Consider the following 60,948-nt stretch of genomic DNA (forward strand, 5'->3'; position numbering starts at 1 on the left):
ACAGAAGCACCCTATGGAAGCTCATGAAACATTATGGAATACAACAGAAATTTATCTATATCATCAGGAACTCCAACAACAAAATGTCATGCAAAGTCAAACCTGCATGAAAACTGTCAGAAAACTTCAATGTCAACACTGGGGTGAAGCATGGTGGGGGGGGGGGTGCTTGATGGCTTCTTTCCTGTTCCTGTTGGCAATAGACTGGATTATGAAACAGATATCAAGTGAACAATGAAATGGAATCCAGTAAACTATCTGGCAACAACCTGATGACCTAGTGTTTGCAGATGACATCACCCCACTGTCTAGCTCTAACCAACAGATGCAAGAGAAATCAACACCCTTGACCGCTAACCCCACCATGCTGGGCCTAAGACCAAATGACCTGTTAGCTTGACATCGGTGGTTGGGAAGTTGTTGGAATCGATTGTCAAGGATAAGGTTACAGAGTACCTGGAGGCATATGACAATATAGGCAGAACTTAGCATGGATTCCTTAAAGGAAAATCCTGCCTGCCAAACCTACTACAATTTTTTGAGGAAATTACCAGTAGGCTAGACAAGGGAGATGCAGTGGATGTTGTATATTTGGATTTTCAGAAGGCCTTTGACAAGGTGCCACACATGAGGCTACTTAACAAGATAAGAGCCCGTGGAATTATGGGAAAGTTACATATGTGGATAGAGCGTTGGCTGATTGGCAGGAAACAGTGGGAATATACTCTGCTTGGCTGCCGGTTACCAGTGGTGTTCCACAGGGGTCCGTGTTGGGGCTGCTTCTTTTTACATTGTACATCAATGATTTGGATTATGGAATAGATGACTTTGTGGCTAAGTTTGCTGACGATATGAAAATAGGTGGAGGGGCTGGTAGTGCTGAGGAAACAGAGAGTCTGCAGCGAAACTTGGATAGATTGGAAGAATGGGCAAAGAAGTGGCAAATGAAATACAATGTTGGAAAGTGTATGGTTATGCACTTTGGCAGAAGAAATAAATCGGCAGACTATTATTTAAATAGGGAAAGAATTCAAAGTTCTGAGATGCAACGGGACCTGGGAGTCCTTGTACAGGATATTCTTAAGGTTAACCTTCAGGTTGAGTCGGTAGTGAAGAAGGCGAATGCAATGTTGGCATTCATTTCTAGAGGAATAGAGTATAGGAGCAGGGATGTGATGTTGGGGCTCTATAAGGCACGGGTGAGACCTCACTTGGAGTACTGCGGGCAGTTATGGTCTCCTTATTTAAGAAAGGATGTGCTGAATTTGGAGAGGGTACAGAGAAGATTCACTAGAATGATTCTGGGAATGAGAGGGTTAACATATGAGGAATGTTTGTCTGCTCTTGGACTGTATTCCTTGGCGTTTAGAAGAATGAGGGGAGACCTCATAGAAACATTTCGAATGTTGAAAGGCATGGACAGAATGGATGTGGCAAAGTTGTTTCCCATGATGGGGGAGTCTGGTACGAGAGGGCATGACTTAAGGATTGAAGGGCGCCTATTCAGAACAGAAATGCGAAGAAATTTTTTTAGTCAGAGGTTGGTGAATCTATGGAATTTGTTGCCACGGGCAGCAGTGGAGGCCAAGTCATTGGGTGTATTTAAGGCAGAGATTGATAGGTATCTGAGTAGCCAGGGCATCAAAGGTTATGCTGAAAAAGTGGGGGATTGGGACTAAATGGGAGAATGGATCAGCTCATGATAAAATGGCGGAGCAGACTCGATGGGCTGAAAGGCCGACTTCTGCTCCTTTGTCTTATGGTCTTATGGTCTTATGATTGTATGTGGATGGGATGTTGTTCTGGAGCCCTGTTTCTGCAAGAAACGTGTCTAGAGGTTGCTAAACTTTGATCCACTAATTCACTTGTTAATCGTTCCCACACAACATGGATGTCTTCAACATTAGAATGTTGACAAGTACAACACAAATGCTTCCAGTATAATTAGATGAAAATGCAAGAGATAAGCACGTGCTGGTGTCTATATCCTTCAGAAGTCAGCCATGTTGATCAGTGGTGAAAACCAGCCTTTCTTGGTGAAAGTCCTTATAGAGCCTCACCAAGTTTACATCTGTGCATTTTCTGCCTTCACTATTTCTTCTGGGTTATGTTTAGCTTAGAGGAGTACTGTTGCTTCAGCTGAGTAGTTATTAATCAGTAGGAGGTTTTCTAGTCTCTGTTTTGCTATGCCATAACCGCTGGGTATAAAATCAATGTTGTGGTCTCCCACAAACACATCTTCACTGCTCTATTTCATTATGTGGCCACTCTAATTGGTCTATCCATCTGGTGAGACAGGATGGTAAAAGAGGAGGCCGGGCATTGGCTGATCAGTAAAATTGATAATGCCAGACTGTTGCATGAATAGTCCATGCAAAAAAAAACAAACATGTTAGATGCTACGTCAATCAATACAGCTGGATTACATTCAACCTCAATGCCAGCATTTCTCTGAAACTACCAAAAAGCCATACGTCCAACCCTGGTGTAAGGAGGAGTGTAGAAGTGCTGTTTAGTATATCTAAAAGTTATAATGAATTTTCTCAATTTTACAAGATTCCTGCTCTTCCACTGAGTTCCCTCAAGGGGGGATCTTCAATAGTGTAAATCACTACTAACAACTTCAACAGCCTATGTTGATGAAGGAACACTGGATGTTGGAAAAAAAAATCAAAAATTGTCTGAGATACAGGACAAAGTCCTTATTTGTAAAGAGAAAGAGTATGTTGTGGTGTTCCCATTTTCTATAATAATTTCTTACTTGAGAAATGACAGACAATGTTTCATATACCCTAACAAAGATTCAGGAAAGACAGATGTGTGCATGATTTCACTCAAAGATGGAACCATATGTCTTTTCCACCCTTTATTAAATGTATTGTGATATTTTTTTCATTTAAAAAACATTCACATACAGCATGACAATAGTAATATTTCTTCAATTTAGGTATTTTGCATGGATATTGATTTTATAAATAATGATCCTCAAATGAAATATGTTTTACATTTCAAAATCATTAAGGATTTTAAAAATGTAACAAAATTCTATGAAACAATATTATCATTATTACTGTTTTCTAATCCATCATTTAATTGAATATTATATCAGGAACGTGACAACTGCTTTGGATAAGCCAGTTGTTTTACGGGTGCTTCTGGGAAACTATTGAACAGAAAAAAATATGGCAAAAGCTCAAGAGGAGGAGTGACTGCAGATAACCAATTACCAGCTCACCTCTAAATATGATAAGGACCTACGGTTGTTGACCAGATTGTGGTTATTTGTGAACATCATGAGACCTTTTGAAGAGCAGTTTCTGTCCTTGATATCTGTAAGCAATTTAACCAGCTGCCACTTCTATTTGAATTCCTTATGCTCAGGATGTCTGAAACCATTCATTCCTTAAATAAAATGATTAAGGAGAGGAAAAAAGAAACAGAATGATAATCCAAGAAGATGCAATGTTTAGATTTTAATTTGTGTTGAATTACTAGTAGACTATAGAAGTTTTTAGCTACGGTATGCCAAGGTCTGTTGTTTTGGGTGCTTAGGAAACGTCGTGTGGTATAACTCGATAAGGCTAGTACGTTGTATGCCAGTGAAGGTAAGAGTAGAAATACTTGGCAGTTGAATGTGTGGCTGAAGAATTGGTGTAAGGGGCAGGGTTTCAAATTTGGGGATCATTGGGATCTCTTATAGGAAAGTTAAGACCTGTACAAAGGGGACAAGTTACACCTGAACTTGTGAGGAAAAATATCTTTGCAGGCAAGTTTGCTAGAGGTGTTGGGGAGGGTTTAAGTCGAGTCAAGTCAAGTTTATTGTCATTTACCTACATATATGTATATAATGTATATAACCATTAATGTATATAGAAACAAGATAAAGTTTCTTTGAATCAGGGTGTAAAGCACATAATACACATAACACACAACAACTTATGAAGATAAGGATAAAATCTACAGATGAATCACATATAAATAACAAATTAAAGTACACTAATATTAAATATTGGAAGGTACAGAACAGATTAACCAGTGACACCAAATACGACGCGGCCGGGAGCTTAGGAGTCTAATGGCCTGGGGGAAGAAACTGATTCTCATCCTGACCGGTCTTGTTTTTATGCATCACACACTCCTGCCTGAGTCAAAAAGGATGCTGGATGGATGGGTGGGATCCTTAATAATACTAAGGGCCCTGCCTATGTAGCGCTCCTGATAAATGTCCCAAATGGATGGTAGGGAGACGCCCATGATCCTCTCAGCTGTTCTCACTGTCCTTTGTTGGAACTTCTGGTCTGATGCTCGACTGCTCCCATACCAGCCGGAGATGCAACTTGTCAGGACACTCTCAATGGTGCCCCTGTAAAACGCAGTTAAGATTGGGGGAGAGGGGTGGTGGGAGCCTTGTTTGCATCAGCCTTCTTAGGAAGGAGAGGTGCTGCTGTGCCTTTTTCAGGGAGGTCTTATTAAGGGACCAGGTGATGTCATCCACTGGAACTTGGTGCACAACTCTTTCCATAGAGGATCCATGTATTCACAGAGGGTCTTAATCCCCATCAAGGTCTTTTTATTGTTGCAGGTTCTTAACTCTACACATAAGGATTCAACATTTTCTCATCGTATGTCACTTCTTTCTAAGGGTTTGACTTCATTTCTTACCAACAGAGCCACGGCTCCTGCTCTGCATACCTGTCTCTTTCAATATGATGTGCATCCTTGGATGTTAAACTCCCAACCATTTTCAGCTTTCAGCCACAAGTCAGTGATGTTCACAACATCAGTTTCTAACTGCACTACAAAACCATCTACCTTATTCCATAAACTAAGTATATTCAAATATATCAACTCCAGTCCTGTATTTATCACCCATTTTAATTTTACCTCCATATTACCGGAAGTTAAATTCTAATCCTTTTCTAAATTCTTTGTCCTTCTATTTATTCTGAAAACTTTCATAACCACTCCTGCACTCACCTTCCATCTTACTTTATCCTCACTTTTCCAAACTGTTGAACGCGCACTTCTATTATTAAGTTTAAAACCACATCCACAGCCTTAGTTAGGCAATTCGTCATGACCCGGGTCCCAACATGTTTCAGGTGGAGCCCGTCCCATTGGAACAGCTCGTTCCTGCTCTAATACTACTGCCAGTGTTCCACAAATGCAAAACCACTGCTCCCATGCCAATCTTTGAGCCGCACATTTTGTTCTCGATTTTATTAACCCTGTGATAATTTGCACGTTTTAGGTAACAATCCAGAGATTATTAGCTTTTTGTTCCTGTATTTTAATTTGTCCCGTAACTTCACAAGTTCCTTCAACAGACGTCTTTCCTTGTTCTTCCCATGTCATTGGTACCTACAAGGATTATTAACAATTGGGTCTCTCCCCTCTCAGTCCAAATTCCTCTGCAGGTCACATGAGATATTCAAAGTCTGGGCCACCAGGCAGACAACTCAACCTTCGGTACTCTTGATTCTTGTGACAGAGAATTGTCTCTTCCTCCCTCCCTGACTATATTATACCCACCTACAACTAAATTTCTCTTCTCTCCAGTCTCGTGAATGACCCCCTGAACTATGGTCTCACAATTATGTTGCTTATCCTTCCTAGAGCTCCCAATCTCATCATCACCAGGAGCAACAATCTCAGATCTGCTGGTCATGCTCGAGGCGAGGGAAGGGATTAGCGTACCTTTGAGAATGATCTTTGTGCCTTCAATGGCCAGAGGATTAATGTGAGAAGGTTGTAAGGTGGAAAATTCATTACCTCATGTGCAGCACCTTGTCAAAGACCTTCTGAAAACCCAAGTGAAAAAGATCCACTGACTCTCCTTTGTCTATCCTGCCTGTTATATCCTCAAGAATTCCAACAGGTCTGTCAGGCAATACCTCCCCTTAAGAAACCCATGCGGACTTTGTCCTATTTTATCATTTGCTTCCAAGTACCCCAAAACCTCGTCTTTAAAAAATGAACTCCAACATCTTCCCAATCACTGAAGTCAGGTTAACTGGCATCTAATTTCCTTTATTCTGCCTCCCTCCCTTTTTAAAGAGTGGAGTGACGTTTGCAATTTTCCAGTCCTCCTGAACCATTCCAGAATCTAGTGATCATTACTAATGCTTCCACAATCTCTTCTGCACCCTTTTCATATCCCTGTGGTGTATTCCATCCAACCCAGAGGACATATCTATCTTCAGACCTTTCAGCTGTCCAAGCACTTTCCTCTTAGTAATGGCAGCTATAATCTCTTCTGTCCCCGACACTCAATTTTCTGGCTTACTGCTAGTATCTCCCATAGTGAAGACTGACACAAAATTCTTATTAAATTCATCTGCCATTTCCTTGTTCCCTATTATTATTACATCTCTGGTGCCATTTTTCAGTGGTACAATTTCCATTCTCACCTTTCTTTTGCTCTTTATATATCTGGAGAAAAAATTTTGGTATCTTCTTTTATTTTATTGGCTGGCTTAACTTAATATTTCATCTTTTTTCTCCTTATAGTTTTCTTAGTTGTCTTCTGTTGGTTTTTAAATCTTCCTCATGCACCAACTTCCTACTAATTTTTGCTATATTTTCTACTTTTTCTTTTGCTTTTATTCCATCTTTGACTCTCTCATCAGCCATGGTTGCTTCATCTTCCCTTTAGAATACTTCTTCCTCTTTGGGATAAGCCTACCCTCTGCCTTTCGAATTACCCCTAGGAACTCCAGCCATTGCTATTCTGCTGTCATCCCTGATAGTGTCCCCTTCCCAACATCTTTGGCCTGCTCCTCTTTTATACCTCTGTAATTCCCTTTGCTCCATTCTAATACCGATACATCTGAATTTATTTTCTCCCCCTCAAACTGCAAGATGAATTCAATCATCTTGTGATCCCTGTTTCCTAAGGGTTCCTTTATCTTCAGCTCCTTAATCAAATTTGCCTTGTGGGCTGAACCACAAGCTGCTCTAAAAAGCCGTCTCATAGGCATTCTACTAATTCCCTTTCTTGGGATCCAGCACCAACATGATTTTCCAAATCTACCTGCATATTGAAATCACTGATGACCATCGTAACATTGCCCTTTAGACATGCATTTTCTATCTCTTGTTGCAATTTACATCCCACATTCTGGCTACTGTTTGGAGGCCTGTACATAACTCCCATCAAGTTCTTTTTATTGTTGCAGTTTCTTAACTCTACCCACAGGGATTCTACATTGTCTGATCCAATGTCACCTCTTTCTAAGGACTCGATTTCATATTTATCCAACAGAGCCACCCCACCCCCTCTACCTACATGCCTATCCTTTCGACACACTGTGTATCCTTGAATGTTAAGCTCCCAATATGATCTTCATTCAGCTATGCCCCCAGCATCAGATCCATCAATCCCTAACTGCGCTACAAGATCATCTACCTTATTCTGTACACTCTGTGCATTCAAATATAGCACCTTGAGTGCTGTATTTTACCTCCCATTACACTTCAACTCATCATACTGATTGTAATTTTTTCCTGTCACCTGCCTGTCCTTCCTCACAGTCTCACTGTACAATGTATACAAACTGCCCCATCCTCAGGCCTATCACTCTGGTTCTCATCCCCCCTGCCAAATTTGTTTAAACCCTCCCCAAAAGTTCTAACAAATTTGCCTACAAGAATATTGGTCCTCCTTGGGTTCAAGTTTAACCTGTTCTATTTGTACAGGTCATGCCTTCCCAGAGGAGATCTGAATTATCCATAATCTGAAACTTTGCTCCCTGAACCACTTCCTCAGCCACTCATTCATCTGTACTATCATCTTATTTCTACCCTGACTAGCACATGGTACTGGGAGTAATCCAGAGATTACTACCTCGGTGGTCCTGTTCTTTCACTGCTTCCCTAACTCCTATACTTACGAAGGGTGATTGATAAGTTCATGGCCTACGGTAGAAGGAATCAATTTTAGAAAACCCAGCACATTTACTTTTCAACATAGTCCCCTCCTACATGTACACACTTAGTCCAGTGGCCGTGGAGCATACGGATCCCTTCTTTGTAGAAGTGGTCCACAGCAGGGGTGATTGATAAGTTCGTGGCGTAAGCTAGAAGGAGATGTTATTAACTTCAAACTTTCTGCATTATCACTCAAAGAGTTGAACTGTACGTGCCTATAATGAGAGCATCTTGGACCTCCAGGTGGTCCACAGCAGGGATGATTGATAAGTTTGGGGCCTAAGGTAGAAGGGGATGAGTTCTACAGCTCTTGTTATATGCATCTGCAGTTCAGTTCTTTATGTGAAAGTGCAGAAAGTTTGAAGTTAATAACTCATCTCCTTCTACCTTAGGCCACAAAATTATCAATCACCCCTGCTGTGGACCACTTTCTGGAGATCCAAGACACCGACTTCTACAAAGAAGGGATCCGTATGCTCCACAACCACTGGACTAAGTGTGTAAATGTAGGAAAAATAAGTGTGCTAGATTTTCTAAAATTGACTCCTTCTACCTTAGGCCACGAACTTATCAATCACCCCTCGTACTTTCTCCTTTCTACCCACAGTATGTAAGTGGTGCAAATGTGCACCTTGACATCTGGTTGCTCGTCCTCCCTCTTGAGGATCTTCTGAAGCCCCTTTGAGACATCTGAAGCAACACCTGGAAGGCAACACATTACCCTGGCATTTTTTTTTGTGGCTACAGAATCTCTCGTCCATCTCCCTAATTATTGTGTCTATCACTATCACTGCCTGATTTATTCTTCCCTGCCGAACCTCAGAGCCAGCTACAGTGCCACTGGCTTATCTTCCGCTGCTGAGCCCTGATAGATCATGATAGGTCACCACCACCCCCCACCCCCCAGTAGTGTCCAAAGGGGTATACTTGTTATTGAGGGTAATGGCCACAAGGGATCCCTTCACTGACTGCTTACTCTCAGGTTATTCAGCCATCTACTAACTGAAGCCTGCACTCTTGGTGTGCCCACCTGAATAAAAGTCTCATCTATGAGGTTTTAAGCCTCCCAGATAGTTCTGAGTACATCTAACTCCAGTTCCTTGACTTTGGGTGCATTTCCTGCCGATGCAGTCAGGGAGATTGTCAGGTACCCTGAAATTCTGCATCTCATAGGAGGAGCATTTCACTGCCTGAACTCCCATCTTGTTTACCCTTGTCATACCTCCAACTTCTTAAGCCTAAATTCTAACCTGCACCTGTTCTCCTTCAGGCACGTTGAGCCAATGTCTGACCACTCCAACACTCGTCCACTTCAACACTGGCTGCTCCCACAATGGCCACTCTGCTTACACCTTGCTTCTTTTTATTGGCCCTTGCTAAATTACTAATAACCAAAGCAATCTCCAGCTCTGCAGACAATTCCCAACAAGCCCCGGTGACATTTTAAACCAGATGCCTAAAGTCCACAAATAACCTTCTCCAACTCACTCCATAACCTTCCACTCTGCAGACAGGCTCTGGTCACTTTATAAATCTGGTGAGTAAATTCCCCAAGGAACTGTCTCCAATTTGCTGCACAATCTTCTGCACCGTACACTCTAGTTCATCTTGGTAGGCTCATTCAGAAAGTCAGGAGGCTGGGATCCAGTGAAACTTGGCTGCATGGCTTGCCCATAGAGAGAAGGGTATTAGATGGACTCCATTCTGCCTGGAGTGGTGTTCCACAGGGAACTGCTCTGCTCTGGGATCCTTTTATTTTCATAGAAGATTAAGATGAGGCTTTGAATGGGTGGGTTAGTAAGCTTACAGATGACATGAAGGTTAGTGGTGTTGTGCATAGTGTAGAAGGATGTTATAGGTTACAGCTGGACTTTGATAGCATGCAGAGTTGGGCTGAGAATTGGCAGATGGAGCTCTGACTCAAAAAATGTGAAGTGATACATTTTGAAAGGCTGGACATGAAGGCAGAGTACAAGTTTAATGGTAGGATTCTTAGCAGTATGGAAGAACAGATGTATCTTGGGAACACATCCACATCCAACCTCAAAGCTGGCATGCAAGTGATAGGGCGGTTAAGAAGATGTTGTGTTGGCCTTCATTACTCAGAGGACTGAGTTCCAGAGACATGAAGTAACTTTGCAGCTCTATAAAATTCTGGTTAAGCCACATTTGGAATACTGTGTTCAGTTCTGATTGCCTCATTATAGGAAGGACATGGAAGCTTTAGAGAATGTACAGTGGAAAGCAGACGTACCAGGATTCTGCCTCTATTAGAGAGCATGTCTTATGAGGATAGTTTGAGCGATCTAGTGCTTTTCTCTTTGGAGCAAAGGACAATCAGAGGAGACTGGAAAGAGAAATATAAAATGATAAGAGGCATAGATAGAGAGTACGGCCAGAGACTTTTATTCCAGGGTGAGAATGGCTAATATGATTTTGCAGGAAAGATTAAGGGAGATATCAGAGGTGGAACTTACATTAAGTGTGTGAGTGTCAAGTGCATTGCCAGTTGTGCTGGTAGAAGCAGATAAAACAGGGACATTTAAGGGAGTCTCAGAAAGTCACATTGATGAAAGACAAATGAAGGGTTATACGGGAGATAAGGATTAGAGTAGGTTAAAACGTCAGCACAAGAAAGGTGCTTGACAAAGCGGTCCCCCAATTTGCAATGGGTCTCACCAATGTAGAGGAGCCTGCACTGGAAGCACCAGATACAACTGGCAGACTGAGTGATCATTCTATTGTGCAAACCCACAAGTGATCAGATTTATTCAGATTCACAATTTACCATAACAAGATGTGAATTTACAAAGCTTGAATCTTTAATCCAATGTCATTAGTGGTGTGCACTCCTGTTCCAATTGTTCTGAGAACTTTTTTTTATATTTAGCTAATCTTTCCACTAGGTTGTCATTTTAACATTTTCTCCAAAGTACATATCAACAATCCAGCACTTTCTAATATTACAGTGTAGTAGGAGCATAATTTCTATGTTTGGGTTTAGAAGTAGATCCTGGTTTATAAATCAGAAGCAACAACATAAACATAAAGATAAGCTAACAATGTAAAACTGTCCCATGATAATATCTTGTCACCACTTAGTCTGTCAGAATTTCCAACGATTTTAACGGGTTAAAAGTTTCATAAATTTTCTCTTTATTTATATGTTTGTTTGTTTGTTTATTTAATTATTTATAGATGGTTCGGGCCTATCAAGCATGCCCGCCAAGCAAACCCCGACTTAACCCATACAAGGGCATCCAAGTCCCTTTGCACCTCAGATTTCTGTATTTTCTCTCCATTTAGAAAATAGTCTACCCTTTTATTTCTTATACCAAAGTGACTGTACACTTCCCGGTACTTTATTCCAGCTGCCACTTCTTTGCCCATTTTCCTAATCTGTCTATGCCCTTCAGTACCTTCTCTACTTCCTCAAAACTACCTGCCTCTCTACATGTTTTTGTATCGTCTGCAAATTTTGCAACAAATTGAACTCCAAACTCCTGTGCCCCGAACTGTAATAGTGTTGCACTAACCACTACATTGTCACAATGCAATCTATCAAAATAATTTATGTTCCATATATAAGAACTGCTAATCGAATTTAATAAAGCCATGTTCCTATTTTTGAACTCGTAGCTGCAGCTAATTCTTCACTATCTGCTACCTAAGTTTAAAGTGTGCCAATGAAATAAATCACTGATAATTTGCAGGATAATTAAATCTATTTTATATTTTTATTTGCATGATATTTGTAACACAGAAATGATTAGCATGTCATGGAGTTTGTCATAGAGTTTGAGTTCCTGGAGAACTAAATCTCTTTCAAATTATTCTGTTTATTCTATTATTTTTTTTATAGTACAACAAGGACAAGGTCACTGGAGGAACTTAAATCCCATTGCTGTCTTATGTTATAACCATGGGAACATTGAACTTTTATCATTGTTTGAACCCCATGACATTTATTCGGGTTTCCCAACAACAAATTTGCAAAGATTGAAGTTCTACTGTATTAACATCTAGGAAAATATGTAAATGAAATCATACCAACATTAATTGTTTTTGTAAGTGTAGAAAATGTATTTTGACACTTCACTGAAGTATGATTTTCATTACTGCTTTGTTTTATTTCAATGCATATCATTTCTATATGACGAACATAAGGCTAAGAAGATTTTTGAATTTTCTTTAGAAAATCACTATTATGGTGAGCTCTATGTAATCTAAGTAGCCGCTTCTCAGGTAATTCTATTACTATAAAAAATTTCTGATTTGATTATGAAGATAGGAATAAGTCTTGCGTGCCTCAATATCATTTATCCAGAACAGCTTCATTGTGCTTTGACATATGCTCATACATATAACATGAGAGGGCAGATTATACTGATGGTGAACTGGCACTCCAGGGAGGGCTGTCAACTAGTGATAATAATGTTTTGAATTCATTCAGATTAGATATATAAAAGATTTTTAAAAAGCATATTGAATTATTTATTTATTTTTGGAAATAGTTTATTGTTTTTTACTGCAAATATATCAAGTCATTGGAAACATTTAGAAACAATGGAAAGGTAATTCTGATAATTGAAGGTTGGTCTGGCAGCAGAAAGTGGAGTGGAAAAGTTCTGGCTGAGATGAGCACAATTTATATCAGCTTTGAAAGCTCAGGTAATCATGTCTCTTCATTCATCTATAACATGGCTTCCTAACATTTTTTTATGCCATAAATCTCTACCATAGAGGTGATAAACAGGAGCTACAGGGAGGTAGTCATCCCTAGGCTACAGGGGTCAGAAAACTGGGTCACTGTCAAGAGAGGGAAGGGAAATGCCCGGATAGTGGAGAGCACACCTGTGGTTGTCCCCCTCAGCAACAGATATCTTGTCCTGGATGCTGTTGAGGGGGATGACCTGACAGGGGACGCCCACGGTGACCGGGTCTCTGGCACTGAGCCTGGTGCTGTTGTGCAGGAGAGAAGGAGGGAGAAGAGAAATGCGGTAGTCGTAGGGGATTCCATAGTCAGGGGAACGGACAGGAGATTCTGTGAGCCTGATAGAGATACCCGCATGTTGTGTTGCTTCCCAGGTGCCAGGGTACGGGATGTCTCGGATCGGGTCCTGAATATTCTGAAGGGGGAGGGTGAGCAGCCAGTTGTCTTGGTACATGTTGGTACCAATGACATATATAGGACAAAGGAGGAGGTCCTGAAGAGAGATTTCCAAGAGTAAAGAAGGAAGCTGAGAAGCAGGACCTCCAGGGTAGTTATCTCGGGATTGCTACCTGTGCCATGTGCTAGCGAGGGCAAGAATAGTAGGATCAGGCAGACAAATGCGTGGCTGAGAGACTGGTGTAGGGGGCAGGGCTTCAGATTCTTGGATAATTGGGATCTCTTCTGGGGGAAGTATGGCCTGTTCAAGAAGGACAGGTTACACCTGAACCCGAAGGGGACCAATATCCTGGCGGGAAAGTTTAATAGAGCTATTATGGAGGGTTTAACTAATTTGGCAGGGGGATGGGAACCAGAATGACAGAGTAGAGGAAGGGGAAAACAGAAATAAATCTAAGATAGTGAGCAGTACAGATGTCAGGAAATACAGGCAGGTGATGGGGCAAATTTGTAGCCATTGGGATGAGTTTTAGTGCAATAAAGTTGCAGTGAAATCAAAGTGAGAAGTATCAAATGCTAGTCTTAAGGTGTTATACTTAAATGCACGCAGCATAAGGAATAAGGTGGATGATCTTGTTGTACAGCTACAGATTGGCAGGTATGATATTGTGGCCATCACTGAGACCTGGCTAAAGGATGCATGTCTCTGGGAGCTGAACGACCAAGGATAAATGGTGTATCAGAAGGATAGGAAGGTAGGCAGAGGGGGAGGCATGGGTTTATTGGTAAGAAATGATATTAAATCATTAGAAAGAGGTGATATATGATCGGAAGGCGCAGAATCTTTATGGGTTGAGCTAAGAAATAGCAGGGGTAAAAGGACCTTGATGGCAGTTATTTATAGTCCTCCAAACAGCTGCAGGGATGTGGACTACAAATTACAACTGGAAATAGAAAAGGCTTGTCAGAAGGGCAGTGTTATGATAATTGTGGGGGATTTTAACATGCGAGTGGATTGGGAAAATTAGGTCAGCACTGGATCTCAAGAGAGAGAATTTGTAGAATTTCTGCGAGATGGCTTTTTAGAACAGTTTGTTGTTGAGCCCACTAGGGGATCGGCTGTACTGGATTGGGTATTATGTAATGAACCGGAGGTGATTGGAGAGATTGAGGTGAAGGAACCCTTAGGAGGCAGTGATCATAACATGATTGATTTCACTGTGAAATCTGAAAAAGAGAAGCCGAAATCTGATGTGTCGGTATTTCAGTGGAGTAAAGGAATTTAGAGTGGCATGAGAGAGGAACTGGCCAAAGTTGACTGGAAAGGGACACTGGTGGGAAAGACAGCAGAGCAGCAGTGGCTGGAGTTTATGCGAGAAGTGAGGAAGGTGCAAGACAGGTATATTCCAAAAAAGAAGAAATTTTCGAGTGGAAAAAGGATGCAACCGTGGTTGACAAGAGAAGTCAAAGCCAAAGTTAAAGCAAAGGAGAGGGCATACAAGGAAACAAAAATTAGTGGGAAGACAGAGTATTGGGAAGTTTTTAAAACCTTACAAAAGAAACCAAGGAGGTCATTAAGTGGGAAAAGATTAACTATGAAAGGAAGCTAGCAAATAATATCAAAGAGGATACTAAAAGCTTTTCAAGTATATAAAGAGTAAAAGACAGGTGAGAGTAGATATAGGACTGCTAGAAAATAATGCTGGAGAAATTGTAAAGGGAGATAAGGAGATGGCAGAGGAACTGAACGAGTATTTTGCATCAGTCTTCACTGAAGAAGACATCGGCAGTATATCGGCAGTATATCGGACACACAAGGGTGTGCAGTCACAATTATGACAGAGAAAGTACTCAGGAAGCTGAATAGTATAAAGGTAGATAAATCTCCCGGACCAGATGAAATGCATCCGCGTGTTCTGAAGGAAGTAGCTGTGGAGATTGCGGAGGCATTAGCGATGATCTTTCAAAAGTCGATAGATTCTGGCATGGTTCCGGAAGACTGGAAGATTGCAAATGTCCCTCTGCTATTTAAGAAGGGGGCAAGGAAGCAAAAAGGAAATTATAGACCTGTTACCTTGACATCGGTGGTTGGGAAGTTGTTGGAGTCAATTGTCAAGGATGAGGTTACAGAGTACCTGGAGGCATATGACAAGATAGGCAGAACACTGTATTGATTTCCTAAAGGAAAATTCTGCCTAACAAACCTATTACAATTTTTTGAGGAAATTACCAGTAGGCTAGACAAGGGAGATGCAGTGGAATTTGTATATTTGGATTTTCAGAAGGCCTTTGACAAGGTGCCACACATGAGGCTACTTAACAAGATAAGAGCCCATGGAATTACAGGAAAGTTACATACGTGGATAGAGCATTGGCTGATTGGCAGGAAACAGAGAGTGGGAATAAAGGGATCCTATTTTGGTTGGCTGCCGGCTACCAGTGGTGTTCCACAGGGGTCCCTGTTGGGGCCGCTTCTTTTTACATGGTATATCAACGATTTAGATTATGGAATAGATGGCTTTGTGGCTAAGTTTGCTGACGATACGAAGATAGGTGGAAGGGGTGGTAGTGCTGAGGAAACGGAGAGTCTGCAGAGAGACTTGGATAGATTGGAAGAATGGGCAAAGAAGTGGCAAATGAAGTACAATATTGGAAGGTGTATGGTTATGCACTTTGGCAGAAAAAATAAACGGGCAGACTATTATTTAAATAGGGAAAGAATTCAAAGTTTGGAGATGCAACGGGACTTGGGAGTCCTCGTACAGGATATCCTTAAAGTTAACCTCCAAGTTGAGTCAGTAGTGAAGAAGGCAAATGCAATGTTGGCATTCATTTCTAGAGGAATAGAGTATAGGAGCAGGGATGTGATGTTGAGGCTCTATAAGGCACTGGTGAGACCTCACTTGGAGTACTGTGGGCAGTTTTGGTCTCCTTATTTAAGAAAGGATGTGCTGACATTGGAGAGGATACAGAGAAGATTCACTAGAATGATTCCGAGAATGAGCGGGTTAACATATGAGGAACATTTGTTCGCTCTTGGACTGTATTTCTTGGAGTTTAGAAGAATGAGAGGAGACCTCATAGAAACATTTCGAATGTTGAAAGGCATGGACAGAGTGGATGTGGCAAAGTTGTTTCCCATGATGGGGGAGTCTAGTACGAGAGGGCATGACTTAAGGATTGAAGGGCGCCCATTCAGAACAGAAATGCGAAGAAATTTTTTTAGTCAGAGGTTGGTGAATCTATGGAATTTGTTGCCACGGGCAGGAGTGGAGGCCAAGTCATTGGGTGTATTTAAGGCAGAGATTGATAGGTATCTGAGTAGCCAGGGCATCAAAGGTTATGGTGAGAAGGCGGGGGAGTGGGACTAAATGGGAGAATGGATCAGCTCATGATAAAATGGCAGAGCAGACTCGATGGGCTGAATGGCCGACTTCTGCTCCTTTGTCCTATGTTCTTATGGTCTTATAAACCAAGAGGTCCATGGACCCCAAGTTAGGAACCCCTGATCTACAAGGCAGAATTCCAAATTATTTTTATTGTTTGAGTGGAAGAAGTTCGCCCTGATTTCCTTCTTAAATGGTAGTTCTTTAGCTCTGTAATGGAAGATACATTGTTGAAACAAGTAGCGCTGCTCTGTCAAGGTTCCAGCAACCCAGGAATAATCTTGATGTCAGGTGACTTTACACATTTTTTCTTGCAACTGCATAGGTTTCCCTGGGTGCTGCTCCCCATGTCTCAAAGTCATTTTACTAGGATAATCGACTACTGTAAATTGCCCCTAACGTAGATGAATCAGGCTGAAATGTAGGTATGTGAGAGAATGAGTTGTGTAAGAATGTGTGAGAATGGGACTGATTGATGGTTGTGCTCTGTCAATTGTCAGAGACTCAGTGGGCAGATTTTGTGAGAAAAGGAAATGTACACTATTTATTGAATATTTTTGACATCTTAAGATATTTAGTGGGACCAAATTTGTCTAAGTTTAAGGGACTATGAGCCATTTTTATTTAACCTGTTGTCATAATTTACCATCCAGAACTTGAGGTATGCAAATTATGCATTTGCTGTTGTACTAAACAAGAAGTATTTTGCCAATATGGTCACCCAATACACACCATCTTGCTACAGTTACATCTTCGTCACTAGGCAATGAACCACACAACTTCCAAACTCTTGACTTGAGATTGGCTGGCTGACACTACAACAAACTCTTATCACTTGCTCATCATCATTTGTGGGCAATGCCATTTGACTCTCCATCTCTTGTACTGATTGATATTAGTATTAGAATCACATCTAACACTTCTAAAAGCTTGTTTACCAGCTGTCAATAGGCTAGTAAAGTTACATCTGCCTCATTTTATAACCAGAATAACTTCATAATTTGAATCATGAATTCCTGAGGGCAATTTAAATCAACAAGACAATACACAGTGTGGTGTGCCAAAATGGAATTCTTAGACATGTTGTATAGAAAACGAATGAATTCCATAAATATGATCACATTCAACAATTACCATATTCACATTAATAGGATAGTTATAAAAGGACATGATGATGCCAAAGTAAGTTTGAGATATATGTTTATGATCTTAGAATCATTTTAACCTGCCTCAGGGTCACTTCTTGTCTGGCTCCATTTTAGCCTTGTGTCAATTTTGATGCAGTTGGCTTAAAATATCCAAATATTTAGCTAGGATTAAAATAAAATCTCAACACAATGAATGGCTCCCCGGAAAATAGAAATTGATCTGCACACAAAATTGGAGAGAAGAGAAATTTCTTAGCATAGTTAGCATGGCTTTGTGCAGGGGACATCATGTCTTATGTACCTGATTGAGCTGTTCAAGAATGTAATAAAGATGGCTGATAAAGGTAGGACTGTGAACGTTGTCTACCTGGACTTTAGTAAAGTGTTTGACAAGCTCCCTCATGGCTGACTAATCCAGAAGATAAAAACACATTGGATCTCAGAAGACTAGGTATATTGAATTCCATGGAAGACAGAGGATAATAATGCTGGAGTATTAGTCTGCCTGGAAGTCTGCGTCCAGTCAGACGTTGCAGGATAACCATGGATAATGAGGAAGGTTGTCAGTCGATAGATCAGGACATAGACCAATTAGAAACGTGAGTGGAGAAAAGGCAGATAGAGTTTAATCTGGACAAGTGTGAGGTGTTGCACTTTGGGAGGTCAAATATGTGAGGAAAATATACAATCCATGGCAGGATCCTTGGGAGCATTGATGTACAGAGGGATCTTGGGGTGCAAGACCATGGCTTCCTGAAAATGGCAACACAAGTAGATAGGGTGCTAAAGAAGCATATGACATCATAGCTTTTAATTGTTTGATTGGGGTATTGAGTATCAAAATAGGAAAGTCATGTTACAGCTTATAAAACTTTGGTTAAGCCACATTTCAATTATTTTGTGTTGTTCTGATTGTCATTACAGGAAAGATGTGGAGATCTTAAAGATGGTGCAGAAGCATTTCACCATGGTGGTGACTGGATTAGAGGGTATTACTTGAAGGAGAGGTTGGACTAACTTGGATTATTTTCTCTCAAGTGTCAGAGACTGAGAGGCAACATAATAAAAGTATATTAAACAAATAGAGAGGGTAGACAGCCTTTTATCCCAGCATCGAAATGTCAATTACTAGATGGCATAGGATTAAGCTGACAGGGGGAAAGTTTAAAGGAGATCTATGAAGTAATTTTTTTTTAAATATTGAGTGCTAGGTCCTTGGAATGTCCTTCCATGGAAGATGGTGGAACAAGATATAACAGCAATGCTTAGGAGGGAGTTAGACAAGCACATGAATCAGTGAGGAATGGAGGATATCAACCATGAGCTGGTAGATGAGATTAGTTTATGAAAAACACAGGTATGTTGGGTCAAAAAGGACCTGTGTCTTTGTTGAATCTTTCTATGTTCGATGTTATAAAGGCCTGTGGCTGTGTTGTATCTTTCTATGTTCGATATTATGAGATGCCTATAAATGCTGTGAAATTATATCTGCCAATTTCTGATATGACTTTTTTTCATCCTAATGTTTTATTTTGACAACTAATCCTGTGAATCTGTTGGGGTCATCTACTATATCCGGTACTCCCGTTATAGCTTCCTGTATAACAGTGAGACCTGACGTAGATTGGGAGATCACTTCACCAAGCATCTATGCTCCATCCGCCAGAAAAAGAAGAATCTCCCAGTGGCCATCCATTTCAATTGTACTTCCCATTCACGTTCCGACACATCAGTCCATGGCCATCTCTACTGCCACTATGAGTCCACATTCAGGTTGGAGGAGCAAAGCCTTATATTCCACCTGAGTAGCCTCCAACCTGATGGCATGAACACTGATTTCTTGAACTTTCGGTAATGCCTTCCAGTCCCCTGCCCCCTTCACCATTCCCATTCCCTTCTTCCTCTCTCACTTTATCTTCTTACCTGCCTATCACCTCCCTCTGGTGTTCCTCCCACTTCCCTTCTTCCGTGGGCTTCTACCCTCTCTATCAGATTTCCCCTTCTCCAGCCATTTCTCTCTTTCACCAATCAACTTACCAGCTCTTTACTTCACCCCTTTTCCACTCCCGGTTTCACCTATCACCTACCACCTTGTACTTCTTCCTCCCCTCTCCCCACCTTCTTACTCTGACTTCTCATTTTTTTCAAGTCCTGATGAAGGATCTCGGCCAGAAACGTCGACTGTTTACTCTTTTCCATAGATGCTGCCTGACATGCTAAGTTCCTCTGGCATTTTTTGTGTGTTGCTTGGATTTCCAGCATCTTCAGATTTTTTCATGTTTGGGAATTATCTGTTTATAAAATATTTGTTACTTGGACACCTTTATTTTTAAAACACAGCCATTGGATCATTTGCAAATTGAGTCTAAAAGATTTATTCTTAAAGAAAACCTTCCATTATAGATCATGTACGAGCTTGCATAGCTGTAGAACTGGAGTAATGTAATAAAGTTTCCTACAGTGCCATGTAAATGTATTCAACCTTGTGAAAGTATTCAGCCCCAACCCTTTACTCGCATAAATGAGTATTACAACCAGGGATTTTGATCAATTTAACTGAATCACATATTCCTTTTTTCACAATAGAGTCCAAAAAAACAGGGAAATTTGTAAAGCATGAAAACTAAAAATTTAAAAACTGAGATGCCAGCAACTCAAAATTATTCATCCCCCTTTGCTCGGTACTTTGTTGAACCACCTCTCGCAGCTATTACAGCCAGTAGTCTTTTTGAATAAGTCTCTATTAGCTCTGCACAATGTTTTGGTGCCAGATTTGCCCATTCCTCCTTGCAAAGTTGCTCAAGCTGTGCCAGGTTAGTTGGGAAGCTGTGGTGGACAGCAATCTCGAGGTCTTGCCAGAGGTATTCAATCAGCTTGGGCCACTCAAGGACTCGATTTTCTTCATTTGAAGCCACTCCATGATTGCTCTGGCAGTGTGCTTTGGATCATTGTTCTGCTGCAAAACGAACTTCTGGCAGAGGCTAGCAGGTTTTTATCCAGGATTTCTCAGCATTCATCTTCCCACCAGATGTCCAATCCCTCCTGTTGAAAAGTATCCCCATAGCATGATGCTACCTCCACCATACCTTACACTATGGATGATGTTATCTGGCTGATGTGCAGTATTAGATTTATGCCACAAATACTGCTTAGTGTTGCAGGCAAAAAGTTCCACTTTAGTCTCACCTAAACACAAGACCTTCTTCCACATCTGTATCTTCTAGGAGATGCTTTGCAACGTCTTTACAGGCAAGGATATGTTTATTTTTTAGCCATGTGACATAACAGCATGGTTTGGCCTAATGAGACACATGCAATTCACAGGCACACTTTGGAGATGCGCGTTCACTTGTGACCTGTAATACTAAATGCATCAGAGCCCAATTTCGTTCAATTTTCTTTTGGATGTGAATTGCTACAAAACTTTCAGTGCTCCGAGTTTGTATATTCTCCCTGTGACTGAGTTTATCTCAATCCCTGAATTTTCTTCCTGAGTTTCCTCCAGATCTCTTCCTCTTTGCAGATATGCAGGTTGGTGGACTAATTGGCCACAGTAAATTGATCCCAGCGTATAGATGTGTGGTGGATTCTTGAGGAGCTGATTGAACATGGGGAGAATAAAGTGTGATTGGTGTAAATGGGTGCTTAATGATCAGAATGGATGGTGAGCCGAAGGGATTAATGAATCTGTTTCAAACATCATGAATAAGTAACTAAAAGGAATTAAAAGAATTATTAAGTACTTAATAAATTGTTCTTATTATCTTTTATTAGCATATTGTTTTTTTCCCAAGTCAGGCAGTAAAATTTGTTTCAGTTCTATGATTGACTAATACATCAGAAAATGCCTTTAACTTTTAAATTGGATTTTAAATTGAGTGCAATTTTATATGTAACACAAACAGGCATAAATGTTAATTTATCAGCAGACTTCAGGATTTAAACAAGGACGTAAATATTGATTTGATGTATAAATTTGCAGTTTAATTAATATCTATGGTATTTACATAATTAAATATAACAAAGAAAGCGGAGGAGGGATTCGCCCTATATAACAATACAGAGTGGGAGGAATAACTTTGATCTCATATTGTACATCACGGTTGGATTTACATTTCATAGGCACAATTGAATATTGAATTCAATGTGATACATCCTGTTTATCACTACCTTTGAAGGTGAATTTCTACATCAGCTATACTTGCTGCAATTTTTCTAGTTAATCTAGAAAAAAACAGGTATTCTCTGTCTGAAATCCTTCCTTCATCTAGCAGATTTACAATGTGTAGATTCTCTAACACCTGCTGTTTATAGCAACAACACAAATCCACCTAAAAACAACCCGGTCTGTGTGGATAGTTTGTTTGCAGAGTACTGGCACAGACACAAGGTTTCATGGAGAGAGTTTCTTCTGGTTATTTGAAAGCCCTTACTTTATATGTTTTTACATACAGACGTGTATAATACATTATAACTTTACGGAATATTAAGCATCAAATATCACATTGTATTTCTTTACAATATGTACAGTATGTAAGGCTATTACTCAGTGAATGGGTCTGTCAAAATAAGGTTGCATTACTAAATTTCTTATCAGACCAATCGTCTGTGAGTCAGAAAAAGTGTTGTAATCCTTCCACTCCCACAACATTCTTTTGGCCTTGTGATGCCTTTTTGACTGATTATAAAATGTTGGGGTTAACAAGAGCGTAGGGTTGGCTGTGCTCTCGAACAATCAAGGTGCTCCTGAAAAGAAAAAAGTCTATGAGCTTATGTGATTATTATAGTTATAGCACAGAGATAATTGAACATAAATTATCCAATTACAAACTGAATTATTGAAAGCCTTCTAATTATGCTCATTTATGTCATGATGTGTTTAATGCTACTGACCAGGATGAATTTTTAGATAACTATTTCCTTTGCAGTGCATTATTTTAAACAGAGTAAGTTCTCTTGACCTTACCCTCGACATTCTTGTCACATCAAGCCACATACAAAATATCCATGAAAAAAATCCTTCAGTGCTGTTTAATTACAGCTGTTTCTAACTCTGTTTCCAACTCTGGATAAATAACAGTAACATTTTTCAGCTTTAAATGACAAGTGAAGGTGAGATGTGGGAAGAAATATAACTAATGTAGTTGTTCTTACTTTCTCCAAACCAAAGGAATAGCCACGGGCACTCATATGGGTTACAGCTATGCCTACGTTTTCATTGTCTATATGGTGCAATTCATGTTTCAAACCTAATCTGGGAATGCTCTACAACTCTTTCTCAGCTACATTAATGTCTGCTTCTGAACCCATGCAAAGTCATCAATTTCATCAACTTCTCTATTAACTTCTACCCCATCTTCAAATTCACTTGGTCCATCTCCAACACTTCTCTCCCCTTTCTTGATCTCTCTGTCTGCATCTCCAAAGACAGTTTGTCCACAAACATCTTCTATAAATCCAATCCCTCCTACATCTACCTTTATTTCAACTTTTCTCACCCTGTCACTTGCAAAGACACCATTCCCTTTTCTCAGTTCCCCTGTGTCTACATCTATTCTAAATGATCAGCCCTTCCAATCAAAGGCATCTAAGAAGGAGCATTCATCCACATCTCCTCCATTTCCCAGATTTTGCCGTTCACCTACCACCATGTTAACCTACGCATCTAACCTATCATTCTTTGTAGCTTCTGTCATGTCCAACAGGATCCCACCACTTGCACATATCACCTCTCCTCTCCTCTCCCCTCTTCACTTTTTACAGGGATTACTTTCTTTGTGACTCCCTTATCTGATCAGCCTCCCTCCTCAGAAATCTGTCCCTACAAATCTGCAAAGTGTTACAACTAGCCCTACACCTCGTCCTTCACAACCAATCAAGGCCATAAGCAGTCCTTCTGGGTGAAGCAGTCTTTCCCCTGATGTTATTTAATTAATCTAATGTTCAAGGTGCAGCCCCTCTACATCACTAAGAAAGGGCACAGGTTGGGGCCCACCGCGCTGAGAATTTTGGCTCCATCTGCTTTGCCAGTTATGATCTCTTCTTTCCAGCTATTTTATTTCCACTTCACATTCCCACATCAACACCACTTCCAGGTCAATGATAAACACCAGTTAGATAAATGACACCTCCATACTCTGCTTGGGCAGTCTCCAACCTCAAGGCATGGATGTTGAATTCTCAAACTTCCTATAACTGCTTCTCTCTTGCCCTTTTCCAGCTTTTTTGCTATCTCCTCCTGATCCAGCTGACTTATACAACCCTATCTCTTCTCCCTTTCCCAAATTCTCCAACTGCCCATCAACCACACACTCCTCCCACTGTTCCTCCTCCCTACCATCCCCCCCATATTCAGTGGTCTACAGTCCTCCCCTATCAGATTCCAACCTCTTTACTCCTTTGTCATCTGGCTGTCACCTCCCAGCCTCTGACCTCAGTCTCCTATCACCATCATCTCTCTATCAACCCACCTATCACTTGCCAGAACTTGCTCCATCTGCTCCCTCCACTTTTTATACCAGCCATCCCCCCCGCTTCCCATCCAGATGAAGGATCTCAACCTGAGGCATCAACTCTTAATTTTCCTCCGTAAATGCTTCTTGACCTGCTGAGTTCCTCCCGTGTTTTGTGTGTTGCTCCAGACTTCCAACATCTGTAGTCTCTTGTGTCTCCTACTTGAGTTATTGTATCAAAACACTGAAGTCTGATTAGAAGACTGAATTGAGGGTGTTACTTTTGATCTGTATTTCTCACACTAAACTGTAAGGAGATCATTTGTGCTTTGCAAACATGAAAACATGAGAAGGGGCACTTGAGACTATTCCACCATTTATTGAGATCCTAACTGTTGCCAGAATGTGTGCATAAAAATAAGTAACAGATGGGGTACGAGGGGGAGGTGGGGCCTTAGCGGAGACCGCTTTGCTGAACATCTATGCTCTGTCCGCCAGAGAAAGCAGGATCTCCCAGTGGCCACACATTTTAATTCCACATCCCATTCCCATTCTGACATGTCTATCCACAGCCTCCTCTACTGTAAAGATGAAGCCACACTCAGGTTGGAGGAACAACACCTTATATTCCGTCTGAGTAGCCTCCAACCTGATGGCATGAACATCGACTTCTCTAACTTCCGCTAAGGCCCCACCTCCCCCTCGTACCCCATCTGTTACACATTTTTATGCACACATTCTTTCTCTCACTCTCCTTTTTCTCCCTCTGTCCCTCTGAATATACCTCTTGCCCATCCTCTGGGTTCCCCCCCCCCATCTTTCTTCCCAGACCTCCTGTCCCATGATCCTCTCGTATCCCCTTTTGCCTATCACCTGTCCAGCTCTTGGCTCTATCCCTCCCCCTCCTGTCCTCTCCTATCATTTTGGATCTCCCCCTCCCCCTCCAACTTTCAAATCCCTTAACTCTTCCTTCAGTTAGTCCTGACGAAGGGTCTCGGCCTGAAATGTCGACTGTACCTCTTCCTAGAGATGCTGCCTGGCCTGCTGCGTTCACCAGCAACTTTGATGTGTGTTGCTATATAGATGGGTGTAAGAGCTTCAATCAGCATACACGGAGAGGTGTGTCAGAAACTGGTTTATTACATGGAGAAGAGTATACTGCCTTTTTTCACAATGCACAGAAGAGAGAGGAAGTGATTAGTTCACATTTCTCAGAAAGGGTTAGGTTCACAATACACAGATAGGTGTGTCAGGAATTGGTTCACTAAAAAGGGAGAACTATAAGTACTTAGTTTACAATGCACATATTGGTCTAGAAGAAAATGATTCACAATACATAGAAAAGAAAGGAGTGGATTAGTTCATAGTACATATATTTTTCAGAAAGGGGTTACTTCTCAATACAAAAGAAATGTGTTTGGGATTAGTACATAGAGCAATGAAAGGACTTGGTTCACAAAATACAGAATGGCTAAGAGATTGCTTCACAATGCACATGCAGGAGTGTCGGGGGGGGTTCACTTCTCTCAGATATTATTACAGTTTGTTCATATGACATAGTGAAGAGTGTATAGGATTGATTCACAAGGCACAGAGAGAAAAAGGGGGAAACCAAAAAGGAAGTTATTGAATAAAAAAATCAAAAACAATTGTGAATGTACCTTTTAACGGTTGTGGAACGCAACAGGGATCTCACGATTTGGCAACATTATCCCAGAATGCAGTACTTCCACATTATCTTCATCAGTTGCCACTATTCTGTACCTTTGTACCAGCTGCAGTGAAAAAATATTCCAATTTGAAAATGGCATTCCCATAGCTATTTGTTACATTTAAGCAAAAACTGGACCAATGTCAATAATCAGCACACACAACTTACCCAGCAGAGAGCCAACTGAAGCTGCAATTCCGCCAGCCGCCGGCCTATACACATCCTTTTTCCAATCCCAAATGGAACGTGAGCAAAAGGATTGATTTTATCCATATCCTGTAGCCAGCGCTCAGGTTTGAACTGCATTCCATCATCAAAATATTCTTCATTCAATCCTATCGCGTGATAGCTTATCATTAAATTAGTCTGTAAGATAAAGAATGGCCACATCACCCTTTATTTTTGATATAAAGTTGTTCTGAAAAGCAATAAATAGCCTTTTGGACTCTCAGTTCCATGATATATAGTAAATGTAAATGAGCCTGAAGGTTCACACATCATCCACACAACGCAGTACTAAACCGTTATATTAGGAGTAGTTGTTCTTTCGCTCTTTCTGAAGTGGGGGTTAAATGATTCAGAAAGGGTGCGTAAAATTCCTATATGTCTACCTGGGCATCTGCTGTGTTTTTTTTTCTGGGGAGGGAGCATCAGAACCATATTTGGGAGTAAACAAAACAGGGAAATATAGACACAAGATGCTGGAAATCTTGATCAACACACACACAATGCTGGAAGAGGTCAATCAGGCAGCATTTATGGAGAGGAATAAATATAATTTATTCCATAGTATATAGTATTTTGGAATATGATAACCAATGAATTCACTATTTCCATGACTTGGCCCTTTAATATCTGAGAATGCAAATATCAGGTTCTTGGGGGTTTCAGCTTTCAGAGCATTAAGTTCTTCAGTAATATTTTCTATAGTTCCTCCTCATCTGCACTTTCATTAGATTAATCATTCCCTAACATTTTTATAAGATTATTGGTGTCTTCTTCTGTGAAGACAAGACTTTTTAAAATTTAATTATAAATACAATAAATTCTGCTGAAGCTGGAAATCCAAGACAACTTCAGAAAATTCTGGAGGAATGCAGCAGGTCAGACAGCATCTATGGAAATGAATAAACAGTCAACGTTTTGGGTCGATTCTCTTCTTCTGGAATGGGAAGGAAGAGGGAAGATGCCGGAATAAAAAGGTGGGAAGGAGGGGAAGGAGGCTAGCTGGAAGTCGATAGGTGAAGCTAGGTGGGTGGGAAAGAAAGGTCAAGGCCTGGAAAAGAAGGAATCTGATAAGAGAGGAGAGTGGACCACAGAAGAAAGGAAAGGTGGGGGGGACCTGGGGGAAAGTAATAGGCAGGTGAGTGGAGATAAAAGTTAGAGTTGGGAATAGAGGAAGGGGGGGAATGTTTGTTTCCCTAAATTTGCTTAATTGCTCTGTTCTCTATTATGACTGGCCTGTATTTGACAGCAGGGTTCTACATTTGGTTTTACTAATATTCTTTTCAAACATTTGTAAAAGCAATCTACTTTAATGTTTCCTGGGTTTATTATCATTCTGTACTTATTGCTCTCTTAATCACTTTAATCACTTTCGTTGTCCTCTTTTGCTGAATTTTAGACTGCTTCCAGTCCCCAAGTCTGCCACTTTGTCAGGCTTTCCTATTTGAAACTCCTTTAGATCTAATGCAGTCCTTAACTTCTTTTGACAGCATAATTGCTTTATATTTTTACACCTGGTAGGGTTATAATATAATAGTTGTTATTCCTACATGCATTCCTTAACTTTTAGCCAATGCCAATCCTATACCCTGGGTTATTAATCAACCTTTCTGATTGCACAATAACTAATCTAGAATAAGTTATTTTCCGATTGTTTGATCAACATATTAATCCAAAAAGTCATATACACATACTGCAGGAATACCTGGAGTACCTGGTAAGGCTCTGAAAACCTGTGCCAACCAACTAGCGGGAATATTCAAGGACATTTTCAACCCCTCAATAGTACGGGCAGAAGTTCCCACTTGCTTCAAAAAGGCAACAATTATACCAGTGCCAAAGAAGAATAATGTGAGCTGCCTTAATGACTATCGCACAGTAGCACTCACATCGACAGTGATGAAATACTTTGAGATGTTGGTTATGACTAGACTGAACTCCTGCCTCAGCAAGGACCTGGACCCATTGCAATTTGCCTACTGCCACAAAAGGTCAACAGCAGATGCAATCTCAATGGCTCTCCACACGGCTTTAGACTATCTAGACAACACAAACACCTATGTCAGGATGCTGTTCATTGTCTATAGCTCAGCATTTAATACCATCATTCCCACAATCCTGATTTAGGAGTTGCAGAACTTGGGCCTCTGTACCTCCCTCTGCAATTGGATCCTTGACTTCCTAACTGGAAGACCACAGTCTGTGCAGATTAGTGATAACATATCCTCCTTGCTGATGATCAACACTGGCGCACCTCAGGGGTGTGTGCTTAGCCCACTGCTCTGCTCTCTGTATACACATGACTGTGTGGCTAGGCATAGCTCAAATACCATCTACAAATTTGTTGACGATACAACCATTGTTGGTAGAATCTCGGGTGGGTGATGAGAGGGCGTACAGGAGTGAGATATGCTAACTAGTGGAATGGTGCCACAGCAACAACCTGGCACTCAACGTCAATAAGATGAAGGAGCTGATTGTGGACTTCGGGAAGGGTAAGATGAAGGAACACATACCAATCCTCATAGAGGGATCAGAAGTGGAGAGAGTGAGCAGTTTCAGGTTCCTGGGAGTCAAGATCTCTGAGGATCTAACCTGGTCCCAACATATCAATGTAGTCATAAAGAAGGCAAGACAGCAGCTATACTTTATTAGGAGTTTGAAGAGATTTGGCATGTCAACAAATACACTCAAAAACACCTACAGTTGTACCGTGGAGAGCATTCTGACAGGCTGCATCACTGTCTGGTATGGAAGGGCTACTGCACAGGACTGAAAGAAGCTGCAGAAGGTTGTAAATCTAGTCAGCTTCATCCTGGGCACTAGCCTACAAAGTACTCAGGACATCTTTAGGGAGCGGTGTCTCAGAAAGGCAGCATCCATTATTAACGTCCTCCAGCACCCAAGGCATGCCCTTTTCTCACTGTTACCATCAGGCAGGACATACAGAAGCCTGAAGTCACAAACTCAAGCAATTCAGAAACAGCTTCTTCCCCTCTGCCATCCGATTCCTAAATGGACATTGAAGTTTTGGACACTACCTCACTTTTTTTTAATATACAGTATTTCTGTTTTTGCACATTAAAAATATATTCAATATATGTAATTGATTTACTTGTTTATTTATTATGTTGTATTTTATTTGTTATTATTATTTCATGTCACATGCTGGTGATAGTAAACCTGATTCTGCTCCCTCCTCGGTATTGTTGCTGAATTGGTTTGGCCAATTCAGGTGCAAGTTAAATTCTTGACAGTGTTAGCAAAAATTGATTGGTGTGGCAGGGTGGGTCAGGAAAATGATGGCCTGTGGTCAGATTCTGCCTTTTATCACTTACTGTAATATGAAAGCTCCTTAAAAATATTGAATGATCAATAATTTAGTACTGTGACAAAATCAGAGCTAATTGAAGCTACTGAAAGTTACATTCTTGGTGCGTATCTACAATTTTTCTGTATACTTACTCCCTTAGGCAGCAGATAGTCACCAAGGATGATTTCTTCTTCCAAGGTCCGACTTGTAAAGGGCACAGAAGGAGTAATTCTAAACAAATATTTGTTGCAAGAAATTATTTTACTGAGGCATTTGGTATATTTACTAAGATCGCTAAAATCACAAAAATTAAAAACAGTTCTTAAATTTAAATATATACAATAAATTATTTGGAGTGAAGATGAAGGTGCCATCTTTATCACGATAAAGATAGTAAACTTCTTCAGGTCTTCTGTTAAAAATTGAATATAAATGATTACAACCAAAAGTACAATAATATAAGCAAAACCAATTTCATTTCATAATTTGCAAAAACAAAACTTTCAATTCAAAATTGCTCAATTTATAAACTATTATACGCTGTAAGGTTTCACTGCTAATATAATGGCTTTTCTGTAATGTTCCACCGCTGAGGTAATGGTTTCTCTGTAGCAGCAATGTTTAGGTTATGACTAGAGATAACAGGGAATGCTAGTCAATGAGCGGGATGTTGTTCTTTCTTGTGTGTCTGGGAACCGGGAATTCGCGGTCTTTTGCCGGGGAGAGATGAGGAGAGAAGACGTGAATGGAGAGAGTTGGTAGACCGCCAGACAGAGTGGACTTGGAGCGAGGGTCAGCGACACTCGGAGGAGGTCGATGGTGGATGAACGGCCTTATCAGTGAGCTCCAACATTTCACATTAGATTGTTTCATGAGAATGGGCCCTCTTCTTTTTTTGTTTTCTTTACTAACCATATGGTCAAATTAAGAATTATAAAGCTCAATCGTTTAATCACATTTTGTGTACTACTTGTTATTTTGTGGTACTGATTTGTAACAGGGGACACATCGCACAGCATCCACCCAAACGAGATTTCTTAAGTTTGGCCGAGCCGGGAGCTATCATCTCCTATTTTAAGCCACTAGCTGAAGCAAGAGTTACACTATAAATTGAGCAATTATAAACTAAATATCTACTATTTTTGAAACAATTAAGTAATTTATTATAGCTGCTCTGAAATAATAAATTTTATGATCAAATTGTTTCCATTCATAATTCTGTAAAGTTCCCAGTCATAAAGTTCAGTGGTGTTCTGCGGGTATCCAAATGGGACCTCCGTTGTTAAATAACCGGGATGAAAACCAAATGGGTGGTGAATAAGGTTGGGGGCCTTTCTTTTTTTGTCAAGTTCAGCTTTCTAAACATAGCAGCTAGAACTTCTAAAGATCAAAGTGTTGCTTTTGAGTAAGTTACACTTCCAACCAATATTCTTTGTTCAGCCTCTTGTAAATAGGAGCCAATCTTCAGTTCTTGGTGCAAATGGCGAGCAGTAATCAGTTTGAAATTAAAAGGACAGCTTTGCAAACAAGTGTTGACTATGAGCAGATTTGTTGGCCCACAGCATGAGGCTAATTTGCTGAAGGGGTGCTGTGTAAGACAATGGGTTATTTTAATTAAGGTTGTATGAAGCCAGACAACACTAGTTGTTACTTAGTTCAAGGAAGCTTGCAGACCAGATTGTTATTATCATTTAGCATATCAAATAGCTGATCTATTTAGAAGTTGGAAATGTTGTATACAGTATTCAAAGAGTCAGTTTCACAGAATTAATTGTAGGTATCTAGGAACTCTGTCCCCAGAAGCTTTTAGATGATCTCTGTGAAAAGATATCTGAAAAAGATATCAAATGTGTGAAGTTACTGGCAGAAAATGTAGGGAGCAGTCAGGTTTATTTTGAATGGGGTAAGGAACATCAAGAAGATTGCTAGAGACATGGGGTGAACGAGAATCCATTCCTCTGCTACTGATTTCTGTGACCGATAATTTGTCTGCATCATTGGTATATCTTGTTAACGTGTTTTGGAAATCCTTGTGTTTTAAAAATGGTTTGTAATTTGGAAATCTTTCAGAAGATAGAAAATCCTCTGTGAGCTTTAAATGTGTTTTAAGAATTTTGTTTAAATTTAACCGTTTATCACTAAAAGTAAATGAACTGTGTTTAAACTACTCTTAGCTGGAAGAATCTCCTCCTTGGTAGGGAAAGGGGACACAGTACTCAGACAGTATTGGCAGCTAAACTCACTGTTGAGGATAAAAAGGAAAGTGCACTAGTCTTTGAAAAGTAGGTAGCTACAGTATAACTGTCCTTCAGTGAGGGTATATGTAGCTATTTATATCAGAAAGGGCTTAAGATCTTCATTTGAATTTATAACTTTGTGGTCAGCAAACTCAATACATTACAAGTTTGCAGACAATACAAATATTAGTGGTGTTGAGGATAGTGTGCAAGACTGTCAAAGGATTCAGCAGGATATAGATCAGTTAGAGATATGGGCTGAGAAATGGCAGATGGCATTTAACCCAGCTGACTTTGAAGTGCTGCACTTTGAGAGATGAAATGTAAAGGGAAAGTACACTGATAAAGCCAAAATCCATAACAATGTTACCCTGCAGAGATGTCCAAGTTCATAAGTCCCTGGAAGTGACTGCACAGTTTGATAGAGTGGTAAGGAAGACGTATGCCATGCTTGCCTTTACTAGTTGAGGAAGTGAGTTCAGGCAACCGGAAGTTTTGTTACAGCTTTATAAAGCTCTTGTTGGATTACTTTTGGAATATTGCATCCTGGTTGGCCCATTACAGGAAGGATGTTGAGGGTTTGGAGTGGATGCAGAAGAGGTGTAGCGGGATGCTGTCTGGATTAGAAGGCAGGTGTGCTGCAAAGAGAGGCTGGACAGACTGGACTGTTTTCTCTGGAATGGCATGGATAGCTGGTATCTTTTTCCAAGATTGAAAATATCCAACACCAGAAGGTATGTATTTAACATGAGAGGGGATAAGTTCAGAGGAGATGTGCAAGGCAAATTTTACATGGAGAGTGGGAAGTGCCTGAAATACGCTATCCAGGGTGTTGGTGGAGGCAAATGTGATGGAGGCATGTGAATATGCAGGAAATGAAAAGATATGGACATTGTGTAGGTAGAAAGGATTAGTTAATTTAAGCATTTGAATGCTAGTTTAATTAGTTCAGCTCAACACTACGGGTCAGAGGGGCCTGTTCCTGTGTTGTACTGTTTCATATTGTATGTGCTATCAACCAGATTAAGAAGGGGCTTTATGGTCTGTTTATTAGATTGAGGAAAAGCTCTGTTTTTTCAATACGAGTTTCTAACCACAGGAGTTTCTTAACTGGGATTTAATGCATAACAAACATATTTCAAAAAATGATTTGATGCTAACAATTTCAGCAGGGAGTTCAAAGCAATTGAATAACAAGTGATGCAATCAAACCTCATAGACTCCTTCAGACAAGCTTTCAGGTAGGGCAGTTTCTTAATATCTTCTGCAGTTGGAGTTTGGTTTTTAGGTAGCACACGCAGCAGTTCCTCATTAAGTTTTTCTTGCACTTTGGTATTGCGAGAGAGATTGAAAATGGCCCATAGCAAAGTGTTGGCAGTCTTTGATGTAAAAGAAAGTAGAGAGTGGTAATTTTCTTCAATTGACTTCATATTCATTTCCTCATTAATAGTTGCAAGTTACAACATTTAAAAAGGGATCTTTCTTCTAATTTAAAAATATAACTTATCTTATGTTGAAGCTTTAGACATGTGAGAGCCACTTTGTAACTTCTCACAAAATGTAATCATGGTTATATGGAGTGATAAAATGTTTGAGAATATTCTATATAATCCTTGAAATCTACCGGAGCTGCCTTCCAAACTAAATATCACTAAATCATTAGTAACGTCACTGGCGATATCTGTAAGTTCTTTTAGTGTTGCCACTTACAAAGGTTAGGATTATCAACTAAATATCCTTTATTAAAGACAAGATCTAGTACATCAAGGTAGTAAATGTCATATCAGATGGTGTATTTGGTGCTTAAATTTACATTACACATGTGCATTACAGTCAAATCCTATTTAACATAAGCTTGATGAATCTAATTTCCCGATATTATTTTAGGATTTGTTATATCAAAAGCAGAATCGAGTTGACCATTTAAGGCTCAATACTACCTAGGTCAGAGATCTTCAGCTTGCTTATTTTTAGCTCATGAGTTAACCTTAAAAAGAGGTACAGATCACTGCAATAAAAGCAGGGTGGCTCTCAAAACTGAAGCTAATTACTGTTAACTTTATAAAGATGTACAGATCGCTACAACTAAAGCAGAGTGGCTCTAAAACTGAAGGTAATTGCTGTTAACCTCAATTTCTTTGCAAGTTATAATATGATAGTTAGCATAAATAAAATTTAAGTAATTGTTGCTATACACTCAAATTACTGAAACAAGGGATGGATTTGTATCATTAATTCCCAGCACAATTATTCAGAATACAACAGTACCAATTCCGCTTTGAGGATCCACACAAAATATATTTAACAATATAAATACTATGTATTTAATAATATAATTTCGTATACTTGAAGTAAATATACTCCCACTTAATAATGATAGCTGTCAGATACAGACATATGTTGATAATTCATTATGAAAAATATGGATTAGATATATTAGAATAATTTCTCTCCCCACAGATGCTGTCTGACCTGCTGAGCATTTTCAGAATTTTCTGCATTTATCTCAGATATCTAACATCTGCATATTTTTGTTTTTCAAGCTAATCAGAAGACCATAAAGATATGATTGGAACCTGGTCTAGAAAAATTGAATTGTGCTTTACCTTTCAAGGTTTTAGTGAAACATGAATGGATAACCTGGCTCACAAAAATGTCCTATTGCTGATCATTACTCTGTGCATCTTGCTTAGAATTGTAGGAATAAGTAGGAGTCAGTCAAAACTAATACCTATTTATCCTGTTGATGTTGTTCAATGGAGAATCTGCCAGATTTCCATTACACAACTTCCTCAATAAGGTGAACATTTGCTCAGTTGGTGTTGGCAGTTCACTGATTTAATTTTACCAAGACCTGGCCATGAAATTCACAGGCAATGTGACAGATGTCCAGTTATGGTCTCAATTTTCCATTGACTTTTATCAATATTTAATTTACTCCATTTTAAACAGTCATGCTTAGGTTGTGTGTTCAGGGCTTGGAAAATAGCAGGAAATTATTGTTCTGGTTCAAAATTGTGATAGCTTCCACTAAGTCAAGGTGATATGCAGCAACTGTAACTAAGAGCTTTCTTTCAATTTAGTTCTGAGCAAGATCTTTCATTCTCAAAAGTAGCATATGGACTTTGGTTAGTATATTTACCGTCTCCACTCCTCCAATTTGGAGCTCAGTGATGGTAGCATATAGCTCTTTTCTTGATAGTTTACTGTCATTGTAGATGTCTGAGAGGAAGTCATTGGCAGGGCAGGATGAGTCACTGTTCAGTCTTCCATCAATGTAACATTTTGCTGCAAAATTATGTACATAGAAAGCATAAATTATAAATGCATCTTCAAGAACATTAGGTAGGTGAATATACAAATTATTATTTTAGTAGTAATCTTTAGGCATAAACACTGTTTCTGATTGACTTTAGATACTTTCAGACATTTTTCTCATGGCCTTCAAATCTGAACATAGCATCGCCCTTAAAACCAAAAGAAGCTATTCTGTTCATTGTACCAGTTGAATGAGAGTTTTCCTGCTTCCTAGCTCCATATTGTTTGCCCTAAAGTCCTGGCATTTCAAGTACATGTCCAAGTGAACTCAACCTTTTCTCCTTGGAGCGACGGAGGATGAAAGGTGACCTGATAGAGGTGTATAAGATGATGAGAGGCATTGATCGTGTGGATAATCAAAGGCTTTTTCCCAGGGCTGAAATGGTTGCCACAAGAGGACACAGGTTTAAGGTGCTGGGGAGTAGGTCAGGGGTAAGATGTCAGGGGTAAGATTTTTACTCAGAGAGCGGTGAGTGCGTGGGATGGGCTGCCTGCAATGGTGGTGGAGGCGGATACGATAGGGTCTTTTAAGAGACTTTTGGATAGGTACATGGAGCTTAGGAAAATAGAGGGCTATAGGTAAGCCTAGTAATTTCTAAGGTAGGGACATGTTTGGCACAACTTTGAGCTGTAGGTTTTGTGCTGTAGGTTTTCTATGTTTCTATGTTTCCTTTTAAATATACATCACAAAAAAGTAGATTTTGGATATCTGAAATAAAAATGGAAAACACTGGAAACACTGAGTTGGGCAGGCAGCACCTCTGGAAATATTTCAGGTCAAAGTCCATTTGATCTGGGAAAGCCTTTATTTTCAGAAAGGGTGGGATAGGGTTGGATAGGATGAAGGAATATATCTTAAAGGGGGAAACCACAGCTGATCTTACTGCTTACAGACCTGTCTAGTTGACAGATTAATGAAGGCATTTAGATTGAGACAGGGGAAAAAAGCAAATTTTAAAGTTGTGAATTGCAGATGAAAGCTATTGCTGAGAGTTAAAGCAAAAAGCAAATTGTGGTAAATGTCCAAAAAATCAGGCAGTGTATGAAGAGGGGAAATGTACTGTGTTAATATTGCAGATGAATAACCTTACAGCAGAACTGACCCCTACCCAGCAATCCAAACAATTCTGTCAAGTGAAATAATATTTCATCTGCTCATTTTCCAATGTAGAGCATTGCATTTGTCTCCACTACATTGAAGAAACTAAATACAGACTTGGTGACTACTTGGTGAAGTTTCTTCATCCAATCTGCAGGAGCAACCCTAATTTTCCACTTGCCTCTCAATTTAGCATTTCATTCTACTTCAAAGTGAACTTTCAGTTGCCTCCTGTACTGTTCCAACAAGGGCCAATGTACAATTTCATATCATTTACTTTCTCTTTTAGTGTTAGAATTGGCCAGTTCTGCTGCAAGGTTATCCATCTATAATAGGAACTCTATTTTTTTAAATTTCACTCCACAGCCTTTGCTTGCTCTGTTGGGCATTTCCAGCTTTCTGCTTTAGGTTTCAGATCTCAGTTCTGGCCAGTATTTCCCAGCTTTTACATATCAATTTCATAGCTTTCACATGTCAATTTATTTGCTTGTTTGTTCTCTCTCTCTCTTTCTAATGTAGGTGCACTTTAAGGAAAAGTTAGAGGAAGAGGAATAAGGAATTGAAAATGATGGTACAAGAAGTAAAGTTAGAGGACGCTTATGAGTGTATACACTTGGTCATTCAACTGCTGGGCTATATGGCCTTCATCCCAACTTATAATTTTGATTTTTCTGAGCTTTTTTATTAATGTACAATTGAACCAATTAAATCAGGAGAAAATTGTTTTTGCTTAGTGAACTTCACCCAGCACTTCCTGTCATGAATCACCTTAACACTTTCCACAGTTAGGTATCCTTACTGCATGCTGCAAGAAAACTTGCCAGAAAGCACTTATCAGGGGTGGAGGAGGGGCACTGCCACGGCAATGCACAGCATTCATCTTGGAACATAGTAGATAAAGTGAGAAACCTATCTAGTATTTTTGACCTATCTTTCCAATGAATCACTTCCAAACAACTCAAAACTCTTAGTCATTCCCTGATCTATCATCTCTCTCCATTTTACTGCTGAGCATCCCAACTCCTAACATCTGGCCTCCTTGAGCATACCCGAGCTTTATATCTTCATGTCCACCTCTTTAATCTACCCCCTAATCTCCACCTCTTCATGCCAGCCTTTTTTCCATCCCTCCTTACAAGTGAATGAAAATCAAAGCAGTGTAGGTACTAGAAACCTGAAGACAGAACGGAAGATGCTGGAAACACTCAGCTGTCAAAAAGAATCTATGAAAAGAGAAGCTACGTTTACATTTCATATTCAAGATCTGTTCCCAATTCTTATAAAGAGCCTTCAAATTGAAATGGTAAGTCATACTCTGTCTTTTTCTCATTTCACATTTCTAATTTCACAAGTGATGCCTGGGATTGGGCTGGAGGAAGTGACAAGGGGTGATGTTGAGTTGAAAGGAAAGAGGTAGACATAGGTTTGTGCTAGAGCATGCATTTCCTTTAAATATGAAATATATGAAAATTAATTTCTTGATAAAGCATAATTTAAATGTACAAATGTTTGTAGAATTCCCACCTTTTTATTCTGGCATCTTACCCCTTCCTTCCCAGTTCTGAAGAAAAGGTCTTGGCCCAAAACGTCGACTATATATTAATTTCATTTGATGTTGCCTGACCTGCTGAGTTGCTCTAGCATTTTGTGTGTGTTGGTTTAAATGTAGATGTTTTACTTACAACATCTGGGAACAGGTCACAGGATCCTCCCACATAGGAAATGCACAATCAATTCTGTTCCATTGAGTATTTTAATATCCCTTTTCACTCTATGTTTTTCCCCCTTCTCCAAAACAGGTAAAAAAAAAGGCTGCATATTAAACAGAGCTGCTACTTGTTTCTACTCCTGCAAACCATTGAGTTGCAATCAATGGTTATCTTGAGCAAAAAGCATTTTGTGGCATTTTGTTGGCTTTTCTGATCGTGTTTAGATTCTGGTAAGTTTCTAGATGCCACTAGATTCACTAGATTACCAAGTTCAGAAATCATAATTAGAATTTTGTCAACACACACAAAATGCTGGTAGAACATAGCAGGCCAGGCAGCATCTATAGGAAGAGATACAGTCGACGTTTCGGGCCAAGGCCTTTCGTCAGATCGACTGACGAAGAGTCTCGGCCCGAAGCGTCTGCTGTGCTTCTTCCTATAGATGCTTCCTGGCCTGCTATGTTCTACCAGCATTTTGCGTGTGTTGCTTGAATTTCCAGCATCTGCAGATTTTCTCATGTTTGCGTTTATAATTTTGTCATATCATTTTGCTAGGACTTTTATAAAAGAACCAGACAATGAATGAGACTGCAACATCTTTACTTGGAAAGCGAAACAAGTGGAACTAGAAGGTTAATATCTGGAGCCAGTCATGTTAAAAATGTTTTATCTTCACTAATCTACTTCAGCTGTTTTCACTACTGAAACAGGAAAGTAGGTGTGTCAGTCAATACTGCCTCAAATGAATAAGCTATGTGCGTAACAAGAGCTGCATATCCCTGTCAGTTCAGTGACCCCAGCCAATGCCTCCTGTTGACCTTAGGCTATTATAAACACTTGGCTTCAGTGTCCTGTTCCAGGTCATTCAGTTTATTAGTGCAAATCTGATGACTGATCCTTGTGCATGGCATTCCAGTGAACCGTGTGGCCTTGGTGACTCTGAATTTCTCTTTCTGAACTGAATAAAGCACATGATATCCTAAAAATACAGTAATATAAAAACCTCTTAAATTAGATATCAATACCTTGATTATTTAATAACATATCATATATATTTTAATTTGAAGATTACTTTAATCAGAATGATAGAAACGGAATTAATTTATAAAAAGACAGATGATGGGATTTTGCAGACCACATTATCTTATATCCAGCTAGTATGAACTTGGGCATTTTAGTAAAGTTATGGTAAATAGTTCCTGTAAAATCTATAGAATTTCTATCAAAATGTTATTGAAGTATGCTGCAAAGAGTGGATAAGTCCATGGAAAATGCAATTGGAATCATTGGCTTTGGATGAACAACAGGACAGGTTGTGGATCTTTGCCACCATACTGTGGACAAATGACCATGAAAAATAGACATCCAACAGGACTTCAAACATCAACAGAGAGCTATTTAACATATTAATTAGGATCTGAAATTCACAGCTCAGAAGATAGCTAGAAAGAAAGCTAATCATTGTCTTCAAAAAGGAATTGGACAGCAACTGAAGGAATAATAAGTTAGCTTGCCTTGGGGAAAGAACAAGGAAAAGAGACTGATAGGATTTTAATGTTCAAAGTTCAAAAAAAAATTTATTATCAAAGTACATATATATCACTAAATACTACCCCGAGATTCATTTTGTGACAGACATTCACGGAAGATCAAAGAAGTGCAATAGAACCAATGAAAAACAACACACAGAGACTGATAAGCAACCAATGTGCAAAAGATGACAAACTGTGGAAATAGAAAAATGAATAAATAACACCGAGCAGCATACACAAAATGCTGGAGGAAATCAGCAGGTTTGACAGCATCTAAAGAAATGAACAGACAGTTGATGTTTTGGGCCAAGACCGTTCTGCAGGACATTATACTGAGAACATGACTTGTAGAATCCTTGAAAGTGAGTCCATTGGTTGTGTTCACTGATCAGTTCAGTGTTGTGGTGAATGTTGATTTCCATTCTGGTTCAGGTACCAGATGGTTAAAGGTTAATAATTGTTCCAGGACCTAAGGCTCCTGTACCTTCTTCCTGATGGTAGCAGTGAGAAGAGAGCATGGTCTGGATGGAGGGGGTCCTTGATGATGGTTGCTGCTTTCTTGTGGCAGCACTTTTTGTAGATGTGCTCAATGATGGGGAGAGCTTTTCCTGCAATGAATTGGGCTATATCCACCATTTTCTTCTAGGCTTTTCTGTTTTTGGGCTTTGGCATTTCCATACCAGGCCATGATACAAACAGTCAGTATACTCTCCACTCTGCATCTATAGAAGTTTGTAAAGTTGTTAGATGACAGGCAAACTTCTTAGAAAGTTAAGGCACTGCCGTACCTTCTTTGAAATGGTTCCAGAACAAATCCTCTGAAAAAATTACTGACCCTCTCCACCTCAGAGCCCCTAATGAGCACTGGCTCATGGACCCCAATTTCTACCTTCTGTCGTCAATAATCACCTATTTGGTTTTGCTGACATTAAGTGATAGGTTGTTGCTGTGGCACCACTCAACCAGATTCTCAATCTCCTTTATGTTGATTCATTACCACATTTGTTTCGGCCAACAACAGTGGTGTCATCAGTAAACTTAAATATGGCACTAGAGCTGTACATAGCCTCATGGTCATAATTATAAAGCAAATAGAGTAGGGGGATAAGCACACAGCCTTATGGTATAGCTGTGCTGATGGTAATTGTGGAGGAGATATTGTTGCAAATCCATACTGACAGGGATCTGCAAGTGAGGTAATCGAGGATCCAATTACACAAGGAGGTTTCAAGGTCTAGGTTCTGGGAGGATGGTAGTGTTGAATTCTGAACTGTAGTTAATGAAGAGCATCTTGATATGTATCATTACTGTCCAGATGTTCCAGAACAGGGTAGAGAACCAATGAAATGCATCTGCTGTGACAGTCGGCAAATTGAAGCAGATCCAAGTCACTCCTCAGGCAGGAGTTGATATGCTTCATAACCAACCTCTCTAAGCACTTCATCACAGTGAATGTAAGTGCGACTGGATGATAGTTGAGGACTAGAATATAAAAGCAAGGATGTAATGTTGAGACTTTATAAAGCACTGGTGAGGCCTCACTTGGGAGTATTGTGAGCAGGTTTTTCCCCTTATCTTACAACGGATGTGCTGAAACTGGGAGAGCTTTCAAGGGAGGTTCACGAAAATTATTCCAGGATTTGATGGCTTGTTATATGAAGAGCGTTTGAAGGCTCTGGGCCTGTATTCACTGGAATTCAGAAGAATGAGGGATGACCTCATTGAAACCTATCGAATGGTGAAAGGCCTTGAAAGAGTGGATATGGAGAGGATGTTTCCTGTAGTGGGAGAGACTTAGACCAGAGAATACGGCCTCGGAATAGAGAGTCATCTTTTTAGAATGGAGATGAGAAGTAATTTCTTTAGCCAGGGAGTGGTGAATTTGTAGAATTCTTGCCACAGGCAGCTGTGGAGGCCAAAAATAGATAAGGCAGAGGTTGATAGATTATTGATTGGTCAGGGCATGAAGAAATATGGGGAGAAGGCAGGAGATTAGGGCTGAATGTAAAGATAGAAAATGGCGGAGCAGAATTGGTGGGCCAAATAGCCTAATTCTGCTCCTATATCTTACGGTGATAAAGTCATTGAGGCAGGTTACCACATTCTTCTTGGTCACTGGTATGACTGAAGCCTGCTTGAAGTAGGGCTACAGTAAACACTACTGCCAGTTGATAAGCTCAGGTCTTTAGTACTCGGCCAGATACATTATCTGGGCCAGATTTTTTCCATAGGTTCACCCTCCTGAAGGATGCTCTCATGTCAGTCCCAGCGACTGAAATCACAGGGTCGTCAAAGGCTATGGGAGTTTGTGAAGGTATCTCAATGTTTTCTCTATAAACAACCGAAATAGACCTATTGGATCCAATAATTTTCTTGCATGCTGTAACAATTCTATTTTTCTACTCTCTAATCCTAATTCTACACAGAGATAGCCACCAGAAGAAAGGAAGCAATGTAAAAGAAAGCACGTTTCAGGAGATCAGCAAATTGATTTATTAGGATATAAATTGAATTTGCGCCTTATTGAGGCAGTTGAATTTTTAATGACAATATTGCAGCTTCATAATCTTTTCGGCCACATTTATTGATTAACATTTACCATTACGTAATTTGAACGTCCAAACATACAATATTTTGGTTACTCACGTTTTTATAGCCACTAAAGTTGCCGACTCCTTATGTTGTGACTGAATGCATTGTTTTAATGCTAGTTCAATAGGTGCAAGATAAAATGGAAATTTGAATAGTTGAGAGACGAAGCTAATGAATCCGGTTGTACCAAGTGACACTTGTGAGGGAAAAGCACTATGGCAGACATGATGGGTAAATGAGTCTGCTTCAGTGTGGTAATGTTCTCTTGTTTTTGTCTTAACACATTTACTTTGAGATTCTAATGCATATCAAACAATATTCTGGAATATCTTCAATCTAATGAAACCTGACTGTTTCACTGCACTATATCAAACATTACCAAGACGATTGGAAACTTTTCTCATCTCAGGTCAGCCCAGTTAGGGGTGGGATGTGGGGTGTGGGGAAGAGGGGTGAAGGGCGAGGAAGGTCTTGGAGATCACCTTCAGTCATTAGTCCACGCTCTAGACAACATGATATCTTATGTGTGGAAGCAAATACACATGTAGTCAGGAGCTGGGCAATTGGGAATATACTTGAGGTAAAAAAGGAGTGAGTAGGAATGTGCATGAGGTTTGGTGAGGTAGAGTGTAGGGATGAATTCAGCATGTTGTATGGTAGTCAGTTTGTAAGATAAGAAACAGTGAGGAACCCAGTCATAATTTCTGGCAGGAGTAATCCCTGAGAGTATGCTGTGTTAAAATTGTTCTTCCTCCTTTAATAAAGTCACCAAAAATACATTAAAGTGCCTCAAACTTTCTAATATTCCCTGTAAGATAATACTCATGTGAGTTCAGTGACCAGTTTCCATCCACTCTATGTTAAGAAGAAGAAGAAGAAAACCCTCAAGTGGAGTCATTAGGACGCTGTCATGATGGCATTTTTTTAGCAGGCTTTCTTATTTTTATGAGGCCGAGTTGCTAGCTCAACACTCAACCCAGCACGGATGGAAAGTGTGCAAGGGAGCCGGCTGGATTCGAACTTGGAAGCCTTCGCTCCGAAGTCCGGGGCTGATGCCACTACACCACCAGCCGGCACTCTATGTTCAGACTTGAACTAAAACTCCAAAAGTAAAACATTACTATAATCTCTTCTATTTCAAATACTTTCAATGCACCTGGAAATTGAGAATCAGGGCCTCCATAATATTGCTTTGAAATTTTGATTTTACTGGAGCTATTCATTGATGCTCAAAGATTTTTCAGTTGAAAGATGACTTAAATTCCAGATTTAAAGTGTTAGTTTTCCAGAACGCTTACGTAAATATCACTAATGCCAATATACCTGTTTTGAATATGTTATCCCAAGCTTCTGTATGGTCCTTCCAAGTCTGCGTATTAAGGCTCTTATGAAGTGCAACTGGAGTCACTATCATTTTTCCAAATGTATCCATCATCTAAGAAAAGCAGAGATTTAAAGGAAAGACAAATTTCCATGAATAAATTCCTTCTCTTTGAGATATATTTTTACACAAGAGGTCCTTAGAGAAATGTTGCCAGCTGCATGGATGATCTGAATTACCACAGTAATTCACGGCCACAGTACAGGGTTCTTCCACACTGGACAGCAAGGGGCCAGGTTGGGTGAAGAGGCCCCTCAATTATTGTAGTAGTGTACCAGCCCATGAGGCCACATGAGTGGCAACAGACCAAAAGACATAAGAGCAGAATTAGGCCATTCAGCCCATCGAGTCTGCTCTGTCATTCCATCATGGCTGATTTATGATCTCTCTCAATCCTATTCTCCTGCCTTCTCTTCAAAACCTTTGACACTCTGACTAATCTATCAACCTCTGCTTTAAATATACTCAATGACTTGGCCACCACAGTCATCCATGGCAGTGATTTCCACAGATTCACCATCCTCTGGCTAAATAAATGTCTCCTAATCTGTGTTGTAAATCTATGTTCCTCTATTTTGAGGCTGTGCCCTTTGGTCCTCACTATTGAAAACATCCTCTCCACATCCACTCTATCTAGGCCATTCAATATTTGATAGGTTTCAATTAGCTCCTCCCTGATCCTTTTAAACCCCAGTCAGTCTGAACCATCAAAAGCTCCTCATACATTAATCCTTTCATGCACTTAAAAAGTTAGCGATGTTTATACCCACATCCATGTGGCTAGGCACAGCTCAAAAGCTATCTATAAATTAGCTGATGACACAACTATTGTTTGAGATGGTGATGGAGGCATACGAGCAGGAAATATCAGTTGGTTGAGTGGTGTTAGAACAACAACCTTGCACTCAGAGTTAGTAAGATCAAGGAATTGATTGTAGACTTCAGGAAGGGGAAGTCGAGGGAACACACACCAATCCTCTTCACGGGATCTTCAGTGGAAAGGGCGAGCAGTTTCAAGCTCCTGGGCGTCAACATCCCTGAAGGTCTACCCTAGGCTCAACTTATTGATGCAATTACAAAGAAGGCATGGCAGCAGTTATATTTCATCAGCAGTGTGAGGAGGTTTGGAAACAAAGACTCTTACAAATTTCTACAGATGTACCTTGGAGAGCATTCTAACTGATTGCATCACCATCTGGTATGTAGGGCCAACTGCATAGGTTCAGAAAAAGCTGCAGAAAGTTTCAAATTCAGCCAGCTCCATCATGGGCACTAGCTTTCCCATCATCAGGGACATCTCCAAAAGCCGATGCCTCAGGAAGGTGACATCCATTATTAAGGACATCCATTACCCAGGATGAGTCCTTTGCTCATTGTTACCATCAAGGAGGAGTTACAGAAGCCTGGAGACACACACTCAACATTTTAGGAACAGCTTCTTCCCCCTTGCCATTCGATTTCTGAATGGATACTACCTCACTTTTTTCTGCTTTTTCTCTCTTTTTGCTTACTTATTTAATTTCTTATAAAAAATATATACTTACTTTCATTACATGTATCAGTATCACAATGGAATAAAGGGAATTACAGAGGCATGAGAGTGGAACTTGCCCAAGTAGATTGGAGGTGGACACTGGTGAGGATGACGGCAAAACAGAGATGGCCGAAGTTCCTGGGAATAGTTCACAAGGCGCAGGATAGATATGTCCCACAGAGGAAGAAGTTCTCAAATGGCAGGGGTAGGCAACCGTGGCTGACAAGGGAAGTTAGGGACTGCATAAAAGCCAAGGAAAGGACATATAAGGTAGCAAAAGTGAGTAGGAAGTTGGATGATCAGTAAGCTTTAAAAATCCATCAAAAGGCAACTAAAAAAGCTATAAGAAGGGAAAAAATGAAATATGAGGGAAAACTAGCCAATGATATAAAGCAGTATACTGAAAGTTTTTCAGTTATTTAAAGAGTAAAAGGGAGGTGACAGTTGATATTTGGACCACTGGAAAATGATGCTGGTGAGGTAATAATGGGAGACAAAGTAATGGCAGATGAACTTAATGGGTACTTTGCATCAGTCTTCACTGTAGAAGTGTGCTAGAAGTCTGTGAGTGTCAGGGAGCAGGTGTGAGTGCCATTGCTATTACAAAGGAAAAAGTGCTAGGAAAACTCAAAGGTCTTAAGGTGGATATGTCATCTGGGCCAGATAGACTACATCCCAGAGTCCTGAGAGAGGTTGCTGAAGAGATAATGAATGCACTGGTAATGATCTTTCAAGAATCACTTGATTCTGGCATGGTGCCAGAGGACCGGACGATTGCAAATATCAATCCACTCTTTAAGAAGGGAGGAAGGCAAAAGAAAGGAAATTATGGGCCAGTTAGCCTAACCTCAGTGGTTGGGAAAATGTTGGAGTCGATTACTAAGGATGAAGTTTCGGGGTTCTTGGAGACTAATGATCAAATAAGTCAAAGTCAGCATGGTTTCTGTGAAGGGAAATCTTGCCTGACAAGTCTGTTAGAGTTCTTCAAGGAAGTAACAAGCAGGGTGGACAAAGGAGAGTCAGAGGATATAATTCACTTGGATTTTCAGAAAGAACTTGATAAGGTGCCACACATGTGGTTGCTTAACAAGATAAAATCCGATGGTGTTACAGGAAATATACTAGTATGGATAGAGGAATGGTTGACAGGCAGGAGGCAGTGAGTGGGAATAAAGGGTGCCTTTTCTGGTTGGCTGCCAGTGACTAGTGGTTTTCCTCAGGGGTCAAGATTGGGACTGTTACTTTTCAAATTGTCATTGATTTGGATAATGGAATTGATGGCTTTGTGGTAAAGTCTGCAGATGATACAAAGATAGGTGGAGGGGTGCTGGTCAAGTCTGTGGGTACATTTAAAGCGGAAGTTGATAATTTCCTGATCGGTCAATCTTGCCATATCATAGGATATGGCAAGAAGGCAGATGTATGGGGTTGAGTGAGTTCCGGGATCAGCCATGATGGAATGGCGGAGCAGACTCCATGGGCTGAATGGCCTAATTCTGCTCCTATGTCTTATGATCTTATGCTCTAATTCGCAGTTTTCTGTTATTATGTACTGCTGCCACAAACAACAAATTTTACCACATATTAAATATGATTCTGATTCTGAATTGTTATACTTTACTGTATGTTAGTAATGTGTCTACTTTGTTAATCTTATTGTTTTACTGAAGTACTTTTCTTATTGTTAGTTTAATATAAATTATTGAACAACATTAAAACTACATTGACTTACAGTTTTAACAGACTGAATGAAGTTCAAAGATTCTTCACCTACATGTTGTTCCAGAAGACCGATTCGCTTATTGTACAACACCAAACAAATTGCTATAATTAGAAAGTTATTGATAAGTGGACAATGCAATTCTCAGATGCATTGACAAATACATAATCCATTAAATTACACTGTAATTTTTACATTTTTAGTATTTCAATGACTGAATAAAGATCAAAAATATTTATTTGCAAAAGCACTATTAATATTGATATATATAGTTTCCAACCTGAAAGTGTCTTGAAAATATGAAAAATGCTTAGTAGTATATAGTTACTTATCTTAAGAATTTTTGTCATATCTTTGGGGCGGAGTACTGAACAGAGGTCAACTGCTTTCCTAGAAAATTTGGTAATCATGGAGGGAAACTTGGGAGGATATTTTAAAGTTCTTATTTGCATTTCTGCCAGTTATGCCACACATTTTTATTAGTTGATCCTAGACTAATAAAGATGGAATTTACGAGATCATCACTTCCAAGAAGTGGATAATGCAATGGGTAATCTTATTAATTTAAAATATTTCTGTACCTTTTATAGCAAGTATACTCAAAGCTTCATGACAAATAAATGTTTAATATGCTTATGCAGCACTTGTTAATTGATAACAATTAAAATGTGCAAATCAGTAGACAAATTGCAAGCCATAAACTCTCTTTCATGGCCAGCAACAAAGGCTGGAATTACCCAATTAAAATAAAGGTTATTGTAAATACTTATTAGGTCAGCCTGTGCCTGTGGGAAAAAAAATGTTTCAGGTTGATTCTTTTCGGTAGAACAGATGCCAAACCTTGTGAGTATTTCCACCACATTCTCTTTTGCTTCACATTTCCAGCATCTGCAGTACTTTGTTCTTGAATTAAGCAATCCTTTGATATTCTGCTGATACACCTTAGAAACATTCTATGCCTATAATTTTCTCATCAGTAGTTATGATTAAATAATGGTCTGGAGTCTTCACTGAAATCATTATTAACTCAAAGGGAATGTGTGACTTTATCTGTCCCTATATCAAAGTGGCTTCTGCAAAGGAGGAGGAGAAGATGGTGGCGCACCTCTCCGGTGAATGATATCTGTAATCTGTCAAGTAGGGGACCTTGCACAATTCTGATTTGATGGAGATGGATGTGAGAGTATGGAGAAACATCTGGAAAACTTCTGAAATGCCTGCTTTGCTGCCGCTGCTACAGTGTGGTAACCGGAATCTCCGGAGCAGAAGGCCCCAAATCCTCGGCTTTACTTGTTTCAGTGACCGGTGCTAGGTCGAAGGCGCTCAGTAGAAGATGGCACTCGGGAGGCTGTATCGGAGGGGCTGGTTGGAGGCTTGAAGTTTTCGGACGGACGGACTCAATGTCGGCTGTGGTCGGCTGCGGTCGGCTGCTTCCAAGGCATCGGCAAGTTGACGGTGCCTGGAGGTTTATGGCAGGGAGTTTCTCCCTTTTGCCACCTGCTATCGGGGACTCGGGAGTCGATCGACTCGGGGGCTTTGAGACTTTTTTTTTACCATGCCCATGGTTTGTTCTTCATCAAATTATGGTATTACTTTGCACTGCTGTAACTATATGTTATAATTATGTGGTTCTGTCAGTGTTAGTCTTTGGTTTGTCCTGTTTTCTGTGATATCACTCTAGAGGAACATTGTATCACTTCTAAATGCATGTATGCATTTCTAAATGACAATAAAAGAGGACTGAGTGTTCTCATATTCATCATCATAAATTTGATACTAGATGTGACCATTGGTTCAAAGCTGAAAAGAATTGCTTCTAAACTTTATCCAGTGCATCATTCCAATTCAGTGCAAAGCTCTTCCATGTTCCTTTATGTTTTCACAGCCTTTCCAGTCTATCAAATTACTTGATTTCTCACAACAATCAAACATTCTTCTACAGTCTTACTGCCTTTCACTCTAGCCTTGCTAGTTCCTACAGCTTCAATCCTGATAATTCATCACTGATATCACTTGATACAGGTTGTGGCTAAAAGGGATGAATAGCTACCAATGTGAATAAGTTTTACATTGTGACTGCAAGCCTGTGATGGTGTTATCTGTGTGAGGGGAGGTAAAACACACTAACTGAAGGTCAAAAGGATATATAAAAATAATCAACCTCTTGCCTTTCTACTAGTTATCCCAGAATTTTCATTGGTTGATCACAGAATAAGAACAGATAATGGAATGGGTATTTCTGAGTTTGTATAAAGTATCAATAACAAATGGAGGAAAGATATTCATTGATTAATGAGAGATGCTATATATTTACCAAAAAAGGTGAAGGAAAATATATGTAAAGCTTAAGGAGCTGAAATTTGACAAGGCTCCTGAGGAATACAAAGAAAGCAGGAAAGAACTTTACAAGAAATGAAGAGGGCTAAAGGGTGCCAGAAAAATTCCTTGCTGTGTTAGAGTTAAGGAAAATAACAAGTCATTAAAAGCAAGCTAAAGAAAGTGTAGGGCCACTTAATGAAAAAGATGTGGTTTAATGTCTGGAACCAGAGGAAGTGAATAAGATATTATTGGAGTACTTTGCATTTGGATTTACCAAGGAGAATGATGTGGAGGATAGTGACATCAGTGAGGGGGTATCAATATTCTAGGGCATGTGCTATCGAGGAGGAGGAGGAGGTTTTAGGTCTCTTGAGATTACCCTAACACCTGATGAAGTCTATCTGAGGTTACTGAGGGAAGCAAGAAAGAACTCTGGGGCCTTAACAGAGATCTCTGTATACTCTGTCACCAAAAGTGAGGCCTCAGACAACTGAAGAATGTACAATGTGTCCCTTTTATTTAAGGAAGTTAATAGGGATAATCATGCAAGAAGGATTAAAGAAAACCCCAAGACATTCTACAAGTATGTGAAGAGCATGAGAATGAGCTGTATGAGAATAAAACCAATCAGGAGTGAGAGTGGAAACATGTGCATGGAGCCGGAGGTGGTAGCAGAGGTACTGAATGAATACTTTGCTTCGGTATTCACCAGTGAAAAGGACCTTGGCATTTGTGGGGATAACTTACAGTGGACTGAAATGCTTGTGTGTATAGACATTAAGAAAGAGGATGTGCTGGAGCTTTTGAAAGGTATTAAGTTAGATAAATCACCGGAACCGGATGAGATATACCCCAGGCTTCTGTGGAAGTGAGGGAGGAGATTGCAGAGCCTCTGGCAATGATCTTTGCATCATCAATAGGGACAGGAGAAGTACCAGAGGATTGGAAGGTTGCAAACGTTGTTCCCTTGTTCAAGAAAGGAAGTAGAGATAATCCAGGAAATTATAGACCAGTGAATCTTACTTAAGTGGTGGGCAAGTTGTTGGAGAAGATCCTGAGAGGCAGGATTTATGAGCATTTGGAGAGACATCATCTGTTTAGGTTAGTCAGCATGGTTTTGTCAAGGGCAGATCGTGCCTTATGAACCTGATTGAATTCTTTGAGGATGTAACAAAAACCATTGATGAAGGTAGAACAGTGGATGTAGTGTATATGGATTTCAGAAAGGCATCTGATAAGGTTCACCATGCAAGCCTCATTCAGAATGTAGTGAGGCATGGAATTCAAGGAGACCTTGCTTTGTGAATCCAGAAATGGCTTGCCCACGGAAGGCAAAAGGTGGTTGTAGATGGTTTGCATTCTGCATGGAGGATGGTGACCGGTAGTGTTCAGCAAGGATCTTTTCTGGGATTCCTCCGCATTGTGATTTTTATAAATGATCTGTATGTGGAAGTAGAAGGGTGGGTTAGTAAGTTTGCTGATGACACAAAAGTTGGGGTTGTTGTGGATAATCTGGAGGATACAGAAATGGGTTGAGAAGTGACAGATGGAGTTCAACCCAGATAAGCAGAAGTGGTTCATTTCGGTAGGTTGAATTTGAAGACAGAATATAATATTAATGATAAAACCCTTGGCAGTGTGGACGATCAGCAAGATCTTGGGGTCCATGTCCATAGGACACTCAAAGCTGCTGTGTAGGTTGACGGTGTTGTTAAGAATGTGCATGGTGTGTTGGGCTTCATCAACCATGGGATTGAGTTCAAGAGCCGTAAGGTAATGTTACAGCTATATAAGATCTTAGTTAGACCCCACTTGGAGTATTGTTTTCAGTTCTAGTCACCTCACTACAAGAAGGATGTGGATACTACAGAGAAAGTGCAGGGGAGATTTACAAGGGTGTTGCCTGGATTGGAGAGCATGTCTTATGAGAATAGGTTGAGTGAACTTGGCCTTTTCTCCTTGGAGGATGAGGAGGGGCATGACAGAGGTGTATAAGATGATGAGAGGCATTGATCATATGATAGTCAGAGGCTTTTTCCCAGGGTTGAAATGGCTAACACAAGGGGGCATAGTTTTAAGATGCTTGGAAGCAGGTACAAGGGGGATGTCAAAGGTAAGTTTTTCGCACTGAGAGTGGCGGGTGCGTGGAATGCACTGCCGGTGACAGTGGTAGAGGTGGATATAATAGGCGGATACAAGAGACTCTTAGGTAGATACATGGGGCTTAGGAAAACAGAGAGCTTTGCGGTAGGGAAATTCTAGGCAGTTTCTAAAGTAGTTGTGGCTGAGAGCCTGTAATGTACTGTAAAATACATTTTTTTATTTTTGAGACCAGTGAGTGAGAAAATATGAGAAAAGATTCCTAGAGATAGGATACACTCACACATAGAAAAACATGAATTTATTACAGATAGTCAACACAGCCTTGAGTGGCAGAGGTCATATCTTACAATTGAATGAATTTTTTGAGGACGTAATGAAGATCGTGGATGAGGGTAGGGCAGTGAATATTGACCACATGGACCTTAATAAAGAACTTAACAGTATTGCTTTTGACCGGTTGATCTAGAAGAATAAAGCATATGGGATTCAAGGTAATTTGGTAGATTGGATTCAAATCTATCAAATCTACTTTGAGTGGCATGGTAGTATAGTGATTCGTATAATGCTATTACTGTGCCAGCAACTAGGATTCAATTGCACTGTTGTCTGTAATAAGGCAGTATGATCTTCCTTTCACCACATGGGTTTTTTCTGGATGATCCGGCTTTCTTGCACATCCAAAAGATGTACAGTGTGGTAGGGTTTATTGGTTAAATGGGTATATCTGGATGTGCCTGGGGCCTGTTACTGTGAGGATGGACAAACTTGAATTGCTTTCTCTCAAGCACCGCAGGCTGAGGAGAACCCTGACAGAAGTAAATAAAATGACGAGAGGTATAGAGCGGGCAGATAGTCAGAGTATTTTTTCCCAGGGTGGATCTATATGAATGGTTTTAAGATGAGAGGAGTGAAGTTCAAAGGAGATTTGCAAGGTAGGTTTTTCACACTGAGGTTGGTGGGTTCCAGGGGAGCTATTGGAAGCAGGTACAACAGCAATGTTTAAGAGACATTTCGGATGACACATGAGCAAGCAAGGAATGAGGGTATGTAATCTTGGCGCAGCTAGATTGGACTAGTTAACTTGGCATCATGATTGTACAGACAGAGATGTCCAGGACCTGTTCCTTTGTTATATTGTTCTATGAAGTATGCACTGTTCCACATTAAAACACTTTTGTAACATTCATTGCAGATATACGCAAAGCTTCATTATAAATAAATGTTAGATACAGGTATGCTTATGCAGCACCTGATAATAGATACAAATTGAAGACTAGAAATCAGTGGTCCAAGTGTGGACCACAAACTTGCCTTCACAACAGGAAGAAAGAGAAAGGCTGGAATTAAGCAATTAAAACAAAGGGTGCTGGAAATACTCACTAGGCTAAGCAGCATCTGTGGAGAGAGAAGCAGGAATTAATGTTTTAGGTCCATGTCCTTTCCACAGAACTGCCACCTGACCTGCTGAGTATTTCCAGCATTTTCTCTTTTTGTTTAAGATTTCCAGTCTCTGAAGTATTTTGTCTTTTATTAAGCTATCCTTTTGCTATTAAGTGCCCTGCTCAAAGACACAACAACACGTTGCCTTGGCAGACACTCGAACCCAAGACGTTCAGATCGTGAGCCCAACGCCCTAACCACTTGGCCACTCGCCACAGGTCCTATTACTAGTAATGATTAAATGGCGTGATTGGGTTTTTCATTGTAACAATTACTAAGCAAAATTAGAAATTTCTTATTTCGCGAAATTGAGTTAAACCTGTTGAATAATCATAGCTGAATTCGCTTATTCCAATTTATGTCTTGACTGCTTTCTAATATGTATTGCGGTGAACAAAACCAATAATGATAATATTCATTTATTGTCAATGACCAAGGCATTTACAGCGTAATACTTTCTGAAGAACTTACTTTCAAAGGACCACTTGTTCAGTTCCTGGTATAAATCATTAATCTTGCCTGTCTCATCACGAAGCTTCTCTAATTTTCCAATAAAATCCTTCAGAACCTGCGAATTATTTAGAATAGAGAAATGAGTAAATAGCAGGTTTCAACCAGTAGTTACAGCATTACAGCGACTCGACAAAGGATTCCTGGAACCTGTTGGCTCTCCGCCTATTCGATTAAGATCGTCGATTTGGAGGAGCAGAATTTCTTCTTTTAAGAAACAACACAACCCTTTTGCTTGTAAACTGAGCCTCCTCTCCATCCCTCTGCATCAGGCAGTCCCGCAAGCAATAATTGAAGGTGGTCCGCGATATATTTCTATAGTTTATTATCTTTTATTTTGGACAAGTTAATTTAAGCCTGTTTTCTATTTATTTCATTGTCTACCGCTTTCGTAGAAAGAAAATCTCTTCAGAATGTTCAACTCCTTTTCGAAAACTGTAGCGATTCTAGCTCTCCTTCCACGACCCCGATCAATGGTTTTGATCTAGAATATACTATCAACTTGCCGTGTGGTGAATATTTATAAGGTGCCGGGTTAAATATATTGATGAGCTTACTCCTTAATAAATCAGAAATATCATACAAATCAATCGAAACATTGAGTACACAAACACATCTCTGCGCTAGTAGCAAAAGTGCGCTTTGGAATACACTGCACTTCATAAAATGCTAAGTTCTCCAGTTTTAATACTTGAACTCGTGCAGCAAAGAGCTAACAATAAAACGCGTTTTTTCCTCGTATTTGTGTGCAGGACCGCGTAAGCTGGACAGTTCTCTGTTAATTGTTTGGCCCGCATTCGCATCAAGGCTAGAAATCTAGAGCCGCCCAGCAGACAAGACTTTGAAAAAATCGGCAGTAAGCTGTGATCTGAAACGGTGGGCGCGAACGTGCGTGACGCGTGCTCGTAATAAAATATGTTTACCTCGTTGATTTTTCCATCCAGTTTTATTACTTCAGTTGGCTTCATGAACTTTTTCTGGAATATGCTTCTCACTCTTTGCCAGTCCTTGCCTTCCCTATAACCAAGATAAGGAAAAAAAAGGAGAAAATCCTGAGTCACCACTGCCCATGCTTTTTGAACTGATTGTCCTGTCCGCCATTGAAAATACGGAGGATTCATAAATAGCTGATTAAAGCTGACAGGTATCAGTATGAAAATACTAACCTTTGTCTAATTTTCCAATATACTGCTCAAATTCGCAATAACTGACACTCATTTGTGATAACAATTTAATGTCCATAGAGTAATAATTAAACCAAAATATCTTCGACTAGTATTTTCTCAAAGAAATACACTTTGCATTTCACAAAACAAATTTAAGTCCGTTCGTGTATGATTTTCTTTCAAAGAATAATTTATCCTTCATTGATAGCAACCGTTTACTTGTACTCACAGTATGAGCAGTCCATACGCTTCATTTCTGTAGTCTCTGTAAGCTTTCCATGGCTTGATCTCCAGGCGCTGGGGGTGGTTGCTTTCTCTGCGGTAAAGAGCCTCCAGGAGGCACGGTGCCCCAACGTACACTGACTCAAACGGACCCAATTTCATCTTAAAAATCTTCCCGAATTTCTTATGAAATTCCACCTGTTAAAGAAAAAAATTGCTTGCTTACTGACCCTTGAGGACAAAACTCGTGCTTGTCAACTTACTGTCCTGCTAGTTTTTATTTTAATTTTAAGAACACTTTAGTGTTGACGCACTGCATTAGTCGCAGCATTTTCTGAAGGTGGTAATGATTCATTCGTATTGCAATCAAATAGATAGCTTCAGCATTAATCTGCTGCATTACCACATTTACCAGCGTTATGTGTTGCTTTTGGAGTCCTCCTTTTCTTATTAGATACGGCAGGCTCCCCACCACCGGCCACCTGATAGGTCCCGGGATGGAGTTATGCCCGCAAGGTGCCAAGACTTTTTTAAAGTCACTATTGGCAGTAGAAATAGGAACAGCTTCCCTTAATTTGTTCTCTTTTCTTAAAAATTTCAGAAGCAAATTTGCGTTTTTAATTTGAAATCGCATTTTTGAAACTAAATCTCCAATTGTAAACAACAACATATTAGCAGTTCCCAACAGCTCTATTTGGAATGATATTTTTCGCACCTAATATATAGATACACAAGCTGGTACCGTTCTCAATGTCTGGCCAATCAAAAACGGCACTCAGTTGGTGTGGTTGACGAGCCTACCATTCATTTATGTATTTTTGCAAGCACGTGGGAAGCCTGGCAGATTCTAGGAATGAACTCAAGCACACTCTGAGCCTCTCCAAATTGGCTCTCACCTGACGGAGAGCGCTTCAGGCAGCAGCTTCAGTCAATAACAGGATACTGGAGTTTGGAATTGTTACTAAACGAAAAGGAATCGCAATATAAAACTCAATTAAGATTAACGTATTTACTTTAAAAAACGGAGCATGGAAAGAAATGGTTGCAATATTAGAATAAGTTTTGAATACAATATTAGAATGGAATTTGAATACATTGCAACGACAAACTCTTTTGCATGCCTTGGAAGTCCCTGAGAAAAACGAGTCACTCTGAAAGCAGGCTCTCAGAATGCATTCCACCCTGGTGGGCAACTCTCAGAATCTAGCCTAAGATTACAGCTCTCTTTGAAACCAATATTGAACTGGTATTTGTGAGATTATGAATTTGAGGGCTTGAACACATACTGCTGGCTGTGCAGTGTATCCGCTGTTAAGTACCTCATCACAGTTTTAAAAGAATAGTAATATTTCAGCCAATATTATTCACTAATATCACAGAAGCATCTTATTTATTTTAATGATTTTATGAAATATGTACAATTCGGTGCAGTATTTGTCAACTTAAAAGCAATGATTATAATTTATTAATTGTGTATCTCTTCAGGCTGTCCTTAAGATATAGTACAAACATTTATTTAGCTTAGAATGTTGGCATAACAAGGGGACTCTTCTGCAAAGTTAATATCTTTGAAATGTAATCCAAATATTTACTTCGTAAGGACTCCCTGTTGCTTAGAAAGTTGTGTGCAGAACTTTCTGTGTCACCTTTACTTAAAATTCTAAGTCAAAACCTAGCAAAGGGGCAAGGGGGTTATCCACAATTGGTATGGCTCATCATTCTCGTGCAGTGAGGAACAGCATGTCCATAATGATAGTGGTCAGAAGACAAAATATAAAACATACAATTCAAGTGGTCAGGTCAGTGCCCATATTGCTCTGGAGGAATCCTGTAAAATTCAGCCAAGCAACTAACAGTAGAAGTATGCTTCATGTATTTCAATTGTAAGAAAAACAAACTTTGCTACCATATAATTGTTGGAGTTCAGAGTTCATTTCCAAAGTTATCTGTGAAGAGTCTGTACCTCCTCCCCATGGAATGTACAGGTTTTCTTAGAGTGCTTTGGTCTCCTCCCACAGTCCAAAGATGTACCAGTTAGTAGGTAAATTGGTCACGGTAAATTGTCCCATGATTAGGCTAGAGTTAAATTGGGGGACTGGAAGGGCTTATTCCATGCTGTATATCAATAAATAAATAAATGATGAAAAGAAGCATCACAATAAGGAAAAATATAAGAAGAATGTAAAGAAAAATGTAGTGGCTTTGCTTAAATCTACAAATGGTATCACCAATGTCAGCCCTCTGTCCCAATCACAAACTATCCCACACTTCCCTTTTATCTATCATTCTTCATCCCATGCCTCTCTTTTCAACAATTCAAAAATAAAACCGCCAGAAAATCACATTCCTACCCAATTTTGTAAATTCATCCATTACATCATCTGAGCAAAATTAAACTAACTTCCCTTGTGCATTCCTTTAGTGTCTCCTGTGTGATTTTGCTAATCCTTGTTACATCCAAGGTACTCCCCAAATGGTTGCAGCACGGGCAGTGGAAAACTGCCTTAGAGGACAACCATAAGTGTCATGGTCCGGATCGGGGTCTCTTTAAACTTACTTTGTTTATGTTATGATCCGGACCATTGACTCCCTGTTTCCCTTTGGTTCCCTGTTTTCCCGTGTCCCTCAGCTTTGGTAATTGGAGGCAATTTACTCTCGACTGAACCGGTAGTTTATAGTCTCCAGCTTTCAGCCGTTCAGCGCGAGAGTGTCTGCAAGGTCACCAAAGGTACGGCGTGCCAATGTCATCTGGCCGGAGCAAGCCTAGTCTCCGCCCGAAGCGAGTGCCGGTAATTCGCCTTTCCTCACCGGAGCAACCCTGTCAAGTTACCTCGCCAAGGCAATCCTGCAAAGTTTCCTCACCGAGGTCAGTTAACCCGCCTGAGGGAATCAAGACCCGCGGTCTACTGTTCCCGGGCCGAGTCGCGAGCTCGCCACTACCTGGCAGCATCCAAGTTCTGAGTCAAGTCCCGGCACTGGCGGCATCCAAGTTCCGAGTCAAGTCCCGTCCCTAGCAGCATCCAAGTACTGAGTCAAGTCCTGGCCCTGGCGGCATCCAAGTTCCGAGTCAAGTCCTGGCCCTGGCAGTCTGTGATTCCTGTCCTATCCCCCTGTCTGAATCCCTTCTCTGCCCCTCTCGCCTGTAGCCCTCGCCTGCACTTCAGTCTAGTTTTATCGCCGGAGCTAGATAGGTACTGTCTGGTGTTCTTTCGTGTTGGTCTTGTCCTCGCATCCGTGGGGTAAGTCAGGCTGTCTTACCATTGCCCTGTGGGGGGGGGGGGATCATGTCTTGTCTTGTCTTTTCCTCACCTCCGCGGGGTAAGTCTGGCCGTCTTACCATTGCCCCACGGGGGGGTCATGTCTTGTCTTACCTTGTCCTCACCTCCGTGGGGTAAGTCAGGCCATCTTGCTGTTGCCCCGCGGGGGGTCATGTTTTGTCTTATCTTGTCCTCGCCTCCGTGAGGTAAGTCAGGTCATCTTGCCGTTGCCCCGCGGGGTTGGGGTGTGTGTCATGAATCCCAGCCCTATGTCCTGTACCCAAGGAGGGGTCCCGGCTCTGTGTTCTGTGTATGTGTCCATGGTTCCGTGTGCCTGCTCTCCCGAGACCGAGGCTCTGTTTTTCCATGTTCCTCCTCTCCCTAGCCCATGTCATGTCCATGCCTAGTTCTGGGGTCCGAGCCCAAGGCAAGACCCAGGCACTGGATCCTTGCCCAGTCCCTGGCTCGGAGTCCATACTGTAGCCTCTTCATGTCGCCTCTAGTTCTGGGATCCGATTCCGAGTCCTAGCCCAGACCCTTGTCCCAGCCTAGTCGTAGTCCTGAGTCCTTGTCCAGTTCGCTATTCCTGCTTCTGCTTTGCTCTCCTGGTATCAAACAATAAACTCAATTTACTTAACCTCACAAGATGTGTCTTGTATTTGGGTCCACCCTTGCTCCCAATGCCCCCCCCCATTGTGACAATAAGTGCCTCTGGGCCCAGAAGAACTGAAAGGAATAGCAATAGCTTCAAAACTAAGCCATCACAGATACCTCAGGTCAACACCCCAGGTGTTGAAGTCATCTTCTAGAAAAACATTTGAAGGACTGCTGTGATGTCCTGCAAGTCCCCTTACACATTGATGCAATCACAAAGAAGGCATGGTAGTGACTGTATTTCATTAAGAGAATGACCACATTTGGTATATCACCAAAGACACCAAAAAATATATGCAAATGTACAGTGAGATCATTCTGACTGGTTGCATCACCACCTGGTAAGGAAACTCCAATAGGCAGAATCAGAAAAGGCTGCTCAGTGTTGTAGACTTGGTCAGCTCCATTATGGGCAAAAACCGTCCCACTATTGAGAACATCTTCAAAATGTGGTGCCTCAAGAAGATATACCTCAGACAGACACTGTTAAAGACCCTTACCATCTGGATAAGACCTCTTTCCATTACTACCATCAGGGAGGAGGTATAGAAGCCTGAAGACCCACTCTCAACAATTTAGTAGTAGCTTCTTCCTCTCCACCATCAGATTTCTGAACAGTGCATGAACCCTATGAATACTATCGTAATATTCCTCTTTTGCACAATGTATTTATTTATTTTAGTGACTTTGTCATGGTCTGGTCCGTGAAGTCCGCATTCCGGTTCACGGTCCGGTCCGTGGTCTCAGGACTCCGGGTCTTCCAGCTGTCCCTTGTTTGAGTTAATCATAGGCACCTGATTCCCATCTTTGGGCTTGCAATATAAGTAGCCTTGGGATTGAGTGTGGGCTGCTGGTTTGTCTTGTCAGTCCCCCTTGGAGCAACTTGCTGATGGAAGGCTAGTGAAACCATTTGTGATCTCTAGACCTGGTTGTAGGACCAGTTCTTCATGGAGCCTTGTTGCCACTTGTTGGAGTAGTCTTTGTGGTATGGATTCAGCTGTTTCCCAGGCCAGCTGAGTGGCTGCCAGCCACTCTGAGCTAGGTAGGGATCTAGCTGTTTCCGTAGCCAACTGAGGTTGCTGGCCAAACTGAGACTCGGAGCTTCCCTGGAGCAGAGATGGAACTGTCTGTTCTTTGGTGGTTGTCTCTTCTTGTCCTCGTCTCTGTGGGGTAAGCCAGGCTGTTTTGCCATTGCCCTGCAGGGGGATCTGTCTTGTCTTGTCCTCGCCTCCTTGGAGTAAGCCAGGCTGTTTTGCCGTTGCCCTGCGGGGGGTGGGGGGACCTGTCTTGTCTTGTCCTTGCCTCTGTTGGGTAAGTCTGGCTGTTCTGCCATTACCTGATGGAGAGACCTGTCCCACCTTAGTGTGGACATGAAGTTGAGTCCTGACTTGTCATAGGATAAGTCCTGGCCCTATGTCTATGTTCTGTCCTGTCTCATGTTTGTGTTGTGTTAAAGATGAGTCCTGGCTTGTCGAAGGATAAGTCTCAGCTCCATGTTGATGTTCAGTTCCCAGTCTGTCTCTCGGCTCCAGTCTCTGAGTTATCAGCCTCCGCATTTCAAGACGAGGACCCCAAGCCTCAAGGATCCCAAGCCAAGCTCCAAGAACCCAAGCCTCGAGGATCCCAAGCCAAGCTCCAAGAACCCAAGCCTCGAGGATCCCAAGCCAAGCTCCAGGAACCCAAGCCTTGAGGATCCCAAGCCAAGCTCCAGGAACCCAAGCCTCGAGGATCCCAAGCCAAGCTCCAAGAACCCAAGCCTCGAGGATCCCAAGCCAAGCTCCAAGAACCCAAGCCTCGAGGAACCCAAGCCAAGCTCCAAGAACCCAAGCCTCGAGGATCCCAAGCCAAGCTCCAAGAACCCAAGCCTCGAGGATCCCAAGCCAAGCTCCAAGAACCCAAGCCTTGAGGATCCCAAGCCAAGCTCAAGACCCAAGAACCCAAGCCTTGAGGATCCTTAGCCAAGCTCAAGACCCAAGACCCCAAGCCTCAAGCCATGTCATGACCTTGCCTGGTTCTGGGGTCCGAGCCCGAGGGAAGACCCAGGTTCTGGGTCCTTGTCCAGTCTTGGGCTCAGAGTCCAAGCCTTGTCTCCTAGTCCATGGTTCCTAGTCCTGGTCCCACTTTCCCTAGCCCAAGTCTGTGTTCTTGTCCCTGCTCCTTGCCTGAATCCTGTCACGTCCCTACTCCAGTCAAGTCCTGTTCCTTGTACTTCAGTGTCTGTGTCTTGCATTTATGTCTGTTCCCAGCACCCCTTGTGACAGACTTGTAGTAATTATCGTCTTACATTGTAATGCTGTCACAAAACAACAATTTTCATGACATAGATCAGAGATAAAAACTTGATTCTGATTGAACAGTGGTATCTAGAGTCATGACTTGTTACAATGGGGAATTCAGGGGTGGACCCAAGTGCAGGACACAGACACGGAGGTAGCATTAACAGAAGTGTATTTTATTAATAGTTGCCAGGAAGGCTGGAGAGTGAGGATTAGACGCTTACATGGATGTAATCTTTGGACAACAAACCGGAGGAACCTGGACTTGGACTTGGACTCTGACACGGGACAACAAAACCAAACAACGACAGACAATTCGTATCTTGGCTCGAAGTAGCGGCAAACGGCCTGCAAAACTCAGCTGGACGCGAGACGACAAAACCAAACAACGGCAGACAATTCGTATCTTGGCTTGGAGTAGCGGCAAACAGCCAGCAATCCTTAGCTGCCCACGAAAACGACAGAATTCGTATCTTGACTCGGGGTAGCGGCAAATGGCCAGCTAAACTTAGCTGGACACGAAAACGACAGAATTCACAAAACAACCCCAGGCACCGAAGCAACTTAGAGTCCACTATTCTTGGTGGCCCGGAACGTGCATTACC

General features: G+C 40.7%; 1 protein-coding gene across 1 annotated transcript; it reads right to left on the reverse strand.

Annotated features, from left to right (window-relative positions):
• Positions 1-21,333: 21,333 nt before the first annotated feature.
• On the reverse strand, positions 21,334-54,790 carry cyp24a1 (cytochrome P450, family 24, subfamily A, polypeptide 1). The gene is made up of 12 exons (XM_072276813.1): positions 54,569-54,790; positions 54,164-54,354; positions 53,692-53,785; positions 52,730-52,826; positions 46,409-46,500; positions 43,085-43,196; positions 34,654-34,799; positions 32,724-32,890; positions 29,427-29,505; positions 25,905-26,102; positions 25,687-25,800; positions 21,334-22,319 (listed from the first exon to the last, which is right to left on the reverse strand). The coding sequence occupies exons 1-11, from the start codon at positions 54,788-54,790 to the stop codon at positions 25,690-25,692; spliced, it is 1,509 nt and encodes a 502-aa protein (XP_072132914.1). The 3' UTR covers positions 21,334-22,319; positions 25,687-25,689.
• Between the last annotated feature and the right edge of the window lie 6,158 nt (positions 54,791-60,948).

Source organism: Mobula birostris, chromosome 2 (genome assembly GCF_030028105.1).
Source record: "Mobula birostris isolate sMobBir1 chromosome 2, sMobBir1.hap1, whole genome shotgun sequence".
NCBI classification, from domain to species: domain Eukaryota; kingdom Metazoa; phylum Chordata; class Chondrichthyes; order Myliobatiformes; family Myliobatidae; genus Mobula; species Mobula birostris.

Bases quoted from the DNA above. Each gene is read 5' to 3' on its own strand.
- cyp24a1 (XM_072276813.1), bottom strand. From the start codon at position 54,790: ATGCGATTTCAAATTAAAAACGCAAATTTGCTTCTGAAATTTTTAAGA. The intron at 54,355-54,568 runs GTAAATGTGGTA...TTTCTTTAACAG, and splicing joins AAAAGCAACACATAACGCTG to GTGGAATTTCATAAGAAATT. The intron at 53,786-54,163 runs GTGAGTACAAGT...TCTTGGTTATAG, and splicing joins GCGTATGGACTGCTCATACT to GGAAGGCAAGGACTGGCAAA.